The sequence below is a fragment of the Mercenaria mercenaria genome, chromosome 1 (genome assembly GCF_021730395.1).
Source record: "Mercenaria mercenaria strain notata chromosome 1, MADL_Memer_1, whole genome shotgun sequence".
NCBI classification, from domain to species: Eukaryota; Metazoa; Mollusca; class Bivalvia; order Venerida; family Veneridae; genus Mercenaria; species Mercenaria mercenaria.
In genome coordinates this window covers 102,829,236-102,901,324 of record NC_069361.1, presented here as the reverse complement: position 1 = coordinate 102,901,324, position 72,089 = coordinate 102,829,236, and the positions used below count along the sequence as shown (strand labels likewise).

Genomic DNA, 72,089 nt, shown 5'->3' with positions numbered 1-72,089 from the left:
AAATGTATTTACTAAAGCATGAGGATGTGTGTGTGCTTCGTCTGTACTGTTTTGACGTTTGCCAGGTGGCTTGTATCTAAACTCACACAGGTCCATGAGGTCATCGCTCTTTATTCAAGCACAATATCTAAACGTGGGCGATATTAAGAGATATTGATGATAAAACACGAACAATCGTTTGACGGCACAAATACACACTATTAGTACGTGTTAGCATGTCTTCAAATCGTTTTACCGTGCTATTGTCTCTTCTACCTATGCAAAGAGTAGTTTAATCATATGTTATTGCTATTTTGGAATGCATATATTGCAATAACATTGTGTATAAACCGATTATACAGTGTATGCATATTTCGTAACACTTAAGTAAAATCTGACATCTTTCTCGCTTCAGCAAAAAATATCTCAGCAATTTCTGGAGTATATATATCATCACACACAAACTTGTATTCATTCGTCAAAGGTATTTGTATATTGCGTAATGCTTCAGTTAAGATATTCCAGGTAGAACTGTCTTTACAGCAAAATTCCATTTTAATATTCAAAACAGTTAACAAGAATTAGCTTAAAAAACAATTATTGCACAAAGGTAAAACACGTACATAATTCTAGTATGTCTTGGAAAGTGGCAACCATCTTATGGCTTAGGATCACGTATCCCAAAGGTCAAGGACACTGCAGTTAGATATTGTCGTGGTGTTGGGCATGCATCATCTATATTCTGAATACCCTATTTTCACTAAACTGCACATGTGAACTGGTTTTGGTAAAGGGACAGACATTTTTCGGTTAATAGTTAAATACCTCAAAGACCATGAGCACTGAGGTCTCATATTGTATGTTAGTTAAAGTTTTATGGCACGTTTTTATTTTCAGTTTATATTGTATCTTTTTAACTCGTGGCCCTGCAACCATTTTTCGTGATGATCTTGTTTTGATGAAAAGTAAGACGGCTTTTAGGAAAGGAGTTCAAAAGGTCAATGTCACTTTGGATAACTTCTTTACTCCGTTGAAGGTCATTCTGCCCTTTATCACTTTGTTAACGTAACATATACAACCCGAAAGTAACACAAACGTTTATTTTTGAGGACATTTTCTATAATTCTTTTCTAAGTACAGATTTTTTTAAAAATTATTCAGTATGTACATTTTTTTTGTTATGGACAGGATAAGGCCATGACCAATTTAAATTTAGTACTGGAATATGAAAACTAAAAATGAAGCAAACGATGAAGAAATGTCATAATAAATTGGTTTAATTTTCTTAAAATTTCACCTAAATACTTAGAATATTACATAATCGACACCAATAATTAAAATTCATAAATTCATTATAAATTTCAAAATTTACAAAAAAAAAAAAATGTTTTCTTTAATTTCTATTTTTGAGGAAATTTCTCGCATATGCTTAAAATGTTATTCTATATTGTTTATTAGCATCCCTACTTACCTCTTCTACCCCTACTCTCATTACAACTTCTTTTCCGCTCCGATTGCTTTAAAAATCCGCCATTTATGCTTCCTCTAATAATTTGTATTTGAACTATTTGCTGTTTATTAGTATAACCCCCACCCTTTGGAACTTTTTCGGCCTTTTTAACATTTTCTTACTTGTGGTACTTCAAATTGTTGTTGTTTCCACATACATCAATTCCCATATACACCCTTCTGCATTAGGTCTGAAAGTATTTCCCTATTTACACTTTCTAATGTTATTATACTTCGGTTCCAGTCCCAACGTAGTTTAGTGTAGTAACATTAGATGCTGTTGACGTTGGTCAAAATGACTTGGTCTATCAAAGAAGTGTGATATTTCAGTAGGAAAAGATGTGATAAAAAGAATATTACGTTTGTGTCGTTTCACATTGCCTTTATTTAACCCCTTGAATAAAAATAATATGAAATACTCGGCACAGCCTCGCATTTTATTCAGCTCGTTTAATCAAATTCAATATATAATATCGTCTATTTATTACTTAAAGTATATCTATTTTTCAAAAATAAGAATTAACTACTGGTTAAAGCCATCTAGGAAAGGTATTAGCTAATATCAAAATGAAAAAAAAATGGCTATTTATATGATTTACTATCACTGTGCCAATTCTTCAGTATCGTGTAAGACAACCGTCTCCTGAATTTGTTAAATGGTGTGTAAATCTTGAACTAGTCTCCGTGTTATTCCTGACATTATTTTCATTTATTCGCTACTTTATTTGCTTTCTTAGTGTTCGTGTGGAGAACAGGGAAATGCCGTAACAGATCGTTGTCATTAATGCATTTCACCAGCTCAAGATTAATCCAATGCGATGATAAGAAATGTCTGATGCTTTTAAAGAGGTCTTATGCAGTGATTTAACGTCTTAAGAGAAAAGTAAAAAGAAAATTAAATGTTACAGTCTATAACCTTAAAATGTAAATGCAAATTCCTTGTTGGCACACAATTACATCTATGGAACATTTGCACTGTAAAGAAAACAATCTCTGCACTTATCAAATATTAAATGTAGTTTTGAAATATTTAGAAAATTTGCAGGAGAATTTTCAGAAATGGTTTGAAATGTATTTCAATGATATCATTTCCCCAGGTGACTTAAACTGCATGTAAGTCACTGGAAATTTCTTAAGATTACTTAAAATACATTTAAGTTTTGAGTATTACACATACATTTAGGAGTTTCAAAAGTATTGAAAATTGAGGTGTAAATAATAACTTTTCACAAACAAAAATGTTTAAGTATGAGGATGAAAATAATAGTATCCTCTTCTGATCATTTGTTTTGTTTTTGTTGACATTTTTGTGAGGTTTTCAAATTGGTTTAAGTCGTAAATTCAATTGAATTATATAATGGCATACTTTGATTCATAGAAATTTTGATGCAACATTAACAATATTATATATTTCTGAAAGTATGATAAAAGAAAAAAAATCTTCCTGAACACCATTACTGCACAGAGGATTGGTGTTTTTATTTCAGGGAAAGATCGAAATATATTCGCCGAGTGAACACCAGATGCAACATTTCCACGAGTGTCGCAGCCATGAGCGAAAATGAAAAATATGGTGACTTCCGTTTAATCTTAAATATTATAATTTCAACATCTAAGAAAGAGGAAGATAAATGCGAGTCTTATTTGACAACAGTAAAAAACTCAGTTTTTCACTTTGACCCAAATGAATAAAAAAAACAGGTAAGAAAACCTCATTTTTGTCAAGTATTAATTTTATATTTTACAATGAAACGCGGCAGGTCTATAAAAATGATCTGTAATAAGATTTATTTAATTTTCCCACATTAGCATATTTTATATTGACCTTTTGTCATTTAGTAAACATCTCTTTAAACAATGATCCCATTGCTTAGTCTGTAAATGCTAAATAGCTCGGAATTCCGAAACTAATTTTCTTTTCATATTTGACACATTCACCCATTTATTCGCTATTCAGTATTCTTTCTTGACATTTCCAAAGAGAAATTAGAGAAGATGTAACCGACCCAACATGATTTCAAGCAGATTAAGCGGTGTTTTAGTGCATAAATTAAATGGATAAACGACACTTGAAAATGTATAACATAAGCCATTTCCCCCATTGGAAATAATCTTTCAGCTAAATGGGCTATCCATAGCTGCATAGTACATCTTTCATATAATATTACGTCCATGCCGAAGTGTACTCTTTTATAGTGTTATGAGGAGTCATAATCGTAATTAGTATATTTATTTTTATATGAATATGTGATATTATTTCATTTTATTTTATAATGTACTATGTCCCAGAAGAATAAATAATAAAATAAAATAAGCATGCGGATGCAATTCTGATATGATCGCATATTTACACGTGTTTCACATAAGTTCTGTATAGAAAAAAAAAACAGAAGATATTTCTAAATACCGTAAAATCGATTTATTTTTATTTTCAGAAATACATTGTTTGCAAATGGACGAAAAATTGCAAAATTTATATAGTTACGAAAAAAGACACTATATAGTAATATCGAATATCAATTTAAAACATTCAGTACCATTTCTAACACATCTATAAAACGCATTTGGTAAATTGTTGTGACAATTTCAAATGAACAAACACCTTAGACTAAAATATATAAGAAAATAGATTCATGTCAGATATCTATTGTAAGCGATTTTTTTGCTACCCAAGTGAGCGGTTTGAATTGCTATTTCTAGGGAGAACTCCGACTACCGAGAATAAATGTAATATGTACCTACAGAAATTTCCGACAAGTTCTCCATCTATAATCTTAAATTAGGGAACAAACGACTGATATAGATTTAAAAAAAGGTAAATCTTGAAAATGACATTTTACTATGAAACAGTACTCGGATAAGTTATTCAAACGATGCAGTTTTTATTGCGTACCATCTGATCTAGGCTTTCGTCAGAATACACTTATATGCGAAGAATAATGGCGTGATTCTTCCTTCCTAACTAGAGTTCTTACTTACCGATTCTCTCATTAGTTTAAGTTAGATATAATCAAAATATCGGGACAGCTTAAATCCTTCACTTCGGACGTAATCTTGCTAAACTAAGACAGAAGAAGACAGTGTTCTCTGTGTTCACTTCCGGATGTTATTTTTACTACAAAACATATTGATTCAAATAGCCCCTAGTAAGCTTTTCAGCCGACTTACTCAGCACCTTTAACAGATTTTTTTGTAATTTTAGCTCTTGTGTCCGTCTTTCAATTATGCAGTTAACTATAGAACCAATGCAGCATGCGTACTTTAATGTTTCTGGTAAAAATACAGTCAATCATGATAATTGTAATCTTTATTTCGACTAAAACTTTTCGGATCTGACATAACTTTTTAAGAATTACTTACAGATTTTATTTACAATTTACATAAAATGACACAGCCCTCGGTTCAGTAAAAATAATGGCGAAGAACAGATTTAACTACTTTTAATTTAAATAATTTGTGTCCTTCTTTTCTTTGATAAATGTGTTGAACAAAGCTTGACTACCAGATTGCTTGATGCAGAAATATTTTTTATTTAAGGAATGTATTCTGAATTTGATAATTTTAAAACATGCATTTTACAAGAGTCATAGCTTAATTTACGTTTAAGTATGCACAAAGCCAAGATAACACAAGTCTTTAGCCGAAGTGTTATTATATTTTGTTTCTTTTACAGGTACAATGTACTGCACTAAAATGAATATACATAGCCTGTTTTAATTTTAGCTATTTGTTGCCTTTTTTCTTGGTTCTTCCGTGTATATATATCTACTCAATATGTTTGCAAGTTGCCAGAACATGTTAACACGATATGTCTGAATCAAATAACAGATTAAAATCCATGTGAAATGTCTATTATAATTAACCTTTTTGTTCATGGTGCGTAGACATCATAATAAAGATAATTTGTTTTGATGCCTTGTTATCAATGTATTTTAGGAGATTCGTATGTTTTAGAAGAAATTTACATAATGCTCCGGGGTTTACAAAGATCATCGACAGGTAACTACGCAAACATTGAACATTTCCTAATATCCAGGTGTGTGTGTGGGGGGGTGTGTGGGGGGGGGGGGGGGCGGAATTTTTAAAAGACTTAATAAACACGTGAAGGAACACTATAAACTGTAAACTAAACTAAAATGAAACAAAAATAAAATATTCTGCACTAAAGATTGAAAGATCATTCCTTTATGCAGCAAGGGACATATGAGAAATATGCCTTTATAATTGAAAGACACATTTTTCTGTTCACATTAGTAAAAGCTGTGAGAGTTACTCAATCTCTCACACTCATTTTCTTATGGATGGGTTTCATCATATTTGTCCAGAAGATCAGTCAGTTTATGTTCTATCAGTCCAATTTTCACAGCAAGTTTTCTACATTTGTACCTCACTTCTTCTTGTATAAGATGGAACGACATGGCAAGTAATGCCATGCCAAATAGAAGATATAGCGCGCCAAATACACGTTTCATGTCGTCATCCAACCGACCCATTCCAGGGACAAAATCGCCGAAGCCGATCGTTGTTAGTGTAATGAAACAGAAATAAAACGCTACCATGAAATTCCAAGTTTCTTCCCATGAGGCAAATATCAATGCACCAAGCATGATGTATCCAGTGACTAACAAAAGACAAACTGAAATTGGAACAAGGTCACGTGTTTCTTTAAGCTTTGCCTTGAGAAGTCTTTCATCTTCTTCAAAGTCTGTAAGCGACAGCGAACTTGTTGTAGTAGAACCAACATGATCATCGATGTCCACTGATTTGCTTCGTTTTATTCTGTGATGCTCCATGTCCTCAATGGTAACTTCAGCGATCTCGTCTTCCGGTATAACAGTTAGGTCATTACTAAGAGGATGGTGTGCATGTAATGCACCGTACTGGTGGTGTGAGGAGAGCGAATATGTCCTGTCTCGAGTGGTGCCACCTGAGTCTTTAAGTATACTCTCAGAATGACGTCTACTTAGCTTGCGGTGAAATTCAGAGTCACTTGTATTTGAAACTCCTGTGTTCTTCTTTGGAAATGGATCAGAGGCAGTGAATTGACCAGCTTGCTTGTCAGTTTCCTTAATTACATGATCTTCTTCTTCAGTCACGTTCACCTCGGTATGACTATGGTGCAGAATTGACGACATATGTGACTGCTGTTTTCTGGCCCATTCTCGCAGATGTTTTGTCTTTCCTTGTAATCTTTTGACAAACCTCTTCTTAATTCGCCGTCGTTTTAGCTTGATGTACTGGTAGGTCATGTTTATGCAAGCGTGGCGGTATATTAGCCGGAAACACCCTGCCAAGAGGTTGCCAAGGTTGTGTAAGCACAGCATGGTCAAAGGAATACCGCCTATCCCATACACTATCGTCAACAAACGTCCGCCTTTTGTTTTAGGGGTAATATTTCCATAACCTGTAGAAATAGAAGTGATTATCAATTAAATAAAAGATAAATTCATTAAAATAAATTGTTTTATTAACAGAAAAAATGCAAAGTTATTAACTTATTTTATCACATGTTTGACGTCGCGGGAGTGTAATAAAGCCATTACATAAAAATGATAATACACTATAGTGTAATAAGTTTGACGTCAACGTCGTTTACAATATAGGAGACGTCAGTCACATTGACTTGTTTCTTCAGTTAAAGAAAGTAGAATGTTTTGATGTTTCGACAGGAAAGGCTAACTTGTGATAAAAAAAAAATAAAACTCGTTGAATAAAATTGATAAAATCTCGGCAGAGCCTCGCATTTTATTATTTTATTCAACTCGTTTAATAAAGTCAATGTGAAAAGACACTCGTGTAATATCCTCTATAAAAATATATTAAAACAGAATGCACTTATAGCAAAACTTTGTCGCTATCAATATGTTTGTCCTATCCAGTATCATATTAATACTTTCATTGTGAAAAAAGTCTTAACTTCAGTTTTCTAATTAACCCTTACCCTGCTAAATTTCTACAATGAACTTGTCCGTCTTTGGACAGTACCATTAACTGTTAAAAGGGGTGCTTACCAAAAAGATACTGACTGAATGGCGAACAGTTCAGGCACGGATGTGCAGGCTGATCTTGGTCTGCACTGGCCGCAAAGGCAAAAACAATTGCCGCCAGCAGGCTAAGGGTTAAATACCTAAGTGCAAACCAGTACATAGTGATCATTAAGTCAGATTTTTTTCCACAGTGCATTTGAGGCATCGTATTGATAATTATGCCAGCTAGATAGCGGTTTTCCCACAAAGTTAGTCGTTTTGCAATCAGAAAGACAGTTGAATACCTAGAAAGCATGAATAGCGTTTTATTTTGAAATATGATGCCTTCAAGCGTTCATTTATTGACATACTTTATCCCATATGATTTCAAATAGACAGATCTATCAGCTCTCAAAGAGTTGCATGTTAGTGCTTAGGATATAGCGAAACATGGTTTTCTTGGCAATTTTGTTTGAAGTGGAAAAAAAACAGCATACACGTACAAGTATAAGTGACATTTTTAAATCGTGATATATAATTCCTTTGCATCTTAATTCCAAACAGTAATTTTATTCAAGGACAAAAGCACTGTCTGTGATACATTATTTCTTAAGTAAATAGACAATACTGAAGTGCAATAATGTGTTAGTTTTACAATGACTGTGTGTTGCTGTTTTCATCAATACATGCAATTCCTTTCATATTTTTGCAGAAACAAACATTTTTGTCAAAATTTAATGTATCAGTTCATATAAGTCTTACTAGTATTCATTTTCATTCCACCGATTGAGTAGAATTCGAAAAATATATAATGCATGGTATTAACGATAAGAAATCCGTTTTTGTATTTTACCAAAAATGAACGTTTTTTCATTTCGAGTATTTTGCAAGCGTTTTGACTAAAAACTAATTCATCAGTAGTCTGCACCCCAACCTCGTTCATACATTATTATTTAACGTCATGTACGAGACTGGACGTCAAATTGAAAATAAAAATAATTCCTCGAAATTGAGTAGACTGTTCAATAAATTGTCTGTGTTTTTTTTATATAAAAGCAATAAAACTAATGATTTCACTTCAATAAGCATCAGAATGTCTGGTTATTTATCATATCATACGAGTTCTTCAACGCTCAAGAGTGGCATTTTAACTTATATAAATGACATATTACTATTTATAAGGACTGTTATTCGCGATTTTTTTACACTTGAGTCTTAGCAAATTTTGGTTAAATTTGGTAGAAGTTTCACATTTCACCTAAAAAAAAACGGTTATTTTGGCAAGCTCTTCATAATGCATGTGTATCATTATTTCAATAAGAACACTGACACTTGGGGGTCAGGACCCACACATACTACCGGCTACTACTGCTTACTGTCAGTCAACATTTTTAGTATCAGGCCTTTGAGATAGCGCATGCCAACCCGTCTAATTCTGCTAACAAGATCTGACGTTACCCTTGACCTCTAAGTATGAATCTTTGTCATAGTGTCATGGATTTACGGGCGACACTCCGGTTTATTTAGTTTGTTTGTTTGTGTTTTGGGTTTAACGCCATTTTTCAACAGTATTTCAGTTATGTAACAGCGGGCAGTTAACCTAACCAGTGTTCCTGAGTTCTGTACCAGTACAAACCCGTCTCCGCAAGTAACTACCCACTTGAATCAAAGGTGGAGGACGAGTGATATCAGACACAGTGTCTTTTATCAAATCGTCTCTAAGAACATATGCCCCGCCCGGACATCGAACTCAGTACCTCGCGATGCGTAGATCTGCGCTCTCCCTATTGAGCTAAGCGGACGGGCTTCCGGTTTATTTAGGTATATATTCTGCCAAACATAAGACCTGACAAAGTTTTTTTCCGTACAAAGTCGGACGGGCGGACGCCCGCATGCACATACGCCAAAAAAGTCATTTTGGCAAGCATGCTCGACGAAAACGTTAAAAATACTTTATATAAACATTTTCGCTGTGTTTTAGCTTATTGAAAACTCAGATAAAGATTTGCATATTTTCTCATAAAGTGAGATTAAAGAACAAAGTTTTACCAATAGTTGAAATAACTGTGACAGAGTACAGTAGTGACTCTGCGAAGGACCATTGAAATTCATCCCCTTCGAACCGCCCATCCCAATCTCTATCTTCAGTGAGAACATAGATCTCATCTTGGTATTCTTTCAACAAGCCATTAATACGATCATTCACAGCTTTCTGGTCCAACATTCTTTGAATATCGGAATCGTCAAATAATTCAGCAATTTTTTTAACATAAGCATCTTTCGCATTTACGGCATCCTGTCTAATAAGTTTCTCTTCCGGTAATTCAACTGCTTTAAACAAAATTCCGCCAAGGATTGCGTATCCAACCACTAGACAAGTTAATCCTACGTGAGAAAACAGGAAGGCGATAAACCTCCTCAAACATTTGATAAACACCCGAAGACATGACTGGCACCTTGTCTCAGAGTCACTTTCAATGTCCTCGTTTCTTTCACTAAGATCTACGTCTGTCATGATTTATTTGGATTTATCCAACTAACCATTTCATTCTTAAACAATATGTTTGCATTAAACTCCGTTTTCAAACAGTTTATTTCCGTAAAATGATCCCGCTTGTATTGAGTTTATTTCATCTTAAAAACGATTTAATTTTGCTGAAAAATACAGCTATTTATTTCATTCTGAAACCTTTAATTACTGTAGAATTTAGACGTAATTTATTTTTCTTAGATTACATTATTTTCTGCCATCCTGAAACAATTTGTTTTAGTTCTTGCATCTTGGGTACGATTATTAGCTTTTCATTTTGAGCCATCTGTTGTGGAGAAGGTAAAAGTTAGCTAATTATCTGAGAATTATCACTGATTATAAATCAAATATAACAAGTTTATCAATAATGCATTTAGATATATCCGCTGGAACATGTGATAACCTGCTGCTTCCTTGCTGCTTCCTGCATTGTTTATTTTCTTAGACTTAACCAAACGTCTTTATTGTTTGTCAGAACCTTTACAGTAACTTCCTTGAAAATTTTTTAAAAAAAAATTTAAAAAAATACAAGCATCAACGGAATTAAAACCGCATGATCGACGTTGATAATTTCATGATACGTCTATTTTAAATGACAACGAATATGTCGGGGGTGAATGGGAAAGAAGCCTGACTGCTTGTTTATTGATATATACTTGCACTTCTTTCGCATCATGTAATGTCAAACAAAAATTGTAAGATCTGCGCTTTTAATTTCATCATGTGGCACTTGTATTTCTTGTAATTTGTGTTCAAATATTTCCTGTAACTCTGTTACAGCGAACGTTTGTCAAAGAAAAATCTAGATACGTCCTTACACAGAAAACATATGGCCCGCTAACCAGACATTTCCAATATAACAGACGCTCTGTTAAGTTTTTTAATTACTTCTTGGAGTGCTTACAAAGTCTTGTTAAAATTTTCAAACCAATGTGATTATATAGTTCATACATCATCTGCGCTGGTATACTGGTATAGTACCTAAATACTGACTTAATTAAAATTGTCTGCAGGACAATAAAAGAATTACCCTATTTTTTTCAGAACATTGATTTGAGTTTTTGGGTTTTCCCTTCAAAAAGCGAAACGCGAAGCAATATTATTCTAACGAAATTTTAGATTAAATAAAATCTGTAGAATGCAACCAAACAAAATAATAACAGACTCGGTTTGATTCAGTCTGTTCATGAAAGGTAGTGGACAGTGCAACACCCCTCACGCTTCCTATAACCGGCTTAAGCTGACTTCTATGACATAGATATTGAATGGATTCCATAATCCCAGAAGTATTGACTGCATTGGTTTAACTGGTTTCTTAGATGCATTGGTTTGGCTGTAAGTATCACACATTCTTGTCCGGGTACAATGACTTTGTCTATCTTAGTGAACACGAGTATGTTTCGTCAGCGTGTACAGCACTCCGACAATTGGTCCCTTAATTTTAGTACAAGAAAATAAACTGCAGAAAAACCCTAATATCAAGCTATCCAAACATATTAAAATGCGTATTATTTAAGTAGCGGTATTAAAAGTTTTGACGGCGAACTGAGAAAATCAAAAGCCTGAAGGGCCTGAGAGTCAACTAGTGATTGATGTACTGGTAATATAGTCTAAATGGAAAGGTTATAATTTCAAACAACAGGAAATGAATACAGGATGCACATGAATAAATGGTTTTGTGGGTAAAAAGAGTATGCTTCCATGCAAAATATTTCAAATATATTTTTTCCTCAGATTATGTAGGGTAATAAATCAATGAAATCGATTCAAGTAGTGCATGTACATTGAGGCTTCAATAATATTCATTTTTAAGATTCATACAATTTCCATCAATAGTATCAAAGTTCTAACAAACCCACAGGAATGATCTGATAAGGATCAGATCTAGAAATAAAGTAAACCGAAATGGATCTCATACACATGTAAAAGTTGCAACGTGGTATATTCAATATCCTCTGGACAGAAAGTGCGGTGGACAAGGTGGCAACTATAACAAGCATATTAGCGAAGTAGAAAGAACAAGCATATTCAGTGAATTTATAACCGCTACCAAAGAAGTTGTTTTAGTATATTTTGAAAGATATTTTATTTCAAGATATACATAAGTTAAAAGTTGTGTACAAAAAGACACTGAGGGCTGAATATACATGTATGTGGTGTCCGAAATACTCCTTAGTTTCCCGTTGGCCGATTTTCGCAAAGAGTCACAGGTTTTAATCTTTAAAGATTTGCAATTATTTTGATTGAAATAGCCATCTCCCTGCTTGCTGAAGATGGAACAGACAATATTAAATGTTCAACAAGTTCTACCAGTATCAGGTTGTTTTTAGGCGGGGGTGGTTTTTTTTTTTTTTTTTTTTTTTTTTTTTTTCAACTAAACAGAGATTTCGTAACAATAAATATCAATTAAATGGACATTCAATCGATGCGTAGTAAAACTTTGTTTGATATTATACCAATATACTTCTCTAAAATTGAAGAGTGGTAAAATAATAAATCAGACCTGTTTACCCCTTCAAAACCATGTCAGTAGTCCCTAAGTGATTTATCAGTAGTTTTGACCATCTGTCAGTAGTTACTACGTATAAAGTCGTATTGAGGCCATATGGCAGTGTATAGGAATAAGGTCAGTAATTCGGTCGAAAATGTGCTTCCGTGGTGTAGTCGAAAGAAGTCCATAATAAATAGATCCTAATTTTCCCATTTTTTGCGCAAATTCGTGTAGAACGACTGCTTTAATCACCATTTTTCACTACTAGAATACATTCTGCATGAAATGAGACGGTTTTCATGTTGATACACACCACATGGCAAGTTTTGCAGATCGAAACCGGAAGTAGGTGTTTATTGCGCGGACGAGAGCAAATATGCGCCATTTTTAGGGTAGCAGACCACAGCTGACTGGCATTTCACTAGGAACTACATAACCCCCTATTTTCTTTTCATTTTTTCGTTTATTTGTGATAGAAGTTTCATGAAAAATAGCTAGGTGTAGGAAAAAGTGATGTTCTCTAAAGATACGTAAAGACGACCTGAAGTTGTCGTTTTTTATAAGAAACAAAGAAGGATTTGAATTACTGACCTTTAACCTATACATGTGCCTAAATACTGCTGGCAAGGTTTCCTTTATTTTGGTGAAATATATTGTAAATTTTTTAAGTCCGTACACTACACTTTCAATTATCCATTTTGATCCATGTAGACAGACGGGGCCCAGACTGTGCTGAAAAAAGTTTGAGCTATTTTTACGCGGTCGGTAGCAGGGTGGGTGTGGGGAGGGGTGTTCCTTCCTGCTTTTAATTGCAGTCAGATTTTGAAAGGGGCATGGTGGCCGCTGGTTAAAGGGCACATGTATCAAACTGCATAGTGGCAATATGGGAGGAGGGTGTGGGGGGATACCCCTCTCCTGCAAGAAGGGTTTAGGGTATACCCCCCACCACCCCATCCAAGAAATTTTTTAATTTTGAAAATGTAGACCCTTGATACAGCCTTTGGTGCATTTTCTAACTGAAAATAATATGCTTCAATTTCAAAATATTACCTAGATTCTTATTACAATATCCAAAGTATGAACGATTGTCACTTCATATTTCTACTTTCAGGTCATGCCTCAGGACTGTAGAATAAGCTATAAAAATAATTTTTAGAATCATTTCTGTTAAAATGATATCTATCATGGCTGTAATTTGAATGTTGAAATTTCAGAACACAGCTTCTCGATATTTATCCAAAAATATATCCGGATACGATTACACTTGCCCGCCCGCTGAGCGTTGGTCTACGGATCGAGAGGTCGTGAGTTCGATCCTCAGGCGGGGCTTATGTTCTTCATGACGATTTGTTAACGACATTGTGTCCGAAATCATTAGTCCTCCACCTCTGATTCATGTGGGGAAGTTTGCAGTTACTTGCGGATAACAGGTTTGTACTGGTACAGAATCCAGGAACACTGGTTAGGTTAACTGCCCGCCGTTACATGACTGAAATACTGTTGAAAGACGGCGTTAAACCCAAAACAAACAAACGATTACACTTTTCGAAATACCGCCCAAATCTCCATTTTACAAATTGTGATGATACGTAGACAGTTTAGCAGCATTTGGCAGTATCCGACATTAAAGTTTAGGGTGACATTACCTCTTAAAATCATTTCATGAAAAATGACAGAAGACGATCTCTACTTTCGATTTCAAAAACTACAAGAAAATACTATCTAATGTTTTGCCGATTTGTTTATTTCTAGAAAATTAAAGGAATAAAATCATTTATCGATAATCAGTAGAAATTAAAACAATCCGGTCAGAGCTTCTTCTCCCAATAATTTATCGGCTAACTGTGAAAAACGCAGAATGGGTACCGGTATCGATTTTTTTTTTGCGACCTGAATCGAAGGCAAATTATCCGAACCAGTCAAAATTCTAGAAAGGTTTAGATTTAGAACAAAGTTATATGTAGACATATCCATTTTCGCCTATCGCGATTTTGCATCATTTTGATCTGGCCGATCTTCGTAGTATTTTTGGTAAATTGTAGGACTTCCGTGTTTTCAACGCAAATTCGTAGAAACTACGGACAATCCGTAGATATAAACAGGTCTTTACGTATGTTCGCCAATGACGTCATGATATTGGGAAACACCACCATTTGATCAGTTTTCATCCGCGAGGTCTCGCGGAAGGATTAACGTATTGCACAAATCTTATTCGGGAAATACAAAATTAAACTGTCTTAATTTAATTTCATCGATGTAGTAAACTCTTTGATAAGAGACATTCCAATGCTTTCAGAGTTACCCGACTCAATAAAATACTAGCAGTATGTTCTGACACTGTATTTTGTCTTTCGCTGGATGTTACGCGAGTAAATCTGCGCAATTCATGAAATGCACAGCAACAAATTTATTATTTTCGCAATGATTTTGAAGACGGACAGGGTAACAAAATGGATAAATTTGGCTAATAATTTCAATATGCAGTTTTTATTTGAATTTGTTAAAATAATATTTGCTATTCTGTGATATAAGGGCATAAAATCAGTCACCAAACTAGTATTACTAAATCCTGCAGAATCGTTATTCTTTATTTATTTATTTATTTATTTGGGTTTTACGGCGCACCAACACAGTATAGGTTATATGGCGCCAAACAGGACTACATATTTTGGTTTCACATCTCATTTACATAGAAATAAAAAGAAGAAGAATCGTTATTCATGCTTACGCATAATGAGTTACCGCGGAAGAAAATACGTGGCTTAATTCAAGTATTGCACAAACACACTACATAAATTTGACAGATCACATCGTATATTGGTTATATCAAATGGAATTGACATAACTGAATTTCATCCTATCAATGAACCCTTTGAAATTAGAGACAATCTAATGGAACTACATCAATGCACTGTGTTGTTCGTCCATTTAAGAATGAGAAATCGGGCGACAGCAAGGACTCGTCAAACGTTTAGGCGTTAGCCGACTCAAAAATGACAATAGAGCGAAACTACGGTCACTGCATATTGTATGGAGAAAACGCCCTAGAAGCACAGGGGTTGTAACGTGTTATCAGGTATGTTTCGACTGCAGTAATATATAAACAGACCCAATACATTGTTACGAAACCCCGTGGAATACGGTGGATGCCAGTAAACACATCACTTTACATCAGTATTAAAATGCGATTTAATTCCATTAAAAGGTTGTCAAGCAGGTGTTCCTAACTGCATGTTCGTTTCAGCAGTTACAAAGGTATTCTATTATGTGCTTTGTACAACTATATTCGAGATAAAAAGATTTCTTTAAGTAAACTGTCATATTTAAGAAATTCTTATACCGTGTTCTATAAGCAATAGTTATCTTTTTCATGTATTTATATATATTGAGGCCTGGTGCGCCATGTTACTTGGCAAATACTAAATGCCAAAAAGTTATTTGCCAAAATTATGATTTTCAGAAAATCTACCAATGCATCATTGAATCCTAATTGCCACTTTAACGTCCCTTTATTACGTCATTTAAAAGATAAGAATTTTCTCGAAGCTGGTCAAAGATTTTAATTTGTATTATCATTTGCCCGAAAAAAAAATCTAACCGAGGGGTTTACATCTAGAACGACGTAATCATGCACTTATTTCAACAAATGATTGTCATATGTAAATTAAAACTGCCGTTAGGTCACTGAAAAAAGGTGTACAGGTGGTTTTATATTTTAAAAAAAATGGAGAGTACCAAAAGGTTTTCCGACACATTTTTAATTAATTAATCCGGTAAAGTTTGTAAAAACATAAATAACCAAGATCTTCACTTTTCAATAAATGCTCTCTTTATTATGATGTAGATATTAGCATGGAATGTTTTTTTTAAACCTGTGTATTTTCTACTTAACTTCAACAGCACTTATTTATCATTTTATACCTGCATTATTGAGAAGAAACACAGGTAAGATAATAACTGTTTCGTTTCGTTATCTCTCTGGCGCGGATCCGAACTTCTACATCTGTTCTTAAACTTTTGATGTTCTTTCCTAGAGTCCTGGGTTTTTGTCACGGTTTTCGCGTGAAGCTGACGTCGGCTCAGGCGAATTATACCTAACCAGATTTTTTTCTTGTACGGAATGAATTTCACAGTGAACTTTTGAAAATACTGGGGTGGTGGGGGCGAATAGATTTTTTTCTTTCAAACTAAAACAAACCTATCACGTACAGTATTAGAAAAAAGAATGCCAAATCCTCAATGTAAGGCCTATATGAGATATCATTGTATTCTCAAAGACAAATATATCACCGTGTCCAACGTATACGTCGCATTTACGGCGAGTACGCTACATACATGGTATATTGTACATTCCATTACCGGCATTTCCTGTTGATTTTGTCAACATCTTATATGGTGAGGTAAGAAAAACTACTCATTTTCATCGAAGTTCAACGTGTTCAAAGAAGCGATATATTTAGTACGAGCTGCAGATCATTCAAGCTCCCCATGGTAATGTGATTTTTGTCAGTAATTCTCTAGTTTCAAACATTCGAGTAAACTGACGTGTGAAGTCGGTTTCGAACTCGGACGTTTACTTTCAGGTTCATTTTCTCTCTCTTAAAATCATTCTGTTGATTTTTCATCTGTTTAACGCGAGAATAGTATAACAAGTTACAAATAAAAATATACATCATGGTGTAAATCTATGTTTTGAGAGCTTTATGCCAAAATTAGCGATGTACGCCCCATAAAACGGCGCGACTACAGAAGTACACCACATAAAAAAGGCCGTTATATTTATAGCAACTGATTACGTATGTCTTCACTCGCATCTATTCTTTCATTTTATTTTCACTTTTTAACAATTATAAACGGTTTTGGAATTACATAATGTAATAACAGCAATAGTAATTATTCGAAAGATAAAATAAACATGCTTGTTTTGTATAACCAGTCCGGTATAGAATTGTACGGTGCCCCTAAAGTGACATGTTACACACATTTATTCCAATTAGGTAATGTGAGACTTTTTTTATTTCGTTTAAACGAAATAACTTATTTCGTTTAAACGAAATGATTTCGTTTAAACGAAATGATTTCGTTTAAACGAAATAACTATTTCGTTTAAACGAAATGATTTCGTTTAAACGAAATAACTTATTTCGTTTAAACGAAATAGTTATTTCGTTTAAACGAAATAAAAAAAAAGTCTCACATTACCTAATTGGAAAAAAAGTGTGTAACATGTCACTTTAGGGGCACCGTAGAATTGCCCGTTAAAGTTTTTACTTGGGAATCATGAATATTCCATATATTTTCGTAAATTAATCTTCGGTGTCGGAACCTAAAACGAATTAAAAACTGAAAATGTATTTCACAAGTAACATAATGTCGTATTTTTAGGTAGAGTGCGGACAAAACGAATACTGCTAGTGTGAACATGGCCTGTAACTTCACAACCTGCCCCGCGTCTGGAGTAGGTTGTGACAGTATGCGGGGTACACTGTGCGGGGTACACTCTTACCTTACAGTATGGTATAGCATTATAAAAGTACATGGCATTTAACCTTTTTGTATTTCCGAGTTCATATAGCCCAAAATGCTGAATTTCATAATATATCTTATGTCGATATATCTACATGATAACGAACTGTCAGAACACAAATGTGTAATACGTCAAAAATTACTTATAGCGGTCAAATTCAGTATTTCAAACACAGTTTCGTTGTCCTTTTGTTTACAATACTTGTGCTTTCCAAGAAGAGTATTTGAAAACAATGGCGCGTTTAAAATATTGGCAAATGACGTCTAATCTCTTCAATAAATATTATAAGTCGCGTGTGGCACAACCAACCCGTGGCACATTCAACAGCGTTCTCCCTTACTTATCTGATCAAACTAATAATCATCATTTCTTGTTCATTTCCTGAATGAAAAACACTTGTTTCCAAGATAACCGTAGAAGAAATAGTCGATTTTTCTTTTAAAGTATCTAAGAAGAAAGAAAGACAGATTTCCTGTCGTAAGTGATTCCAGAAAGAAAAAATGAGCCACGCTATGAGAAAACCAACATAGTGGCTTTCAGCATGGAACCAGGCCAGCTTGCATATCCGCGCAGTCTGGTCAGGATCCATACTGTTCGCTTTCAAAGCCTATTGCAACTAGAGAAACCATAAGCGGATAGCATAGATCCTGACCAGAATGCGCGCATGCGCAGGCTGGTCTGGATCCATGCTTGTCGCAAAGCCACTATGTTGGTTTTCTGATGTTGCGGCTCAAATCTACAATTGTAAACAATTACAATTAGTGAAATATGTTACATGCGCGTGAAATAATATAAGAATAAATTCAATACCAATAACATTGCGTAATACTGAATTAAAATAAAATGTCTACAGTAATTAGGAACCCGTCGTATCGAGCGTAGACACCACTACGCCATCGTGTAATGTGTTTTCTACATATGCAAACAGCTATAAAAATTTATTTTATACTTCTTTGACATATGTAACTATTTTCAGGATACAATTCTTTCGTAAGTGAACGTAAACGCCCGAAAATATTGGCGAAGATTAATGAGTGCCAGGTAAATGCTTATGAACAACTGAAAATTATTATACATGATATCTAATTGTGAATGTAGCTCAACAAACACAGTAATTTCATATATTTAGTCAAGTTTATTTGATAACATTCGACATTAAAATTAATATTTTAAAGAGATTATTTGCTAGGAATTTATCATAGTACGCAGTGGTGGAGTTGAGGTATCCTACCCGGAAATTCCTTACAATAATGACAGTAACTGTTGCATTTTAGATAAAGAAAACGGCCTTTTTATGTGGCGTACTTCTGTAGTCGCGCCGTTTTATAGGGCGTACATCGCTAATTTTGGCATAAAGCTCCCTTTAAACATGAATTTACGCAATGATATATATTTAAAATTGTAGCTTGTGATACTATTCTCGCGTTAAACCGATGAAAAGTCAACAGAATGATTTTAAGAGACAGAAAATGAACCTGAAAGTGCACGTCCGAGTTCGAAACCGACTTCACACGTCAGTTTACTCGAATGTTTGAAGAAACTAGAGAATTACTGACAAAAAGCACATTACCATGGGGAGCTTGAATGATCTGCAGCTCGTACTGAATATATCGCTTCTTTGAACACGTTGAACTTTAATGAAAATAAGTAGTTTTTCTTACCTCACTATACGGGATGTTGACAAAATCAACAGGAAATGCCGGTAATGGAGCGTACAATATACCATGTATGTAGCGTACTCGCCGTAAATGCAACGTATACGTTGGACACGGTGTATATATAGAAAAGTATTATAACTGGAAGATGTGCTTTGTATTCAGGTTGTTAAATATATCAATAATTTAGAACGGCGTATGGCACAAGTTAATTTTCATATACATATTACTGTCAAAGTTTGAGAACTAGGGAAGTGTAGAAATGCTGAACAGTTTGCGGACAGTTCCAAGTTCTAATCCGGTCACATATATTTTTGACGCGACCATCTACACCGTTCGGCGTTCACCTCTTAGCGCTGGTCATCGTGTGGTGTACCTTCGATACAGTGTGGCCAAGACATGTTGCTTACACCAGTTGCTTTATGAAACAACTAAACATAAGCTCTGTAGAACATAAAGTTATGGACCGGACAGGAAAAAAGCCCTGTCGACCTTTGACCCTAAATTGTGGATTTCTGAATAAACTAGACCTATCACAGGAGTGACAAATATCCCCACAATACGGTCTTGTCACAGAAGAATGGCAACCATAAGAAAGACATGGCCACAAGAAGGTGCAACTTAAATCGAACTTGGCCTTATTTTATGATGTTACAGGTGTACCAAAACATTTAAATCTGTCAAGAACTGTCACTGGAATGTTTAATGACTCCAATGGTGGATGAATATTGCACAATAGCTCGAGTCCGTGTTAAAAAATATCAAATAATAAGAGAGGTACAGATAAAGTGTATCAAAACACTACAAGAGTATAATTCTAAGCAAAAATGGGCAAAACACTATACAAGTATAATTCTAAGCAAAAAGGGGCATAATTCAGGAAATATTGGTGTAAGAGTTATGCATGTTGTGTCATATGATGTGGGTGATGATGTGGAACAACTACTTCAAGTTTGAAACAAATGCATTTCGTAATTACCGAGATATAGTGAATATGCATCAAAATTAACCTAAAACTAGAGATGCTTTTGAGAAAAGCGCATGTCTCCCACAACTGCCCCTATGAAAAAGGTCTAGTTTCTCTAGATGGTTTAGACGAGTGGATCCAATTATATGGTCTGGACGAGCAGATCCAATCAGTAAATCAAGGGCCATACATCAAAAATGCCTAAGCGGATTTGGTTAGTTACCAAACTTGGCTAAGGTCTTATGGCCAAACACATTTTGTTCAAGTTTGGTGAAGATTGGATGAGAAATGTTCGACTTAGAGAGCGGACAAGAGTAAAATGGCGGATTTTTTGGTAATTCAAGGGCCGCAACTCCAAAATGCCTGGACCGATTTGCCTAGTTATCGAACTTGGCCGAGGTTTCATAGTCAAACACATTTTGTTCAAGTTTGGTGAAGATCGGATGAGAAATGTTCGACTTAAGAGTGCGGACACGAGTAAAAAGGCCAATTTTTGGTAATTCAAGGACCATAACTCCAATACGCCTGGACTGATTTGGCTAGTTATCGAACTTGGGCGAGGTCTTATGGTCAAACACATTTTTTTAGGTTTGGTGAAAATCGGATGAGAAATGTTCAACTTAGAGTGCGGACAAGCTTTGTGACAGACACACACACACACGCAGACTGGAGTAAATCAATGTCTCCCACACCACTGTGTGGTGGGAGACATAATTCCAAGTAAAAAGGGGGCACAATTCATGAAAAATTGGTGTCAGTTAGGCACCTTGGTCACATGATGTGGGTGATAAGGTGGAACATCTATTTTAAGTTTGAATCAAATCCATTTAGTAATAACCGAGATATAGTGAAAATGCATCAAAATTAACCTTAAATTCTATGTAAAAGGGGCATAATTCATGAAAATTGGTGTCAGAGGTATGCACCTTGTGTCACATGATGAGGTGGAACATCTATTTTAAGTTTGAATCAAATCCATTTAGTAATAACTGAGATATAGATTTCGGGACAGGATGTAATGTGACAGGATGCAACAAAACTGACTCCTATATAGCCCCCCTCAAACATGTTTGGTGGGGGTATAATGATAACGAGTTTCAAACAAATGTAAGCCAGGTAAGTTTAATCTTTCACTTTTTATGGCTGCTTTTATGCTGGCTAATGTTTATTGATCAATTCAGACTTGTTCTCCTTAAATCTTCTTGAATAGGTACATCCTCTACACTAAGCTGTCCTTTCTAATCATGCAAGACAGTGATTCTTTTCAAACACAAGTTGTCCCAGAGCTAAGAAAACAACTGCTACCATATTGGAGAAGTAGTAAACAAATTTTTGTTTATTATTTCATTTTATTTTCCACATTATTTCCATTTTATCAATAACATAAACAACAAAAGTGATAATCAGTAATCAGTAGCATATGAACTAGGTCAATGTCTGAAAAAATCAAAATACCAAAAATTACTTTCACCTATCAACCTTCTCTCACAAATATATATAAAGAATGTATTCTTAAGACATATCAAGGCAAGAATTGAACTATCAACAAAAAACTAACCTATGCATTAGATGGTGCTGAAGCTGCCCTAACTACCTATTTATTGTCAAATATAAATTTGTTAATAAGTAATATCCATAATATCCACAACAATTTGTAAAAACAGGAAACTTGCCACATCCTATATTTAAGCATTATTATGAAAACAGGAAAACTTCTGTAACATTTATAATGTAGCACTTTTTAAAAAACTTTCCCCATGATAACTGAACAGTTTAGCACCTTATTTTCTGTAGAAGTCTAAGCAGGACCATCATTCCATCTGTTTTTATATGTACTCTGTACAAATGTACTGATCTGGTACCCATCATTTTGAAATCGAACCCTTCATGATGTACAAAACAACAACCAAATCGCTAAACAATGAGGCGAATATGAACTTTATAAGCACTGTGTTTAGTTCATGAATTGTAATATTGTTGTGCATAACCACTCCAGGTAGCCGGGTAAGAGTATCCAGCTGCAGTCTGAAAACACAGGAAACAAATGAGTTAGAAAATGCATATAATTTACTTTGTTTCATACAGGCTTAATTGTTTCATATGGGTTTAATGCTACAGCAGAACCTGCCTTAAGGTTCATCCATGTCAGCCACTTTCTTGCCTATCTAGTGCGGAAAGACAAGGTTATCTGGGTAGGAGATCACCTTACCGAAACCCAATGGAAAAGACAAGCAACCTGTGCATATACTGACATCATAATTTATGTACTCTAGGCACATAATACAAAGGGCAACTTGACCTTTGAGCTCCATTTGTAGCCTTGACCTTTGACCTACAGACCTGGTTCATGCATTCTTCACATTACCTTATCGCCACCTACATGATATACCCCAAGTTTAATGTTCAATAACTTGAACATTTACTAATTTATGCCCTAGGCACATAAAACAAGAGGCAACTTGACCTTTGAGCTCCATTTGTGACCTTGACTTGATTTGCGCACTCTGCACATTGCCTCACTGCCACCTACGTATGTACCAAGTTTAAAGTCAATATCTTCAATGGTCATTTGGTTATGCTCCAGACACAAAATTTGATGGAAGATGGACAGACTTGCCCGCCATAACATGTCCGTTTTTCCAAAAGGGGCATATAAAAATATCATCTATGCAGTAACATTTTGAACTTGTTGAGGAAGACCATAGATGTTAAATGTAGCTCATTGTGAAAGATAAACTTAAATTAAGATATTAAATATTACCAAAAAATTTGTTCTGATTTCTATTATCTTTAACAGAATCTTTGTAAGCATAGGTAAATTAAAACCATTTAAATGTCAAATGACTGAAAAATGCATAAACACAAAAAGAATTTGTTCTCTCAACCTTGCTGGATATGCATAATGCATCAATATTTAGCTAGATCTTGTAATGTATTGTCTAACTGTGCAAGCAGTTAAGTTATACTGCATGAACAATAATTACCTGATACTGTGACCAGTATGCACTGTAATCAGAAACTGGTTGCTCTGCTGCCCCATTGGTCTTGACTTTCTTCTCAGCTGGCTCTGTGTCACTACAAACAAACAGCCTTGTCATAAAATACCACTACAAATCAGTAACATTCCACTCAAAATTCTTTTGAAATGTATCACTGAGTAGCTTAACTAGTAATATTTGTTTTTACTTTTTATTTCTTTTTGTTTTGGTTTAGAGCCATTTTTCAACAGTATTTTACTTAAAGTAAAGGCGGGCAATTGACCTGAACAGTGTTCCTGGACTTTACATCAGAAATAATTTGTTTTACACACGTCAACCATTCCGTATGAATGAGAGTTCAAGTACAAATGACTTTTCAACATGGTTCACAGAAAACAAATGCCTAACCCAAAGATCAAACTCATGACCTCACGGCCCATAATATCTACACTGTCTCAACAGAGCTAAGGAATACATGAAAGCTATACCTTACTCAATACTCACAAAAGCCACAGAGTTGTAAAATATGATGAAACATAACTCTGGCAGACACAAGAAAGTCATTCTAGCCTATATAATGAAAAGCAAGATGGTTTTAAACTGAAAAGCTTACATGGCTGGATCACTGATTTTTCTTTTCTTCTCTGACTGCATATCTTTAATCAGTTTCTGATGCTCATCATAACATTCTTTTAACCTGCAAATAATAGAAACAGTAGTAGAAATGTTTTAAATCTTGAAAAAAAAAATTATTTAGTTTACCTGGCTTTTTTACATTTAGCATATATAATAATTAGAAGACCTACTTTTCCACTGGGTTTCCACTAATATGCATAACATTTATTTGGTTATTAAACAAGAGCTGTCAGAAGACAACTATGCTCAACTATTCAACAGCCTTGTCAACTAAAGGAATATAAAAGTCAAAAAAAGCGACATAATTTTGAAAAATTGCAAAGTAGAGTTATTGAATCTGTGAAATGTAACTCAGTTTATCACTAAGAATAAGTGTATGAAGTTTCAATCCATTCATTTAAGTGATTACCGAGCTACTAGCTTACATACAAACAATCATATTGGCATGCCAACGTGGACACCAACACATGGGCAAGTCCCAAAAGCTCTAACTATTCTTCGAATAGCCGAGTTTAAAAGAACAGTTGACCTTTATCAAAGAGGCTAACTTTTTTTATTAGAGTGTACTGAAGCGATGTTCTGTGTGAAACTACCATAGATTAAATTTCCCTCAGACCCAGAATATTATTTTTGTTAATTTGATTTTTCCAACGTAACCATGACAAATACCTTTTGCAGATTTCAAGAAAATACAAAACTAGACACAAGTTTCAAATCTCTTACTGTACAATACTAGATCCAAAGTCTTCGAGAAATTCCAGTCGTCTCTGAGACATTTTTATTTTAGTGTGAACTGAAAGCTCTTCATTTTCTAAAGCCTTGGAGAATATATCAAGAGCACTATTGACATCTACTGGATGTTTCTGGTATTCTATATCTAACAACTGGATGTAAAGTTTCTCATTTTTCTGAAAACAAGAAAAACATCGAACTACAACTTGGAATATGGATTTTGTCTTCCTTATCTCTTTCCTGAACATGCAATATAAGATTCATTGTTTCAAGATCACTCAGCTCGGTAAATAGAGCAAAGTGCAGTTGTTACAGTTTTATTATTTCTCTCTCACTTCTTATCTACTTAGGGAATTATAATTATTCAATTACAAATCTGTTTGTTTGCTCGTTTGTTTTGGGTTTAACACTGTTTTTCATCAGTATTTCAGTTATTTAACGGATGGGCAGTTAACCAAACAGTTTTCCAGGATTCTGTACCATTACAAACCGGTTCTCCGCCAGTAACTGCCATCTTCCCCACATGAATCAAGAGGTGGAGGAAGAATGATTTCAGACACAATGTCTTTTATCAAATCGTCATGGAGAACATACGACCCAAGGATCGACCTCACGACCCCGCGATCCATAGATCGGAACTCTCTCAATTGATCTAAGCGGGTGGATTTCACTTACAATCTGAGAACAAGTTAGTAATGGTAGGAAATCTAAGAACTTTGATTAGGTTAACTCACTGCTGTAAGGTCCTGTAAAAACAATTAATTCTTGTGGATTTTGTGGATGCATCATTCCATGTAATTAAATCCAAACAAACAAGCAAAATTCCCTTTCTTTTATGCTGATAAGTGGAAATCCTTGAATTCATATCACAACACGAGCTGTTTTTGGCAAACCACAAAATAATTTCAGAGTATCCAAAAATGCTTGAAATACAAAATTATTTTTTTTAAGTTACAAAAGAAACTGCAGACCTCTAAAAATCAAGTCAACTACGAAACAATTAGTAGCAACTCCTTTTAACAAGACCTTTCAAATGAAACTGTATCAGAACCTTTAAACAAGATGACCATGATGGTCCTGAATCGCTCACCTATCCCCACATGACCCAGTGTTGAACTGAGTATGACGTCGTTATTTCTATTATTTGACATAGTGACCTAGTTTTTGAGCACATGTGACCTAGATATCATCAAGATAAAAAATTCTGACCAATTTTCATGAAGATCCATTTAAAAATATGACCTCTAGAGAGGTCACAAGGTTTTTCTATTATTTGACCTAATGACCTAGTTTTTGAAGGCACGTGACCCACTTTTGAACTTGACCTAGATATCATCAACATGAACATTCTCACCGATTTTCATGAAAGATCTCATGAAAAATATGGCCTCTAGAGAGGTCACAAGGTTTTTCTATTTTTCGACCTACTCACCTAGTTTTTGACCGCACATGACCCAGTTACAAACTTGACCTAGATATCATCAAGCTGAACACTCTCACCAATTTTCATGAAGATCCATTGAGAAATATGGCCTCTAGAGAGGTCACAATGTTTTTCTATTTTTAGATCTACTGACCTAGTTATTGATCGCACGTGACCCAGTTTTCGAACTTGACCTAGATATCATCAAGATGAACATTCTGACTAATTTTCATAAAGATCCCATGAAAAATATGGCCTCTAGAGAGGCCACAAAGTTTTTCTATTTTAAGACCTACTGACCTAGTTTTTGACCGCACGTGACCCAGTTTCAAACTTGACCTAGATATCATCAAGGTGAACATTCTGACCAATTTTCATGAAGATCCATTGAGAAATATGGTCTCTAGAGAGGTCACAATGTTTTTTTATTTTTAGACCTACTGACCTAGTTTTTGACCCCACGTGATCCAGTTTCGAACTTGACCTAGATATCATCAAGATGAACATTCTGACCAACTTTCATAAAGATCCCATGAAAAAGCTCACCTTGTCACTTTGTGACAGGTGAGCTAAAAAGTCAAGTTCATTTATTTGCAATATCATGTACCAGTAATTTCCTTAGAATCTGTTACTTACAGGATCTTTTTCGAGTGCTTCAAAAATTATTTTCTTGGCCCTGACTTCATCTCCTAGTACCTGGGAGTCAAAAAAAGAAGAAAGCACATTTAATGTATGACTTAACAATGGAACAGATGAATATTATACAAATTTGCCCTAAAGGTTTAAATATGATGTGCACATGAATATATCAACAGTTACACTACAGTTAATATTCTGCATTCAGACTTGGTGGCTTGTTTTAACAATTACTTAAGTTCCTATCCTCAGATCTGTGAGCCAAACTACATTAACAGGTGAAGCAAGCTGAAGCTTGCTACTCAAATTAAAATTACTGTGTTTCTGTTGTCACTTTAAACCAAGCCCCCTTGGAATCAGGGAAATTTCTAGAATTGGACATTTCTAATAATAAGGAAAGTGGAAAACATCTTGCACTATTTTCTAAAAATCTTAAATGACTAACGTTCCTCATAGAGAGGAACTCATGTGGGTAACTAATGTTCTTACATAAATTACTGATTTTGTTAATGCTCTAATCCCATTTCTTTCATGCTTGGATTTTATCACTGGATAAAGAACTTTAAAGAAAACCTAGTTAAATCAGTATTAGTATCTTAAAGATATAATGTATTTCAAATCAAGTAGTAGTTACCTTAAAAAGATATCGTGCATATTTGATTACATAAAATGCTCTGACACTAAGATCTGTAGATTTTGTAATATATTCTTGAAAGAGCATCTCAGTTTTATCTCTATCACCAATACGACGTTCCAGACTGATTCGTCTCATAGCAACCATCACCATACCAGGTAAAGTCTCCTCCAGATTTGTCAGAATTCTCCAAGCATCACCATGCTTCCCTGAAAAATGCATCGTATCATCACAGAAAAATGTTATTCATCACAGTAGTTTGTTCGGTCTATTTAAAACATAACATCTTTCAAACGTTACAAAATATGATACAGAATCTGTCATTTTCAGTATTGTACTTCCTATGGCATGCTACTGGATTTCCAACCAGTATTAACAAGTTTTAAGGCATACGTAACATCATCCCAAATTAACATAGGTGGATGACTACAACCTAACGCAATGTCTGGGCTAATCAGATAATAAATTCACTGCTTAAGACAACAATCAAAGCCCATGCAGTGGAAGTAACAAACTGCCTACGGTATTAGCCAGTGAGTGTTATTTCTCATGAGTATTTCAATTAACCGACTATGTTCTACACTAGTTACTGACAACTTCCACACATGAATCAGAGGTGGAGAACAAATGACCTTACACATTTTGTCTTCATTTTTTAATCATAGAGAATGACTACAAACACTTCACTTCACTCTAAGTCCTGTGCTCTACCCAATGTTTGTTTTGAGTTTAGCACTGTTTTTTGATCAGTATTTCAGTTAAATAAAGATAAGCAAATAAACCTAACCTGTGCTCCTAAATTATGTACCATCACTACTGTGTTCTCTACAAGTAACTTCAAACTTTTCCACATGAATCAGAGGTGGAGAATGAATAATATCAGCCACAATGTAATCTGGCAGATCATAACAAAGATTATACCCCTCATCTTGGGAATAATTCATGACCCCATGATCTTTAGATCTGCTCTCCTCAGTTTTATCAAAAGCTAACATATCAGAAACGTATTTTTGCCCATTCAGCCACCCTTCCTCAGAGCAAACTTTGAACTATACCGGTTGGTGAGATAACACCAGCAAGCAAATAAATAGAACTGCTATTTTGTAATTCATTTGTTTAAATATTTTCGTTCAAGATTTACCATAAACATAGAAACTCTACAACTGCTGAAAAATCTTGTTTAAATCAGTAAGTATTGAAGTATTAATAATGACTCTTAGTTCTCACTTAGACTTTTGTTCTCAAAAAATCGCTGTCAATATGTCCAATGGATTCTGCTTCAAGTGCACATGAGCAAGAGCCTGTCTAGTGAGAGGCTCCAAAAGTTTCTAAAATAGATGCAATTAACATAAGTGATACCGATGAAATTTTATTATGGATTTGCTGTTGTTTCTATGTCTACACGGTTGCTAAACCAAAATGTTAGCATGCCATATATGTATGCTTTAAATCTGATATTATCTGTAGATAGCTCTCATCATTACGCAAGTGACATAAAAACAGTCTCTAAAGACCTTACCCTGTCTTTCTTCAAAAGCTGCCCATGCCATGTGTATGTAGGGTTTCTTTGGTAAATGAACATTGCATGCTCTCTTGTAAACATTTCTTACTGCCTCTAACCCACCCTCATCAAGTGGATGGAATTTCTGTTAAAAAAAAAAAAGAAACTAGTCAACATTAAAGATGCCAAAAATATTAACAGAATAACTAGATGTGTGCCCTTAGGACACTGGTGCCCTTCTTCCTTTCACTTTACATGGTTTCATAACACTAGGTAAAATATTGTTTAAGATAACTGCAACATAAACACTTCATGTGTATTTTTAATTAAGTCATGGACCATATCGCTGACTTCAACCTAGCAGATGTAGGGCAGACACCTTTTCCATTCTGCCACTGCTGCTTGATATTGAAAAAATCTTAATACCATGCTTATCAAAGAACTCTATATGTCTATGTACAGAAGAACTTCTTATTTATATAGCATAACTTCGTATATGTATGGAAAACAAGAGGACCATGATGGTCCTGAATCGCTCACCTATCCCACATGAAGTGTTGGGAACTAAGTTGAAGTCGTTATTTCTATTATTTGACATAGTGCCCTAGTTTTTGGGCCACATGTGAACCTATTCATCAGATAAAAAATTTGACAATTTTCATGAAGTCCATTGAAAAATATGACCTCTAGAGAGGTCACAAGGTTTTTCTATTATTTGACCTACGGACAGTTTTAGAAGCACGTGACCACTTTTTAATTGCCTAGATATCTTTAAAGGTTGAACTTCTCACCAATTTTCATGAGATCTCGTAAAAAATATGGCCTCTAGAGAGGTCACAAGGTTTCTATTTTTCGACCCTTACTGACCTAGTTTTTGACGCACATGACCAGTTACGAACTGACCTAGATATCATCAAGCTGAACTTTTCTCACCAACTTTCATGAAGATCCATTGAGAATATGGCCTCTAGAGAGGTCTACAAGGTTTTTTCTATTTTTAGACCTACGGGACCTGTTTTGCCCCCACGTGACCCAGTTTCGAAACTTGCCCTGATATCATCAAGATGAACATTCTGACCAATATTCATGAAGATCTCATGAAAAATATGGCTTCTAGAGAGGTTTCACAAGGTTTTTCTTTTTTTAAGATCTACTGACCTAGTTTTTAACCCACGGACCCAGTTTCGAATGGATCTAGATACATCCAAGGTAAACATTCAGACCAACTTTCATGAGATCCATTGAGAAATATGGCCTCTACAGAGGTCACAAGGTTTTTCTATTTTTAGACCTATTGACTTGTTTTTGACCCCACGTGACCCAGTTTCAAAAATTTGGGCCCTAGATATCATCAAGGTGAACATTTCACCAAAATATTCATGAAGATCTCATGAAAATATGGCCTCTAGAGAGGTCACAAGGTTTTTCTATTTTTAGATCTACTGACCTGGGTTTTTAACCCCCACGTGCCCCAGTTTAAAACCTGACCCTAGATATCATAAAGGTGAACATTTGCCAATTTTCATGAAGATCCATTGAGAATATGGCCTCTAGGAGGTCACAAGGTTTTTCTATTTTTAGACCTACTGACCTAGTTTTTGCCCCCACGTGACCCAGTTTCGAACTTGACCTAGATATCATCAAGGTGAACATTCTGACCAATTTTCATGAAGATCTTGTGAAAAATATGGCCTCTAGAGAGGTCACAAGGTTTTTCTATTTTTAGACCTACTGACCTAGTTTTTGACCCCACGTGACCCAGTTTCGAACTTGACCTAGATATCATCAAGGTGAACATTCTGACCAATTTTCATGAAGATCTCATGAAAAATTATGGCTTAGAGGGTCACAAGGTTTTTCTATTTTTAGATCTACTTGGCCTTGTTTTTGGACCGCGGTGACCCAGTTTCGAACTTAAACCTAGATATATTCAAGATGAACATTCTGACCAACTTCATAAAGATCCTGAAAAAATGTGACCTCTAGAAATGTCACAAGCAAAAGTTTACAGACGCATGGACGACGGACACCGCGCAATCACAAAAGCTCACCTTGTCACTTTGTGACAGGTGAGCTAAAAACATGTAAGAACTTTGCACATGTACAAAAGAACTTGATACATGTACAGAAGAACTTCTTGTAAGCATGGAAGACTTCTGTGTATGTATGGAAGAACTTACAACTGAGCCAGCCTCTGCATCACTACCAGCTTTTTTCAGGTTTGTGAAGTGCTCTTCTAGGTATCTTGCATACTGGCAATATAAAATACAGTTTAATCAAACACTAAATCAACAAGATTAAGAACAATAAATATACTGAATGCTCACATTTTAACCCTTACCATGCTAAATTTTTATAATGAACTTGTCCATCTTTCAATTTGGACTGTACCATTAAATGTTAAAAGGGGAGCATACCAAAAAGATACTGACTGAATTGCGAACAGTGTAGGTCATGATCAGACTCCACGGATGCAGAATCAATTGTGTCAAGCATGATAAGGGTTAACACTTGTAAAACCGAATACCCCTTGCCTGACAATTGATAATGATTTAACCTTTTCCCTTTACATCTTTAAGTGAAAATGATTTTTCAGGTGCCTGAAAATATTCCGCATTAGCCCAGTTACAAGTCTGTATATGTACTTTTCCTAATTCTTTTGGTTGTTCTAGGTTATTCTTTAATTTACTGTATAATAATTTAACTTTGTGCTCAAGAAATTTCATGGATATGAATTCATGGGATTTCAACATTTGAACACAAAATGAAGTGAATTTTACTAATTATTATGGACTAAAATTCACAGATTGTCTCAATCATAAAATCAAGGAAAATTAGTCTCCCATGAATATTAACACTTACCCTGCTAAATTTCTATAATGAAGTCGTCCATCTTCCAGTTTGAACAGTACCATTAACTGTTTAGATGTAACTGTTAAAAGGGGTGCTTACCAAAAAGATACTGACTGAATAGTGAACAGTGCAGGTCATGATCAGACTGCACGGATGTGCAGGCTGATCATGATCTACACTGGCTGCAAAGGCAGAATCAATTGTGTCCAGCATGGTAAGTGCTAACTCTCTTCACCAGGCAGACAATAATTTGTTGGTATTATTTACCTTATAAACTTAATTATCTTGCAGGTTACATCAGAAGGTAGTTAATACAGTCCCATGTACACAAAGAGGTATTCCACTTCTCAAAAGAAATATTTCTCGAGGAACATGCCAATGCAATAAATAAATTTCCAAGACTGAAATCACAAACCTTAAGCCAGAAGTCTTCATACAATGCTGCAGCTATCATACATCTCTCAAACAAGACAACAACCCTCTCATGTGTACCATTCTGAATCTCATAATCTAAATATTCCCTCCAGTTCTTCAATTGAGATCTTTCCAGAGGTTTTACGTGGAAATATGGCCGCTTGATCTGCAAACAAGAGGACCATGATGGTCCTGAATCGCTCACCTCTTCCCACATGACCCAGTTTTGAGTATGACGTCGTTTTTTCTATTATTTGACATAGTGACCTAGTTTTGAGCTCATGTGACCAGTTTTGAACTTGGGCCTAGATATTTTCAAGATAAAAATTATGACCAATTTTCATGAAGATACTTGAAAATATGGTCTCTAGAGAGGTCACAAGGTTTTTTTTATTATTGACCCATTGACCTAGTTTTTTAAGGTACATGAGCTGTTTTGAACTTTTAATAGATATATCAAGGTGAACATTCTCACTATTTTCATGAAGATCTCATGAAAAATATGGCCTCTAGGAGGTTTATAAGGTTTTTTCTATTTTTATACCTACTAGCTAGTTTTTGACCGCACAAGACCCAGTTTCGAAACTGACTGATATCATCAAGATGGAACCGATCAATTTTCATGAAGATCCATGGAAAAATATGGCCTCTAGAGGGTCAAAGATTTTTTAATTTAGACCTACTGAACCCCGTTTTTGACCCCAGTTGACCCAGTTTCAAAACTTGAACCTAGATATCTTTAAGATGAACATTCAGACCAACTTTCATACAGATCCCCTGAAAAAATATGGCCTCTAGAGAGGTCACAGTTTTTTTCATTATTTGACCTACTGACCTACTTTTTTAAGGCACGTGCCAGTTTCAAACCTGACTAGATATCATCAAGAGAAAATTCTGACCAATTTTTATGGAGATCCATTCAAAAGTATGGCCTTAGAGAGGTCACAAGGTTTTTTCTATTATTTGACCTACTGACCTAGTTTTTGGGCACGTGACCACTTTCGAAAATTGACCTAGATATCATCAAGATGAACATTCAGACTAACTTTCCCTACAGATCCATGAAAAATATGGCCTCTAGAGAGGTCACAAGGTTTTCTATTATTTGACCTACTGACCTAGTTTTTGATGGCACTTGACCCATTTCGAACTTGACTAGATTTCATCAAGGCGAAACATTTGACCAATTTTCTGAAGATCTCATGAATATATGGCCTCTAGAGAGGTCACAAGGTTTTTCTATTTTAGACCTACTGACCTAGTTTTGAACGCACGTGACCCGTTTCGAACTTGACCTAGATATCATCAAGATGAACATTCAGACCAACTTTTATACAGATCCATGAAAAATATGGCCTTTTGAGAGGTCACAAAGGTTTTTCTATTATTTGACCTACTGACCTAGTTTTTGACGGCACGTGACCCACTTTCGAACTTGACCTAGATATCATCAAGGTGAACGTTCTGACCAATTTTCATTGAAGATCTTATGAAATATATGGCCTCTAGAGAGGTCACAAGGTTTTTTTATTTTTAGACCTACTGACCTAGTTTTTTTACTACATGTGACCAGTTTCGACTTGCCTAGATATCATTTAAGATGAACATTTTTGACAATTTTCATTGAAGATCTTTTGAAATATATGGCCTCTAGAGAGGTCACAAAGGGTTTTTTTATTTTTAGACCTACTGGGCCTAGTTTTTGATGGCACGTGACCCAGTTTCGAAAATTGACTAGTTTTCATCAAAGATGAACATTTGACCAACTTTCATAAAGATCCCCCAAAAATGTGACCTCTAGAGTGGGGCACAAGCAAAAGTTTACGGACGGAGGGGCGGCGGACGCACGGACGACGGACGCTGCGTGAATCACAAAAGTCACCTTGTCACTATGTGACAGGTGAGCTAAAAAATTGAGAAAATGTCAAAATCCCCTGCCTGCAATTAACATTGAGCTCTGATGAGGATGTACATGAAATCTAGATGAAATACAGAAATCAAGCTACATGTAACCATACTCAAAACCATGAATAGAAATGAAATCAAAATCAAAATTTGACACATGTGAAATCAATTATCATTTTAGGCAAATTACTGGCTGTAACATACAAGCTTTCACCCTGACAATACTCTGGTTCATTTTTAAACAGAAGCATTAAGCAAAATCCTATAAACTGTACTTCTTTGTAAGAAAATGTCTGCTCCGTAAACAATATTCATTCTTACCCCTTCTTCGTATGCCCATCTTTTGCTTACTTCCTCTTCATTCTGTTTAAATGCAACTTCCCGCAAGTTTAGAATCTTCTCTCGTACCTTCATAGCCTCTTCAGCATCGCCCTATAAATCATACAGTTTATTATAGACATTTAAATAAATAGCAACTTGGGTATCCAGTTTTATTCTGCCTTCCCAATGAATATTTAAACATCAGACATCCCCTTATTAATGACAGTAGTTAAAAGCTAGTTTTTATTTCCAAATGCATGAAATTCACTTGCTTTTAACTTGAAACAGGAAATACATGTTGTTTAATTACTGACACACAGATTCTAATACTGTTTAACATATTTAAGAAATGGCAAATGTCTGCAATCTATCTTTGTTCTGATCACATCAAGAAGGTACTAGGAAGCGAGTTAAATCGCATTTTCATGTAGCAGTGAATATTTCCGAGTGCTGGAGAACATAAGAAAGGTATCTTCTTTCAAAATAAATTGTTCGACTTGTTATCCAATGACAAACTCTGACACAACTTATCACACTTGTACTCCTTTTTAAAAAACATTCAGGAAGATGGTTAATTTTTTATTTCAATCCTGCAATAACCAAAAATGGCAATAATCTCCCTAGATTGTACAAAAGCACTTACTAGGAAATACAGTTTTATTCCTTACCTTGTCTGTACTGGGCTCCATTCCTGGAGGGGGTTCATCACCAGGCGGAGGGGCATCATCTCCCTCAGGAATTAACGGGCCATCTGTTTCCTTAACAACCTCTGTCCGTAATTTAAAGAACTCATCAAGGCTAAGAATTTCTCGCGGATGATGGTTTAATACATGCTTTTTGAAACTGAAAAATGTGAAAAAATACAATTTACATGAAAAGCAAGAAACAAGTATGCCCACGGGCAGAATGTCGAGCATGCCAGCTGTCTGTGACCTTGACCTTAGACAGGTCTAGGGACCTGGTTCTTGTGCATGACTCTCCGTCTCATAATGGTGAACATTCATGCCAAGTTACATCAAAATCCCACCATGCATGAAGAAGAAATGCTCCAGACAAACTTCAATTTGACCTTTGACCTCCAACTGTGACCTTAACCTTTGAGATAGGAACATGGGGTTTGCGCATGACACTCCTTCTTATTGAGGTAAACATTCATGCCTAATATAAACAAGATTGGTCTATGCATGTCAAAGTTATGGTCCAGACAAAACCAGACGGACGGACACACACACGTATGCACATACAATGACCTGCCAAAAGTGACGACTAAGTCAAGCTCACCGCAAGCAGGTTCGACAAAAATGACAGAAACAATGTGCTATCAAATTTGCCTACCAAGTTTGAGGGTTGTAGATCAAGCCATCCTCAAAAATTTTATGGAAATCTTCTGTACTAACATTCATTGTGACTATAACCCACTGACCTCAAAATCAACATTGCTCAACAAAGTTCTAGCCCAGATATAATTTTATACTGAAACACATTATGCACACAAGAATGCATGAATGCACACAGACATGCCTAACAGTATATGTCCCTCCCATTTCAAATCAAGTGCACCAAGCCATATTTTAGACAGATTTATTGCCTTATATAAAATCGCAGTGTAAGTATTTGTGCAGCAAACTGGAAGGCCCTTCTATTACCAAACATAAGTGAAAATTCAACATCAGCAGCAAATCAAGCATTTTCACTGCAGGGGCGGCAAAATCCGATTTTGACTTACTTGTCCATTTTTGTCATTTGCTATTTTTTACTTGTCCGTATGACAGTTATATAGTAAATTCTGGTCAAATTTCACTTGTCCGTACAAGCTTTGGGACAACCTGGGCAATATGGACAATTGAATTTGCCACCCCTGACTTCTTATATAGCTGAACTCTACAAGTCTATTTTCTTACTTATCAAAGTGATGACTGTATAACTGTGTCGGTATCCTGAACAGTCGATCATATAGGGTGGTTACTCTTCTCAGATCTCGTTCCTTTTCCCAATTTATATAATTGTCCCATAGCTTGTCCGAGCGGAAGTCAGTTCCTGCTGCTGTTATGGCCCTTTCATATAGCCTGCAAAAATAACAGACACCATTAGTTATTCTATTTATCTAACAATAGTCTACTGATACTGTGGTTCAAAGTTACACCATCATCCGAATCATCTTGCAACTTTGCTGGTTTGAATAGCGGAGAAAGAGCACAGGTGCCCCTACTAAGATTACTTCAGCGCTGCACAGGTACCAATCAACATATTCAAGTGCACTGTAAATAAAATAAAGAAGAATATTATTAAGAAACCAGACACACGTGGTTTAAAATAATTGTTTTTTTATATCAGATGAAAACTTCTATTTATTGTTTGACTCCTTCCATTAATCACTGGTTCAGAGTCCATAACGCTGGGGAGGGGATGGAGCTTAAAATCCGAATAAAACCACAGGTGCATAACTTCACATGCTGAACCTGTAAAATTTCTTTTTTTTAGGTCACATAATTTTCAAGAAAAATGCAGCACAAACTTCTATGCCTTAATGCATATTTTTGACTAAGTGAAAGGCCATAACTCCAGTCTTGCAGGGTGAAATCTCAAACAAAACTTCATGTGCTGAATAACATTCCTACCAGTATATGGTTTCGTAACTCATATACCTCTCAAGATAATATGCAACACAAACTTTTAGGCCCTTTATGTAGTCCAAGGCCATAACTCTGTTTTGGTGGTGTGAAATCCTAACTTAACCCCAAGTGCACAACTACACATGCTGCATAACAATCCTCTAATGGTTCATGATTCTAGGTCTAACACTTTCTGAGATACTGCATTACAATATTTTGGCCCTTAATGCATATTTTTGATGAAGTCAAGGGCCATAACCATCAACTGGATGAGTAAAATCTCCCCAAAAACACAAAATGCATAACTTCATATGCTAACTGAGATGCTTTTGAGAAAAGCGCATGTCTCCCACAACTGCCTAATCATCTAAATAGTAAGTCAGTCTTTATATACTGTTTACTTAATCAACATGTGCATGCGCTTTCTGGACACCAAAAGGATGCCTATACTACTAGTAGTAGTATAGGAGCCAGTTTAGGGGTAAAACTGCGCAAGAAATCTGAGTGTTTTTGGTAAATCAAAAGCCATAATTCCGAAGAGCCTAGGCCGATTTGGCTAGTTATCAAACTTGGCCGAGCACTTATTGGCAGACACATTTTGTTGAAGTTTGGTGAAGATCGGATGAGAAATGTTCAATTTAGAATGCGGACAAGCTTTGTGACAGACAGACACACAGACTGGAGTAAATCAATATGTCTCCCACACCACTGTGTGGCGGGAGACATAAATAGCAATCAAAAGAAGTTGCATGACCCTGGGTCAAATACTTCTTGAGATATGTACATCACAAACTTGGACAGATGGAACAGAGACGTACTTATGTGCCCTCCCCAAAATTTGGGAGGCAAAAAACTATGAAAATTTGTTTCTGATGTTGTGCAATAAAATATTTTTGAATGGCTTGTTGGTCATTAAGTGTATAATATAGCATTCTGCTTCTAGTTTTTTATAATTTTATAATCGAAGCATCTGGTGAAGGAAAACAAAGCAAGTTGCTTTTAGCAATAAAAAACAAGAACAGTGTCCTAAAGAATTTAAAAGTACTCACTTTCTAGTTTCATCCTCATTTATAAACTCTTTGATGTAAAAATTTATATAATGGAGCCACAACTCGGAACTTAATGGTACAGCCTTTGCTCCTTTCTCAAAAATCTGTAAAACATAAAAAGACAAACCAGCATTAGGTATTATCCAAAGAACATACGATTATTAAATTCACAAAGAGGATGACGGCGATACATCGTAAAATGCACACATTTCAGTGTTTGACAATAAATCGTCACAAAATGTTTCAACACGCGATTTTACCAATACTGCAGTGACCTTATATCTACCCACTGTAATGTTTTTGTTGAAATTATTTCCAGCTGGATAGGAGGCCTCTAGTATCTATGTCCAAACCAGTCTAGGTGTGGACAATATAAAAACCACCCAGAATGCACGCCAAATCATGAAATGATTTGATGTGAAGCCATTTATCTCTGCAATAAAAAACAGTAAAATGCAACTTTTTTGTTTACTTCTGCTCTTGAAATATCATGTACAGTAGCATTTACATGTTACATGTATCTCGCAGCTACTACAAAACTGAGCACTCTTCTTGTACACTTGGCACACATGTTCCAAGAAGTATCAATATATTTGCTATTTTTCATTGTTCACAACCCACAGATACATGTATACTTATTTACAGGATTATCAACCATTTTCTGAAACTTTAGGATGAAATAATAGAATCTGTCTTAACTATTAGTATTGGAAAAGTTTGAAACGATAGAAAAGATGAAAACCATGCTGATTTCGAAACAGTTATTTATTTTGAAACTAATGTTGAATACAAGTGATTTAAAAATCTTAATGTATATGGCCAAGCCAGTGATTCCCTGGAAGAAACTTTGATAGGAATTGCTCTTTCGTTGTGTAAATAACTTTTATTATATTGAAATATATTTATTCAAAATGTAGAAAGTCAGACTTCCAGGAAAAATAAGAAGTCTCTCAATCTTAAGTATAGGAAAATAATTCATACAAACACAAGAATGGCTGCTTAGCAGTCTTTAAAGTTTAAACAAGAAAACAAAATATCCAATCCAAAACCAAAACTTTGATATTTTTATGTAGATAAACAATGTAATTATGGTGTTTTATTATACTTTGGGACAAACAATGTATAATGGACTTTTACCTTTCAAGTACTTATAATGCTAAAAAACACTTTTTATAAGCCAATATATCAATCGACTCATCATCATTTATAAAATTCTAAGATACAAATTATTACCCTGTGCAATAAAACAAGTTCTTAATCAGAACACATTTATATGAACACTTTTTAAAAAGCACCAGGAGCTTAGCTATTCCTCTGACCCACACAAGTGGTAGCAGAGATGGATTTATGTGGACTTCTGATGGACTGCCTGACAAATATTTCATGTTTTTTAAAATGTACCTTAATGTAAATGTTGATATTGTATGAAAAATTGTAGTAATGGTGAAGACTACACATTAATTTTTTGGTGAGTCAAGTAGGTAACACTCGCCATACATGAACTAGGGAAATAGTAAAACAAGACAGCCACGAAGGTCCTGTATCACTCACCTGACCTAGTTCTTACTCCATCTAACCTACTATCAAATCTGACCTAAATTTCATCAATACATAAACATTCTGACCCTGCTTTATTTCAATCAGATAGAACATTAACCATGCATATCAATTATTTGGCTTAGTGACCTATTTGTTATTGTAGCTGACCTAGGTTTGAACTTCACCTAGATTTAATAGACATATGACATAATTTCACCTGGCATAAAATGCAGTCTCTAGTATGTAAACAAGAATTTTCATAGCATTTGACTTAGTGACCTAGTTTTGATCTCAGCTGACCCAGTTTTGAACTTAACCAAGATTTCATTAAGACAGGGTAAAAATGAACTTTTTACTAAATAAATGCATCAACAGGGTTTTGTTAACTAAATATCAACTTACCTCAACAGATTTTTTCAGATCCCCTTGCCGTTTCTCTAAATCTGCATACTTCTTCCAGTAACCATAGCAATATGGATAACGAGCCAAGAATGCATCATAAGCCTGCCGAGCAGACTCAATATCATTCTGAAATACCATCAAAATATTATAAATGGTAAGGAGTGGAATAAAAAAAAAACTATCATCAAACTAAGAACCCACAACACTAATAAATATGGACATTCTTCTTTAAGGTCTTGGGTACAAAAGACATTTACAGTTTAGTTCAATTTAACAAACAGAATTATGATTTTAAACATTTTAAACATAAAGTTCCATTCCATATTAATTAGTTTTATAATTTTAATCACTTCTTAAACTTAAAGTAAGTCTGATCCAAATTGCTTTACATTATAAAGAATAAATACCTCCTGTTCAACAAATTGTAGAAGGTAGGTCCAGCCTGTGAAATCTCCTGGATTCTCTTTCACGGGTTTCCAATATTTTTCTAATTCTGTCTCTTTTTCTTTTTTCACCTGTGGTTTAGTTTCTGCGGTATCAGGCTGTTTGGCTTGTGAAGCCTCACTTTCAGCTGCATCCCCTTGTCCTGTAAGATTCAAACCAGAAACTGTTAAAACATAAGGTAGTCAAGAGCAACTGTAGGTGCATGATGTTAAAACTCATTATTATAATTAGCATACTTCATTTTCACACTAACTGCACAAATGACTGCGCTATCCGAGAATTTAATTCAGGCCAAACTTTGTTATCTCATTTCTATTGGATGGCTTCTCAATCTCTGAGAAACTAGAAGTGAAAGAACCAGTGCTCGGTGTAATTTCTGGCTGAATGATTCTCAAAAAAAAAAACTACATGTACACAGAATACTTTTTTTTTAAATTTACAACCAAAAATTTCCATAAAACAATTACTGAAAATAACAAGAGATCACAGAGTGATCTTGGCGCCCACCAATGTGCCATTTTTGTGTGTTCCAAATTTCAAGACTTATTGACAGCTCAAGGTCAAATTTCATTTCCGTACACAACACTGTGCAGTGGTCTAAATTTGAAAGCTGTAGCTTGAGAAATGTGAAATTAGGTCACTAGATCAATTTCAAGGACAAAGTTCTTTGTACACAAAACTATGCATGTGCATCAAGTTTGAAGACTGTAGTTTGAGAAATTTGAAAGTAGGTCACTAGGTCAATCTTAAGGTCAAAGTTTATTTCGGTACACAAAAATAAGCAAGAGGTCCAAATTTGAAGGCTGTAGCTTGAGAAATGTGAAAGTAGGACACTAGGTCAAAATCAAGGTCAGATTTCACTTCAGAACACAAATCTATGCATGTGGTCCAAATTTGAAGCCTGTACCTTCAAAAATGTGAAAGTAGGTCACTAGGTCAATGTCAAGGTCAAAGTTTGTTTCGGTACACAATCCTATTCATATGGTCTAAATTGGAAGCCTGTAGCTACAGAAATGTGAAAGTAGGTCACTAGGTCAATCTTAAGGTCAAATTTCATTTCAGTACATAAAACTATGCAAGTGGTCCAAATTTGAAGGCTGTAGCTTGAAAAATGTGAAAGTAGGTCACTAGGTCAAAATCAAGGTCAAATTTTATTTCGAAATAAAAACTATGCATGTGGTCCAAATTTGAAGGCTGTAGCTTGAGAAGTGTGAAAGTAGGTCACTGGGTCAAAATCAAGGTCAAATTTCATTTCAGAACACGAAATTATGCATGTGGTCCAAATTTGAAGCCTGTACCTTCAAAAATGTGAAAGTAGGTCACTAGGTCAATGTCAAGGTCAAAGTTTATTTCAGTGCACTAAACTATGCATGTGGTCCAAATTTGAAGGTTGTAGCTACAGAAATGTGAAAGTAGGTCACTAGGTCAAAATCAAGGTCAACTCATATCAAGGTTCATCTTGCCACTCAAAACCATACATGTGGTCCAAATTTGAATGTTGTAGGTTATTGACAAGAGGTTTTTAAAAGCTTTTCCCTATGTAAGTCTATATGAACCATGTGACCCCCAGGGCGGGGCCATATCTGACCCTAGGGGGATAATTTTAACAAACTTGGTAGAGAACCACTAGACGATGCTACATTACAAATATCAAAGCCCTAGGCTTTGTGGTTTGGACAAGAAGATTTTCAAAGTTTTTCCCTATATAAGTCTATGTTAACCATGTGACCCCCGGGGCGGGGCCATATTTGACCCTAGGGGGATAATTTGAACAACCTTAGTAGAAGACCACTAGATGATGTCACATACAAAATATCAAAGCCCTAGGCCCTGTGGTTTTGGAAAAGAGGTTTTTCAAAGTTTTTCCCTATATAAGTCTATATAAACCATGTGACCCCCGGGGCGGGGCCATATTAGACCCCAGGGAAATAATTTGAATCATCTTGGTAGAGGACCACTAGATGATGCTTCATACCAAATATCAAAGCCCTAGGCTCTGTGGTTTTGGGCAAGAAGATTTTCAAAGTTTTTCCCTATATAAATCTATGTAAATTATAGAAATAAACAAAGGGCCATAACTTACTAAAAAATTGCTGAACAAGTCTGATTTCAGGGGGACACAACTACAGTACCAATACATCATTCTGACAAAGTTTGGTCAAAATCCCCCTGGTAGTTTCTGAGGAGATGCTATAACGAGAAATTGTTACAGAAAGGACGGACGGACGGACGGAAGGACGACGGACCACGGACGCAGAGTGATTTGAATAGCCCACCATCTGATGATGGTGGGCTAACAAGAAAACTGCTGGTGAGCATGGTGAGTGCAAAAACTCTCAAGGCAGTATGCAAGAAAAGTTACGGTTCTTGGCTTTTTTATGCACCTTCTGATGATATTTAAAGAAATGCATAGTTTCAAAACTAATCTATCTATAGCTGTTAAAAGAAATACATGTAATAATAAACAGAATCACACTTTTCACACAACAGCTGTTGTAATGTGTTTTAATAAGTAATATATCAAATAAAATTATGAATTTCAGACGTATTTTTGCGTGTGAGAATTGAAGTGATGTCATTATTTCAACTCTTTCATTAAATTAGCCAAAAACACCTATGTAAGTGTGACATCACATTCAGCACTTTAATATGAAAAGAAAATTGCAAGATCTATATTTACATATTAACTAAAGCTTTACGTCATATTGTTACCTTATATTGTTTAAAGGCAGTGCTACAGCTTAGTTACAATTCAAAAAGCAGACGGGAGTAAACCCAATAGAGGGCACAATTTTGCATGCTGAAGATACCTTCTAGTGTCTTTTTATGCAATGCTTAACAAGAGCTTCGGAGGACAGCAACACCCTACTAGTCAACAGCCTTGTCAATTAAATAAATGTAAAAGTTGAAAAAGGGGCATAACTTTGTAAAACTGCAAAGTAGAGTTTTGGAATATGTGTTCTGCATGTCAGATCATCACAGCGAACATAATAGGTTTTCTGAATCTAGAGACATGTATGCAATATACATGTGACAATTTTTCACAATGGAAAACATCCCATAATGATAAACTATCAACTTTGGTCTTTTGCTAGATAGGGCACAAAATGTGCACCTCTGCAAACTGTTTTTGCATATGCAATCTTGTGTGGGCTTAATCTCCCGAACCCTTGCACCCAGTTAATGAAACTTCACACTTGTAAGTGATCAGTACCAACCCTAGTTGTGCATGGTGCATGTTACGTTCTTTAATTTTTTATCTAACATTTAAGATAAATATTCTGCAGAGTTTTTGTTACTATGCTATATACATAGACATGATAAAGTCTGCATAATTATGCAATCTTGTGCACGCCTAATCTCCTGAACCATTGCACTCAATTTAATGAAAATATATAAATATTGCATCCTCGTAGCTGACAAAAGTAAAAAGTTAATAGGCGATGAAAATCCTCGAGACGGTAATGTCCGTATATAGTTATTCGTCTTTGTTGTCTGCATATACCGAGGCTATTTTTTCGATGTCTTCCAGTTCCATTTTATGTACAGTCCGCAGACTGGTTGTCTGTATGAGTAACGGAATACCCCAAATCAGTCACAAAAATATATTTCTTTTATTTCTTCTTTCGATTTGAAAATGAATATGCAAGTGTAAATATTTTTTAAAACAGTAAGGAAGTGTCAAGGCTGTCAAGTTTCTGCACGAAGTGCAAGTAAAAAAAAAAGAGAAATGAAAAGAGAACGCGGCGAATGACGTCACCGTAACACCGGCTTCCCGTATACTTTCCAAAGTATGATATTCGCTATAACAGGTATGATGACACTAAATGTAAACTTCCTGTTTCAAGCAAGTGAATAGGTTGTAGCAAATTTTCACATTATTCTGAGTAGTAATTAGTTTCTTTGTGACAGGATATATTAACAATAAATCCCCATTCTTGGCAGTGCCTTAATTCACATTAAAACAGCGTTATATATGTTTACTTCCGGGATACACAAATCCAATTTTCTTTTATAATCACAACAAAATGAGAAGATGACACAGCGTTATAATTCTTTTAATGTATTTTTCAGTAGCATTTAAGGTAAATAAATGTCTTGTTTATACGATTCTTATTTCTTATTAACATAAAACAGCATCCAAAATACGTTACCGTAGGGTGGGATATTGCGTATACCGCTGATACGATCAACCCCCGTTATAAATTTAACCCCGCTAGATCCGCGGGTCTCGAACCTTGGACCCCGACGACAGCGTTATAACGGGGTCCCAGTGTAGATCTATATCTAACAAGAGCTGTCTCCATAGGATGACACATGCCCCCGATGGCACTTTGAATGAATAGTTATGGCCGATGTTAGAGTTTAGGACCTTTGACCTACGGAGCTGGGTCTTGCGTGCGACACGTCGTCTTACTGTGCCACACATTCATGCCAAGTTATTTTAAAATCCATGCATGAAAGACAAAGATATGTACCGGACACGCCCATCAATGCACTTTCATGAAAGATGACCTTTAACCTCTAAGTGTGACCTTGACCTTTGAGCTATGGACCTGGGTCTTGCGCGCGACACGTCGTCTTACTGTGGTACACATTCATGCCAAGTTATTTGAAAATATATCCATCGATGACAAAGATATGGACCGGACATGCCCATCAATGCACTATCCTTTGACGTCTAAGTGTGACCTTGACCTTTGAGCTACAGACCTGGATCTTGCATACGACACGTCGTCTTACTGTGGTACACATTCATGCCAAGTTATTTGAAAATCCATCTATGGATGACAAAGATATGGACCGGACACGCCCATCAATGCACTATCCTTTAACGTCTAAGTGTGACCTTGACCTTTGAGCTACGGACCTGGGTCTTGCACGCGACACGTCGTCTTACTGTGGTTCACATTCATGCCAAGTTATTTGAAAATATATCTATCGATGACAAAGATATGGACCGGACACGCCCATCAATGCACTATCCTTTAACGTCTAAGTGTGACCTTGACCTTTGAGCTACGGACCTGGGTCTTGCGTGCGACACGTCGTCTTACTGTGGTACACATTCATGCCAAGTTATTTGAAAATATATCCATCGATGACAAAGATATGGACCGGACATGCCCATCAATGCACTATCCTTTAACATCTAAGTGTGACCTTGACCTTTGAGCTACGGACCTGGGTCTTGCGCGCGACACGTCGTCTTACTGTGGTACACATTCATGCCAAGTTATTTGAAAACCCATCCATCGATGACAAAGATATGGACCGGACACGAACATTGCGGACAGACCGACAGACTGACGGACTGACAGACGGTTCAAAAACTATATGCCTCCCTTCGGGGGCATAATAAAAAATAAAGTAAAAAAAAATAAAAAGTAAAAAGCTAATAAAACCTGCTTCTGACTGGTTACCAAAGGTTACCCAGTGGTGGCCAGAGGTTACCAAAAACCAAGAGGAAGTTACATATGGACTTCTCTGCACATCGGTGCATATTTTGGGCTATATTATGCCCATATATATTTTGGCAGTGGCTAGAGAACCGGAATCGGTTCCCTAGCCAAAGTACCGTGCATAGGCTAGGGAACCGTAATTTTATTTCTTTGCATAAAGCTGCCGGAATTCACTTTGTTTCTTTTGGTAAGTATCATGCATGTGATTATCTTAATTAATTTTACCATATCAGCAAGTTATGCTCTCGCATTTGTCTACGAATAAGTTCGCTGTCTAGGGAACCGATTCCAGTGCTCTAGCCACTGCCATATATATTTTTGCAGCTGAAATGTATCGTCCTTGCTTTTATAAACTGCATTCCCATAGCACAAACTAAATGCAACTGAAAATAAGATATATACAAAGTAAAATTACATGCATATCCATACATGCCACAATTTTTCAGAACGTTTCCGGGATTCTGAGTTAAAATTTCCGGGATTTTTACCTTTTGTCCGGGACATACACCGTGACATTGTTATTTGTCTGTTTCATGCAAAAATATCAAACTATTACGTGTAGTTTCCAGAGATAATACAATGTTCACTCGCTTGTATTTATTTGCTGCAAATGCCGTCTAGCTTTCTAAGGGAGGTAAATACATGAACAGGTAATACACATCTATAGTTCGGCATGTGAATTTATTGCGTTCCCGAGATGAACTACTATATACGTAGATTATAAGAATCAACCAGGTCATCGTGATTTAGATTCTAGCTAATTTGGTATTATTCTAAAGCTTAAACATTTATCTATTTATCTAATAATTAAATTGAATCCTTAAAGGAATAAATTTAATTTTATAGATAAAAATCCACAATATAAAATATATGGAGTCGGGTCAATTTTCATCAGTCGGTCGGCAAAGGCATTCAACATTTTAATTTAGAATATGTGTGGCAATCGATCTAGATCTTAAATGATTACAACCTTTTAAAATAATTATCATTTAATTGACCGTTTTCAATAATCTCTTCCATAAAGGCTACATGTAGCTTTACCGCCAACGTGCTAAAAACAATAGGGCTGTCATCGATAGAAACGATATCGATGTATCAACGATTTTTTTTTGTCGATCGATTATCGATTCCCATTTTCAAAAATCGATATTTTACAGGGAGAAAAAACTACACAAATAAACACTCAGACCCTAAAAAAACAACTTAAGTTCACAAAGTTGTAAATTTGGATGAATGCAAAAAAGGAGTGACGGCAAAATAAAAATAAAAGATGTTAGGCCAACATTTTTTTATTTTCTGGTTTACGGGAGATTTTTAAAAAAAATTGGGTCGGGGGGGGACAAATAAAAATAAAAATAAAAGTCCCAATTTTGAGCAGTCGACCAAATAAATAAAAATAAAATGTCCAAAAGGATACATTTTTTTATTTTTTGTAAACCACAAAAAACAAAAGCTTGCAAGCTTCAATTGCACACTAACAAATGAACTATTCTGAACTGGTTTATATCTCATCATCTCAGTATACTGTTGCTTTTTTATGTGCAGCTTGTATGAATAATGCCATTTTCAAAGTCACCAAGGATATGCAATATTTGTGTTTTTGTATGTATCTATTTTGTAGTAAAATTAGGCAACTTGTGGAAACATTTCTCATAATAAAATATGCATATACCAAGTTGACATTGTCATATCATAAGAACACTGCATAACGTTTATTGTACCAACATGAATAAAAACTGCTATTAAAATGGGGATCCGATATGCAATGACTACTTTATATTACATGTAGCTAACTGGATATGCAGTCTCAAAAGACAGGCATTATCATACTAGAAATGAACAAGAGCTCGTCGAACACGAAATGCCCCCCTTGATGCATTTAGTAATTGCACAAGGAACAGAAATTATATGCACACTGTAAATAAGTATATGTAAACCACGTGACCCACAGGGCGGAGCCATATTTGACCCTTGGGGAATAATTTGAACAATCTTAGTAGAGGATCACTAGATGATGTCATATACAAAATATCAAAGCCCTAGGCCCTGTGGTTTTGGACAAGAGGTTTTTCAAAGTTTTTTCCTATATAAGGCTATATAAACCATGTGACCCTAGGGGTGGGGCCATATTTGACCCCAGGGAAATAATCTGAACAATCTTGGTAGAGGACCACTAGATTTTGCTACATACCAAATATCAAAGCCCTAGGCTTTATGGTTTTGGACAAGAAGATCAGAAACCATTTAACTGTTCCTGGCCAATGTGACCTTGACCTTTGACCTAATGACCTCAAAATCAATAGGGGTCACCTGCTGGTCATGACCAACCTCCCTATCAACTTTCGTGATCCTAGGCCTAAGCGTTCTTGAGTTATCATCCGGAAACTGTTTTACTGTTCAGGGTCACTGTGACCTTGACCTTTAACATACTGACCTCAAAATCAATAGGGGTCATCTGCTGGTCATGGCCAACCTAACTATCAATTTTCCCGATACTAGGCCCAAGCGTTCTCGAGTTATTGCTTGGAAACCATTTTACTGTTCCTGGTCACTGTTACCTTGACCTTTGACATACTGACCTCAAAATCAATAGGGGTCACCTGCTGGTCATGACCAACCTCCCTATCAACTTTCGTGACCCTAGGCCTAAGCGTTCTTGAGTTATCATCCGGAAACTGTTTTACTGTTCAGGGTCACTGTGACCTTGACCTTTAACATACTGACCTCAAAATCAATAGGGGTCATCTGCTGGTCATGACCAACCTCCCTATCAACTTTCATGATCCTAGGCCCAAGTGTTCTTGAGTTATCATCCGGAAACCGTTTTACTATTCAGGGTCACTGTGACCTTGACCTTTGACATACAGACCTCAAAATCAATAGGGGTCATCTACTGTTGATGACCAATCTCCCTATCAACTTTCATGATCCTAGGCCCAAGCGTTCTTGAGTTATCATCCGGAAACCGTTTTACTATTCAGGGTCACTGTGACCTTGACCTTTGACATACAGACCTCAAAATCAATAGGGGTCATCTACTGGTGATGACCAACCTCCCTATCAACTTTCATGATCCTAGGCCCAAGCGTTCTTGAGTAATCATCCGGAAACAGATAGGTCTACATTCCGACCGACCGACCGACAGACCGACCGACCGACATCTGCAAAACAATATACCCCTCCTTTTTCAAAGGGGGGCATAAAAATTACAAACTGATAAATATTTATAAATGCACACTGGCTTTAAAATTAAATTGCTTTGGTTAAGTTTCAGTGGCTTGAATATTGTTTTATATTTTGCCGACTGTCAGTGCCACCTTATAATTTGTATGACAAGCCAAAGCAATCTGAATTTTGGTTCAGCTAAAATATGTACAAAACTAGAAAATGCTTTTGTAAAAAAGCGCATGTCTCCCCCAATGCAAAGTCCTATAGGCAAGAAGTCAATAGGGGTCAGGAGCGAAAGTCAAAGAGACACTGGTTGGCTGCAATAGGGATCATCTACTTGGCATTAGTGATGAAATGATGATCGAGTTAAATCGAATAATCGTCGCCGGCAGCCGCAGGTCGCCGACTATCGATGTTGGAGTTCTGAAATCGATGTCGCTAGCGCTTTTCGCGCAATTGATCCCTTTCCGTTCATTCCATATATCCGTAATTTTCATACATTTCGTTAATTAAACCGCAAGGGACGTCACTCTCACACGTAAAATGGCAGAAAAAAGTGTCCATGAAAACTTCGGTCGACTGTGTGGGCTTATTTTGGCTTCGAAAAAACAAAACAAGGACCACCTATTAAAGAAAACCTCAACATGCAATCTGTTATTTGCAAACTCTGCCGAAAATCATATGTGAACAAAGGTATGTTTTCGTACCCAAACTATTCGAACTCTTCGTAATTCGTATGGACTTTGTGAATTATTTAACAATGATCCCGATGTACCTCTCTGTGTCTGTCAATTTGTCAACCTTATTTTGAAATAGTCTTGAACTGTCTTGTTTTATATTTATCTTATCAAGCCAACGAGATTGAGATTAAATTAATCAATTTTATACTTATAGAAATTTATAGTTAAAAGTAAAAATGCATTCCCTAAATACATTAAATGTATTCACCATGATCACTTGACACTTGTTATTGGTTTAATTTACTTATCAAGAAAAGTATTTACGAGTACAATTTTAATAAACATCCCTAGTCCCAAGTAATGATAAAAGCATAGTATATTTTTGTTTTATGAAATTATCTGAAATGTATTGCCTAAGTGGAATCTATAATAAGAGTATAATTATAAGTAAGTCTGAATGCTTTTACTTTCGATTATATAATCGATTGTGAATCGAAATAGCTGTTCAGATTCGATTCGATTATCGATTTTGTTTTGAAACCGATTTTACAACACTACTTGGCATGTCCAATCATCCCTCTAAATTTCAACACTCTTGGCCTAGTGGTTCTCAAGTCACTGTTCAGGCTTCTGTGACCTTGGCCTTTGATCAAGTGACCTCAAAATAAATAGGGGTCATCTACTCTGCATGTCCAATCATCCTATTAAGTTTCAACATTGTAGGTCAAGTGGTTCTCAAGTTATTTCCAAAAAATGATTTTACATGAACAGGCCACTGTGACCTTGACCTTTAATAGACTGACCCCAAAATCAATAGGGGTCATCTACTCTGCATGTTCAATCATCCTATGAAGTTTCAACACCCTGGGTCAAGTGGTTCTCAAGTTATTGATCGGAACTGGTTATCAATGGTCAGGCCCCTGTGACCTTGACCTTTAATGGAGTGACCCCAAAAACAATAGGGGTCATTTACTCAGCATGAACAATCATCCTATGAAGTTTCAACATTCTGGGTTGAGAGGTTCTCAAGTTATTTACTTGAAATGGTTTTCCATGTTCAGGCCCCTGTGGTCTTGACCTTTAACAGAGTGACCCTAAAATCATTAGGGGTCATCTAGTCTGCATGACCAATCATCCTATGAAGTTTCATCATTCTGGGTCAAATGGTTCTCAAGTTACTGACCGGAAATGGTTTTCAATGTTCAGGACCCTGTGACCTTGACCTTTCACAGAGTGACTCCAAAATCGTTAGGGGTGATCTACTTTGCATGTACAATCATCCTATGAAGTTTCAACATTCTGAGTCAAGTGGTTCTCTATTGTTCGGAAATGGTTTTCCATGTTCAGGCCCCTGTGACCTTGACCTTTGACGGAGTGACCCCAAAATCAATAGGGGTCATCTACTCTTTATGTCCAATCATCCTATGAAGTTTCAACATTCTGGGTCAAGTAGTTCGCTAGTTATTGATCAGAAATGGTTTTCAATGTTCAGGCCCCTGTGACCTTGACCTTTGACGGAGTGACCCCAAAATCAATAGGTGTCATATACTCTTCATAATCAATCATCCTATGAAGTTTCAACATTCTGGGTCAAGTGGTTCTCTAGTTATTGACCGGAAATGGTTTTCAATGTTCAGGCCCCTGTGACCTTGACCTTTGACAGAGTGACCCCAAAATCAATAGGGGTCATCTACTCTTCATGGCCAATCATCCTATGAAGTTTCAACTTTCTGGGTCAAGTGGTTCTCAAGTTACTGACCGGAAATGGTTTTCAATGTTCGGGCCCCTGTGACCTTGACCTTTAATGGAGTGACCCCAAAATCGATAGGGGTCATCTGCTTTGTATGTACAATCATCCTATGAAGTTTCAACATTCTGGGTCAAGTGGTTCTCTAGTTAATGATCGGAAATGGTTTTCCATGTTCAGGCCCCTGTGACCTTGACCTTTGATGGAGTGACCCCAAAATCGATAGGGGTCATCTACTTTGTACGTACAATCATCCTATGAAGTTTCAACATTCTGGGTCAAGTGGTTCTCTAGTTATTGATCGGAAATGGTTTTCCATGTTCAGGCCCCTGTGACCTTGACCTTTGATGGAGTGACCCCAAAATCAATAGGGGTCATCTACTCTTTATTATCAATCATCCTATGAAGTTTCAACTTTCTGGGTCAAGTGGTTCTCTAGTTATTGATCGGAAATGGTTTCCAATGTTCGGGCCCCTGTGACCTTGACCTTTGACGGAGTGACCCCAAAAACAATAGGGGTCGTCTACTCCAGCAGCCCTACAACCCTATGAAGTTTGAAGGTTCTAGGTCAAATGGTTCTCCAGTTATTGCTCGGAAATGAAGTGTGCCGTACGGACGGACGGACGGACAGACGGACGGACGGACAGGGCAAAAACAATATGTCTCCTGGGGGAGACATAATAACAACCTTATAGGTTGATGTTCAAACAACATTATCGGAGATTTATAAGATTCTTCACTGAGATGGGACTTGGAATTAGTAAGTTATGAGTCTGAAAAAAAACAAACATTTATTACTGGATATGTCACTATGTGTTCCTCAGTGTCAAAGGCACATGTGGTGTGTAGTGTTTGAGCATACTTTCAAAGGGTCCTCTTACACATTTTATTGGTATACTTTTAAAAATGAACATGAGAATATTGCTGGGAGTTTCATGTTTGATAATTATCTTTTGAGTTACAGTACCTGGATAGTCAACCTAATTTGACTGGATCCTAGGAAATATTGAGAAAATCTTTTCATATGGCCAATATCTCCACTCGGATTAGATTGCCCATCACAAATAATAAACAACCATTAATCTGTCAAGTAATTTTGACCAGTTTGAATCTTTTATCACATTTATCATTGTCAAGCTTTTGCAGGCACATGTGTCATTTTACATTGAAATTGCACTTTCTTTAAACAGAACTGAAAATTGCGGTATTAGTGATTTTTTTCTTCTCTTACCCTCAAGACTTCAAAGTAAAAAAATGTGTTTAGCAAGTTGATACTCACTTTTGCTCTTCCATTTGCCATTTCTTTGGTTTCTTTCCTTTTTTATCAATTGAAGTATTTTTCTGACAGTCCCACATGAATTTGATCGTTGTCCAATTATAATATACAGACAACAAATCTCGTATATGTGATACGCCAGATAATTTTTCTACATCTGGACAGCGTTGATCAGTTGATAGTGAAGGCCATTTGTCGTAGGTGATTACTCCTAATGTTGAGCTTTAGGTGCTGTTATTTCTACTCAGATCCAATTTGTTTACAATACTTGTTATCTCTGCCAGCTTATTCCAAAGTTTATTGTCTGTTAACTTGTACATTTTTCCTATTTAATTTCACACAATTTACACTCATGCAGGCAGCCATTTTTCATGCGTCTACTGATCTAGATTAAAAACCTCTACCATACAGTTAAACTTTTATTTTTGGCAGCAGCAATAATGGACGGTCGGCGGGTAAAATGAAAATAAAAGACCTGAAAATGACTTTTATTTTTATTTTGTTTTATCAAAAATTAGGGTCGGCGCTCCCGTAAACCAGAAAATTAAAAAATGCTGGCCTTATTAATTTTTATGTATTTCTTTTATTTCATAAATACAAATACAACACAATCAAACAGAAATATGGAAAGTAGGTAATAAAACTTAAAATAGCATTTACAGGAAGGTATATAGTATTATATGAACATATAGGTCATTAATCTAACTTAATAATCAATATATCGATGTATCGCTGATATTTTCCCATTTTAACTGTAGCATACTGTCTTTTTTAGCTTTTATTCTTTTAACATTGTAACATATCAGTTCTTTAACAACTGTTTCTCTGACAGCGCCGCCCAGTGATAGTCGGAAATCGACGGTTGGGTGAAAGATGTAGATGTAGATGTTTGCCTTAGAGAACTGATATATCGGTATCGTCGATACGCCTAAGACCCAATCAATGACAGCCCTAAAAAACAAAGAGATTTACGACTTTTCTTCCTAATTTAAGTATCATAAAACAGTTATTGATTGCATAATCCTGTCAGTTCTTAATCAGGGTCATCATAATAGCTGACTGTAACTTAATCAGTGTCATCAAAAGATCGTCGCGTGATCAAAGCGAGCTTAATCAACACGTGTCCCGCTCGAGGGCATGGAACTGATTAGGAATAAACAATGTGACACCGCGGACTGTTTATTGTGTAAAACTGAACAATTTATAGACAAAAAACAAGTTTTTTTGGATTATTTTTATTTGTTCCTATATTTCTATTTTTTCCGGGACTTTTCAACCCTGTCCGGGACACCGGGACGAGTATGTAATTTATCCTGTCACTTGCGGTATTTTCGACCCGATATCAGGGTGTCGTATATCTTTCTTGATATACCGTCAGTTGATCATGTGACCAGTGATATACGGTCAGTTGATCATGTGACCTTATGATCGATATTGTTGTCATAAGAAATTTTGCAACGAAACCATCATCATTGTGTTGGAATTGTCCAAACTAAGAGAATGAGCGGTCAAATAATGAGTTTTTATTCAAAAACGAAGAATTTATTGCGATTTTGCCGGTAATCACGTCATTATATAAGTGACGTCATTACGAATATGACGTCATTAAAGCGGTTGTCGCACACTTATTTTTGTAAAATAATTTGCCAAATATCGGAAAATGAAGTAATGACAAGATAAATAGAATAATAGGTTAGCGCCTAAGATGGAGAAAGTTTATCTGGCTCGGCTACGGACGTTATCAGGTTCGCCTTCGGCTCACCCGATAACCTCCTCCACCACGCCAGATAAACTTTCTCATCTACAGCACTAACCTATTGACTCGTTTTACCTATGCTCGACCAGATTTACATTTATGTTTCTCGAAACAAATTAAAAACTGACAAAGTTGTGGAAAACGTTTAGTTTCTGAATTGACCTACTTTTATTGGTTAATTTCCACTCAAGTGTTTGGCTGACATTGATCAGGATAAAATATAGCGCGGTTCAAACTATAGGGTGTAAAACACTAAATTTTAAAGTGACATTTTCCTATGCTCGACCAGACCGATTTCTTTTTTCAGAGGTAATCATAAAATTAAACAAACAAATATTTCTATAGTCAAAACTTCATATTTTCTAGTTTTGTTTTCAGATTTGAAAACTAATAAGTTTCAGACTTTCAAACAAGAGATAGAAACACCTACCTGAAAAGCGGGCAAAAGGAACATTGGTAAATGGTGTGTCTGCAGTATCCATCAAGTAATTTAACAAGAAATCGAACTGTTTTAAATCAAACAAACCTAAAAACTTCAATAAGTCAAATGTCCATAATCATGTTATCGAACTTGTCTTATTGCGCGGTGAATCTCTTTATTTCAAGTGTCTACATGACGCAACAAATGAATGCGCCATTTTTGCTTTCACCTCTCGAGAGGTGGGCGTGTTTGTTTACATCTTAAAGTTTACTTTCAAGTCGATAGTTTACAGATATAAGCTTATGTCAAATTATCAATAAAGGTTAGAAGACTATAAAATACGTTGTTCCAGTACTTAACTTAGGGAAAGACGCATCATTTTCTAGAGGAGATTCACGGTAAGTATTTTGACAGATGCAAAGCAGCTGTCGTCTGTAAACAAACAAGCCCCTTAAAGATCCAGATCAAATGTGTATGATGTCATACTAGGATGCTGGGAAGGAAATAAATGAACAACAATCGTGAGTTCCAAGGTTTTTTTCAATAAACATGTACATTTATAAATAGTGGTCGAGCACTTGGCTGGTCGAGCATTAGCTAAAAATATTCAGCTCAGAGATGTTTATATGCTGTTATGGATCTCTGCGCTAAAACGAATGCCTCTACGAAAGCTAACTAGAATTGTGCCAAGATTCTGCCACGCTGTATTTTTTTATATGCAAAAGCAATGAACTCACCTTTTATTTTAAAATGTTTCTTATGAATTTTTCTTTTGATTTGGTATAAAATAATCCATGCAACATAATTTGAACACAAGTTATACACACAAGTTTCAAATTGGTACCCCTGTCTGCAATATTGTGTCAGCCATTGCAGTTGCCACCTGATCAGGGTACTCTTCATTTGAAAACCAATATTCGGTATAGAATCAGGGTTTTCCCGGACGCAGGTTTTCTGCGTCCCTGACGCGCTTTGACTGCTTTGGACTCGCATTTTGTAGTGCCTCTGCGTCCACTGGACCCGCAAAATCGGTCACGAAACTCCTTTGCACTGAAGCTTCCTTTGCGCAGATACCCATGTAAAATGCGCAGTTTTTTACCACCGGGACCATCCCCGAATCGTGGGTGCTCATTATACACAGGTATAGACGATTTTCCAACTTCAAAACAAGTTTTGTTACCGATGTTCGCCATTTTGGTAAAGGGAAACTACTCTCCGCGCTAACTGACACCGCTAAAATCTAAGATTGCCGTTACGTTCCGTAAAAGATCGAATGGTTTATTTTTCTATTAAACAAAATTAATTTCATATAAATTTAAAGTATTTTGATGAAAAAATATTAATAAATCACAAAAATTATGATGCTAATTAAGGATCGAGTATTATCTTTAACTAAGATCAAACTGTGAACAACATAATTGACACGAGTTGACACTTAATTGCCGGTAATTACTGGCTATTTGATCAGAACAAAAAGACTGTCACACCTTTTGTTATCAGTCTGGATTGAGAAGCTCATGCCATTTTGAAAGATACCATTCCGAAATACTGAATCAGCTGCTATCTAAATTAAAAAGATACAAGTTCATTCGGTTTTAGGATAAATTTTTTTTTAGTAATAATGTCCATTTTCAAGATCAATAATTTGTGGACCCCCAAAAATTATTAGGGACCCTTAAATTAGCAGCCATGGGAGTCCATGGACTCCCAAATAAAAAACCTGAGGGAAAACCCTGTAGAATTGTTATTTATTGACCTTTTCTGAGAACTTAAACTTTCTAGAATATGTTTTTTATAAATTTTTATTGAAATTGATTATGATTAAAATAAATGCATTTAAAAGTGAAATTTTGATCTTGATTTTCAAAAATAACCACGTGCTTTGAACAGTTGCATGACGTCATCCGTTTCTCACGAGAGAAGTGTGCGAGATGTTGCGGTTTGAAACTGGTTAGTTAACCAAATGGGGTTTTGCCATAACTTAATGGATGCGACCATCAGAAAATAAAAATAGCGTCAGTTAAGTTATGGTAGCCAGAACTAGTCGAGCATAGGTAAAATGACTCTGATTCTCTATCTGTATCTGTATGTATCTGTATGTTTTACAGTGTAGGGCCTGTTACAGCTTCGCACACTGGAGGGAGGCGGTTAATCGTGAAGGAGGGCAGACTTGAAGCCCTCTGTTGTCTCTGCGCGGACCACCTTATCATCCAGGTGGTTCCATTCAATTATGGTTTTCACAAAAAAAGAGTTTTTCAACTGCTCAGATTTACAATGCTTAACACTAAACCCTCTGGTATTGTTAATTACTTGGTTTTCAACAATGTTTGACACATGGAAGTCACTATATGATTTTGCTCTGATTTGTCTTTTACGAGTTACAGTTTGTAGGTAATCCGAAGGGTGTATAGCTGGCACCAGACCCCCGGCCACTTTGTAGAGAAATACAAGTCGACTGGTTCTTCTACGATCCTGGAGTGGAGTTAGTTTGAGAGATTCCAACATGTTTGTGACCGATCCTTTTTCTCTAGACCTGTAGTCGCCGGTAATAAATCTCGCTGCCTGACGCTGGATACGTTCTAACTTATTAATATCGCCTTCTAAGTAGGGGTCCCAAACGATAGCACTATATTCGAGAGTTGATCGTATTAAAGCTAAGTAGGCACTTTTTCTGCATTCTGATGGACAGTGGCGAATGTTTCTACGGAGTAGAGCTAAGGTCGAATTTGCCTTTTTTTGTAATTTTATTAATGTGTTTAGTCCATGTAAGGTCTTCAGATAGTGTTAGACCCAGATATGGGTTCTCAGTTACTTGCTTAAGTATATGACCACACAAAGAATAGAAGTGAGGATTTTTACATTTTACACTCATGACATAACATTTTTTTGCATTAAACTTCATGCCCCAATTATCCGCCCAGAGTTCAAGGTTTTTTTAATCACTTTGGAGTAAGTCATAATCTTTTTGGTTTTGGATCTTCCTATATAACAAACAATCATCTGCGAACAGACGTACTTGAGACGATACTGATAGAGGTAAATCATTAATGTGGCACAGAAATAGGAGGGGCCCCAGGACTGTCCCCTGGGGTACCCCTGAGTCTACCGTTGCTCTCTCCGATGTTTCCCCATCAACTACAACTTGCATGAATCTTTTTGTTAGGAAGGTGCGTAGCCATGTATGTAGCGGTCCGTGTATGCCGTAACTAGTAAGTTTAAGTAAAAGTTCTTCATGTGGCACTGTATCGAAAGCTTTCGAAAAATCTAAGATAATAATATCTGTTATAATAATATTCTCTATTTCCGGGACAATCCCGCACAATCCGGGACGTATCACATGTATGTGCATATCACAAAGCCCCTACTGCTTTGCTAACGAAAAGCAAAATTATCAAGTTTGGCAGCTGTCCGAATTCATTTGCACGAGCATTTGTATTTTGCCGCATTAATTTCAAAACCGTTCAACCATGCAAACAAAAATTTAATTTGCTATTCATTTAAGCATACAAAGTCACAAGTTTGTTTGGTCTTACCACCGTTTCCTTCGGATTTAATATCCATTTTTTCTTCTGTTTGATTTTCTGCCATTTTGCCGGAAGTTTTTGCCGGAAGTACATATGGCAGACTAGTTTACACGCATTAAGTTTAAGTAGAACAGGCAAGCGAGTAAGTCTTTAATATGCGAACAAGTCTATATTTACACCCCACTCAATGAAGCATAACAAAAAATATACTTTTAAGTTCTCTAACTAAAACAAAACTACTGTGCACAGTTATGGGAGTTGGCAATATGTTACTGTTGTCGCAACTGACAGCATTTCTCTTATCGTTTATACTGTCGTTCTTCATTTTTATTCCAATGTCTGTCAACCAGAAGGAATTTTCTGGGCACTGTCTCTTGCATGCAACAGGGAAATGGGACAATTCCTCCCAGCTGGAGTCAGTTGAATGGGGTCCATCAAGTGCCTGCAATTTCAGCATATTTATGGGCATCATTATCATGATGTCAACCCTGTTTTATGTGATTTTGTATTTCCTTTACCTGGCTCGGGAGACAGATAGGTAAAAAAAATCTACTGTTATAAATTTGCTGAACATAATCAGCATGAAGGTTTAGCTTCAGTGAAAGAAAGAGTGGAGCACATGCACTTTAGCAGTCCCTATAATAATAGTAGTTTAAAAATTAAAAAGGAATTAAAAGTAATGATGGGTAGCTTTATTTAGATAAATATGTTTGTGGGCTTCTGCCCGCACACCCCCACTTTGCCCAACACCTCAACTTGCTGCGCATTGTAAATTTCCGGGTAGCTCTAAAGTGCATTCTTCCCGAAAGAGTTGTTTTCTGTATGAAATAAAACATGTTCATCTTGCTACTTTAGTTATTTTATACTTAAAAATACGGAAAAGGAGACCAGGAAGAGGGTTATACATTTCAGGGTAGTTGGAAGGCTTTATTATGATGCTCTTAATGTCTCAGAAATGGAAACTAATTTTATGTATTTCTGACAATGCATTAATGTCTGAGCCCTAAAATTAAATTTTTCTTTAAATAAATGAATTTTTTCTGTGAGTCCACCATACACAATTATTGAAGATTGGCATACAGGGTTTTTTTACCAGGAGAGGAATAGGGCCCATGCCTGTGATTTGGGGAAAAAATTGCACGGTATTTGGGCAAAGGGGAATAAAAAACCTGAGTAAAGTCAATTTTAGGGGAAAACTGCATGAATTAAAAGAAATGTTCTGAGGGAAAGGGGCCTGTTAATGACCCTTATAATAGAAGAAATAAAACCTTGCCATAAAAAACTGTTTTTCCCTACTGATATGGAATGAGTCATTTAATTTTATAAAGGATTGTTATTCAGCATGTGAAGTTGTGTTACCTGGGGTTTTGTTTCGTATTACATTCATTCAGACCAGAGTTATGGCCCTTGACTTGGTCAAAAATACACTTAAAGGGTCTAAAAGTTTGTGTGCATGTATCTCAAAAATTATTTGACCTATAACCATGAAGCATAAGAGAATTATGTAGCATTTGACCAGAGTTATGGTCCTTGATTAAGTGAAAAATATGTATATTTGTCTTAAAAGTCTCAAAAAAGTGCTTGACCTGGAGTCACAAAAATATTGGAATGTTGTTCAGCATGTGAATTTGTTCACCCCTTGCCTGAAAAAAAAAGAACTTTATTTTTTAAATTTCTTTCACTCATAATCATAATCCCAACCCAAGACAATATAATGAAGACACTGATCTGAAATTTCATTTATGTCAACAGATTTATTTGGCAGATCCTTCTTTTGTTAACTTACAATAATTTTCTTTTGAATTACTTCCCTTTTACGTTACTATAAATAGCCTATTTTTAGTAACTTTTTTATTATTGTCCGTAGGGAAAAACCGAGACCACTTTTCTGTGGTACAACATCGATGGTACCTCCAATTTTTAGGTGTATTTTGACATATCTGTACCTTGTAAGAATTTTCTTTTTCTTTTTGGTTAAATTTCTTTCCTTTGTTGTTCCTGTCCTTTGGACTTAGATATTTTTTCTGAGGACCTTCTTGTCCTCAAGTGCAATGATAACAGGTGAGCCATATAGGGCCATTATGGCCCTCTTGTTTGAGTTTTCACGTGGAAAATGTCCCAATACTACATTTGTTTTCAATATTTCTGGAACCTGTTAATGCATTTGAATGAAACTTCACACAAATCTTTAAACGCTTAATGTTAGGAACATGTTAAGTTCCATAATTTTAGCTTTTATTTTGACAAAATTATTCCCCTGTTTTACTTAGAAAATGTGGCAGAATTTTTGTTCATTTTGGCATCTCTGATATGTATTTCTATGCTGTGATCTTAATTAAATGTCATATAGTAACACTCACTAAATTTGGTTAACTCACTAGGCATGACATTTCCTTATAGTGCAGCGCTGACTTAATCATTTTTTAACCTATTAAACTACACAGTAAGTGTACTATTTATAAAAGCAAGCATGCTGATTTTGATGACACTCACCAGGGTAGTACTGGTACTGGGCATGAAATAATATTATTGCATGAAATATCTTTAATAAATAGAAGATATCAAATTAATGAGTCTAGTTTTAGTACTGAATTTATTGAACAAAGATAAAATATTATGCAAGCCGGAGTAGTATTATGTTGAAGACCCAGGAGGCACCTTCAGTGATAGTTTTAGTTAATATTACTCGGCATCAGTGACCTGTAAACAGATTTCTAGCGGTATATTATTTTGAATTTTTTTCAATATAATTATTACATTGATATATAACATGAGGAATCTGGTGTCAAATGTCAATGATTTCTCTCAAACTTTCAAAGATTAAAGACAAGGATGTAGGCTATTTAGACTGCATTGCAGTTCTTATTGCATTTTACTTTCAATTAAATTTAATACTTTGTTGAGGGATGTTCCAGTCTTTTATTAGCCCACCATCATCAGATGGTGGGCTATTCAAATCACTCTGCGTCCGTGGTCCGTCGTCCTTCCGTCCGTCCGTCCGTCAGTCCGTCCGTCCTTCCGTCCGTTAACAATTTCTCGTTATCGCATCTCCTCAGAAACTACCAGGGGGATTTTGACCAAACTTTGTCAGAATGATGTATTGGTACCCTAGTTGTGTCCCCCTGAAAATCAGACTGGTTCAACAATTTTTTAGTAAGTTATGGCCCTTTGTTTATTTCTATAATTTACATAGATTTATATAGGGAAAAACTTTGAAAATCTTCTTGTCCAAAACCACAGAGCCTAGGGCTTTGATATTTGGTATGAAGCATCATCTAGTGGTCCTCTACCAAGATGATTCAAAATATTTCCTTGGGGTGTAATATGGCCCCGCCCCGGGGGTCACATGGTTTATATAGACTTATATAGGGAAAAACTTTGAAAAACCTCTTGTTCAAAACCACAGGGCCTAGGGCTTTGATATTTTGTATATGACATCATCTAGTGGTCTTCTACTAAGATTGTTCAAATTATCCCCCTAGGGTCAAATATGGCTCCGCCCCGGGGGTCACATGGTTTACATAGACTTACATAGGGAAAAACGTTGAAAATCTTCTTGTCCAAACCACAAAGCCTAGGGCTTTGGCATTTGTAATGTAGCATCATCTAGTGGTTCTCTACCAAGTTTGTTCAAATTATCCCCCTAGGGTCAAATATGGCCCCGCCCCGGGGGGTCACATGGTTCATATAGACTTATACAGGGAAAAGATTTTAAAATCTTCTTGTCAATAACCTACAACATTCAAATTTGGACCACATGTATGGTTTTGAGTGGCAAGATGAACCTTGACATGAGTTGACCTTGATTTTGACCTAGTGACCTACTTTCACATTTCTGTAGCTACAGCCTTCAAATTTGGACCACTTACATAGTTTTGTGCACTGAAAAAAACTTTGACCTTGACTTTTACCTAGTGACCTACTTTCACATTTTTGAAGGTACAGGCTTCAAATTTGGACCACATGCATAGTTTTGTGTTCTGAATTGGAATTTGACCTTGATTTTGACTTACTGACCTACTTTCACATTTCTCAAGCTACAGCCTTCAAATTTGGACCACATGCATAGTTTTGTGTACCGAAACAAACTTTGACCTTTACATTGACCTAGTGACCTACTTTCACATTTTGAAGGTACAGGCTTCAAATTTGGAACACATGGATAGTTCTGTGTTCCGAAATAAAATTTGACCTTGATTTTGACCTACTTCCACATTTTTGAAGGTACAGGCTTTAAATTTGGACCACATGCATAAATTTGTGTTCTGAAGTGTAATTTGACCTTGATTTTGACCTAGTGACCTACGTTCACATTTCGTCCTTGAAATTGATCTAGTGACCTACTTTCACATTTCTCAAGCTACAGCTTTTGAATTTGGACCACATACAAAGTGTTGTGTACGGAAATGAAATTTGACCTTGAGCTAGTCAGTAAGTCTTGAAATTTGGAACACTCAAAAATGGCACATTGGTGGGCGCCAAGATCACTCTGTGATCTCTTGTATATAATTGAAATAGTATCTTTGCTTTTTTTCCAGCTCCTGGTTAGAGACATTTATAACAACTATTGTCAGTATTGTTGTTACGCTGTTGTTGTTTGGCTCGTCGTTGTCAGTTTCTGTTGGTATGAAGACTTGGTGCGAATTCCTTACCAGCCCTGCTTCACAGATTTCGTCGTAAGTTTTAGTTTATTACTTTAGATTATCTTACTCGCCCGCTTAGCTCAGTAGGTAGAGTGCAGATCCAAGGATCCCGGGGTCGCGAGTTCAATCCTTGGGTGTGCCATATATTCTCTGTGACAATTTGATAGAAGACATTGTGTCTGAAATCATTTCGTCCTCCACCTCTGATTCATCTGAGGAAGATGGCAGTTATTTGCGGAGAACAGGTTTGTACTGGTACAGAATCCAGGAACACTGGTTAGGATAACTGCCTGCCATTACATAACTGAAGTACTGTTGAAAAATGGTGTTAAACCCGAAACAGTCAAACAAACAAACAAACAAAAATTTATTAGATTATCTTGGCATTTTCATAGCTTACAATGAATTTATGTTAAGTCATGAAAAATATTTGTAGCTGCTTAATATTCACATTTTTGTTTGGTTTGGCATGTTTTATATTTTTTAGCAGTATTTTGTGCTGTCAGATTTCCTCAGTATGACTCTTTTCTTTGCCAGTTATTGTCAACTTCAACACATGGGGATGATTTTCCTCAAATGATTGTCTTGAGTCCATCAACATGGAGGACATACACTTCATCAAGGATTCATGCCTACAGCCTACTTATATGAAGACCTTATTCTGTAACTCTGTCTCCCACTTAAGAGGCCAGTACTAGTTTTCCCCAGGAAAGACGGCTTCGCGTGTATCGGCCTTTGTCTCACTCTGTCCCTCTGGTCTGATCGCTCTGTGTCTGTACATGTAGAGTGGCTGCCTTTGCGCTATGTAAAGTGCCTTTGAACATCATGTTTATCATGAAAAGGGCGCTATATTAATATTAATCTGGTATAATATAATATATTATAACACTCAACTTCAAATGGTTAACCAACTTACAGAGAACAAGTTACTGTTGTTAAATGGTAAGAAAACAGAGAATGGAAATACTGTTTCAAGGTTTTGAAAAATAATCCTTTAAAAAAAACAAACAGGTTTAAAAGCTGCATACATTAAAAATACTACTTATTTATAAACATACTCTGGGATAGGAATACAGTTTGATTTAACTTATTTTTCAGGTGTGACCTGGCAGATTTTATTCCATTTAGTAAGGAACTTGCTGATATAGATTCCAGTAACTTCTACACTGAAATCAAAATTACAGAGGTAATAAAATTATATAGCTCTGTATAAAATGTTTTCTTTTTTGGTTTTTATTGATTAATTATTGATATAATTGTTCATGTTACTGTATATGTATGTTAGAGAAATTTAAGTACATGTATATGATTTAATTCATTGGAGTACATGTACTTGTTATCTGTCACAGTTGGAAAATGGACTATTTTCAGTATTTCCATTCAAGTTAAGGCTACATTAAATGAATTATGCACAGCATTTTGGTTTTTGAGAGAGAAAACTTGGGGAAAATCGTAACAGCTGCCATTTTCTGCAAATAGTACAAAAAAGTTTTAATTTGGTGGGTACATCCCAAAACTAGTGTCTCCTTCCCATTCATCATTGAAAGATAGAAAAGGTTTAAACTTCAAATAGAAATACCCATGATTTGTACATATCTAGAAAACTATTTTATACTGCAAAATCATGTTTCATGGGTACAAAATTTTGTGTTTTGGGCCAAAAAGTCTATTTTGTGGGGAAATCAATGCTTGCAATTCATCTTTTGAATTTAAAATGAGTGAGAATTTTATTTGTTTATTAAGATTTAATTCCTTTTTATATGCCTGTCTGAAAGACGAGACAACTTTTATGGGAACACCCCTGGTGGGCGGGCGGGAGGGCTTTGGCCAGAGCATATCTTCTTCATGCATGGAGGGATTTTTGTTGTAACTTGGCACAAATGTTCACCACCATGAGATGGAGTGTATGCGCAAGAACCAGGTCCCTAGTTTTAGAACTACTTCCCTTTGTTGTTACTATAAAATAGCTTATATTGTAACTTTTTATTACTGGCTGTCGGGGAAAACTTTAAACTTTTTAAACTGGTTGTTAGACTTGGATAATGTCATTGTTTGGGCTTACTGTCTACCAAACTTCCATACCTCATGTTTTTATTTCGATGTAAATAAGATGTGAAATCAAAATTTGTAGTCCTGTTTGGCGCCATATAACCTATACTGTGTTGGTGCGCGGTAAAACCCAAGTCAGATCAATCAAAACCAAACTTATACGGAATATGTTTTACTATAACATTTACATGACGAGCGTACATTGTGACATTCTGGTTATTTATATATCAGGATCAACCCTCAGTATAGACTAGGAAAGGATATTTTTATGTTGCATGAATTTCAGGATTTTGAGTGAGCCCCTTTGTCCATTTCTTGTTCTGTTCTATACTTTTGTCATTTTGCAGTTTGGGAGTTGGACAAGCTTGATTTGTTGGCTATTTCTGGCAGTGACTTCAGTGGTCAAGATCATAAAATTCCAGCAACATGAGACATTCATGTCTAGTATGAATAGAGAAAGGCAAAGACTCCTTCAGAAAGTCGGACACAGATCAGACTATACAGTCTGAAAGAAAACACATAGCTTTGATATTATTTTTGATATAAGAGGGGAATGGATCTTACACTACTTTTTACACTTTGTAAGATTGTTGGTTAATGACCTGGTCTCATATTTAAATGAAAATTAACATTAACTTACTAAGTTACACCTATGTTTAAATAATACATAATTTTTAAAGGCACAGGCCTCCAGATCGTTGGACAACAGAAAAATAAAAAAATAGGTATCGGAAAATTAATGCTGTATTTCCTAAGAAAGTTTTGAAATTTAATTTGTGACAGACAATATATTATAGAAACAGTAGAATTAGTTGTTTTTACTAATTTTTTATACTGAAAATTGAAAAGCATTTGGAACGCTTTACTAGAAGTAAACTGCCTTAACTATAGATATCTTTATTTAACATATTTAACTCGTAGTCCTCTGTGGCAGTATTGGTAAAGACAGCAAAAAAAGTGTTTATTGCCGCAGTGGCCTGAGTTAGATTCGTCTTTTTATTTTCTTGATTTGACATTTTATGTTATGATGCTGGTGTCCTTCCGTCTGTCCGTTAGCAATTTCTTGTCCGCTCTGTAACTCTTTAACCCCTTGAAGGATTTCAAGGAAACTTGACACAAATGTTCACCACACCGAGACGACGTGCAGAGCGCATGTTTTGGATGTCTCGCTTCAAGGTCAAGGTCACACGTACGAGTCAAAGGATAAATCAGTTTGTTTCATGTCCGCTCTGTAACTCTTGAACCCCTTAAAGGATTTCAAAGAAACTTGACATAAATCTTCACCACACCAAGATGGCGTGCACAGCTCATGTTCCGGATGACTCGCTTCAAGGTCAAGGTCACACTTAGGGGTCAAAAGTCATATCAGTTTGTTTCGTGTCCAGTCTGTAACTCTTGAACTGCTGGAAGGATTTTAAAGAAACTTGGCAGAAATGTTCACCTCACTGAGACGACATGCAGAGCGCATGTTCAGGATGACTCACTTCAAGGTCAGGGTCACACTTAAGGGTCAAAAGTCATATATGACTGCTTTGTGTATATTGCTCTGCATTACAGTGCTCTTGTTTTTATTTGGCAGATCTCTTTTTTGTTCACTTACAATAATTTTTTTTTTGAATTACTTCCCTTTTATGTTACTTATTTTGAAACTTTTTTATTATTGGCCATAGGGAAAAACTGAGACCACCTTTCTGTGATAAGGATTTTTTTTGTGGACTTTGAATATATTTTTTGTGAACTTAGCTTTGTTTTTTGAAGTTTTCCTTTTGTTGTTCCAGTCCTTTGGGCTACAACAGTCAAGTTCTTTAAATTTTGCTCCCATCCAATGATGTAACCCTTCGGGTGTATATTGTCCCGCTTGGCAGAGCTCTTGTTAAGATGGTTAAGAAACAAAATCTCATATTCTAATGTTCATAATATGACTAAACTTCAATTATGAAGAAAGATAATTTTTAGCCAAAATCTGGAGGTCAGTGCTTTTAACAATAATATGATTAATATCTAATGTAAGCTCTACTTGAAGGTTTCAATTCTCTTGTCAGCAAATTCAGATGAGCAAGTATTGGACATCATGGTCCTTGTTGTTGTATAAATTTATACTGGGAAGACATTCCAAAGACAGGCCTTGCATCAGGGGCCTTTGGAACACATTCAAAATGTATTTTTACAATAGTTGAGATTATACTTCTTTGTGTATATTGCTTTTCGCAACTAGTATTTAGCATTTAAAATAATTTCTAGCATAATTCTCACCTCCTGTTATAAAGGATATTTTACCCACATGTGTCATATATGATTTTTTGAAAGTTTGACAATCTCAAGATTGAACAGTTTTAGATTGCTGATATAACAAAAATTTTATTCTTGCTAACGACCTTAGTTATAAAAAATCTAATCTGCAAGTCCAGTAATATCTGACATACTGCCTGTATTAAATAGAATCTCTGACCTATATTTATTTATTTAATAGAATCTCGTCACTTCTGTATTTGTGTACTTGTAATTTGTTTTTATCACTGTATTATAGTACTGTAACAGTTATGTTTAAAGATTGTAAGATGCTGACATATTTCATGCTTTTGGTTTTAATTTATTTTATCATAATTTATACGAACTGCTATTTACAATGTTATATTTTTCTATCATATATTGTACTGTATGTAAAAATTTGAATATTTCTCAGTGAGATAAACAAAGAATCCTTTGATAAACAACAATTGACGTGCAGACCTTCGAAAGAGCATTTTGACATCACATAATTATGTCAAATGACCTCATGACACCAAATTCATTACTACACAGATAAATGAAGTTCAGTACTTCTCATCTTTTATGAGCATGTTAAAATGAAAATAAACAAGGTCTTGTTGTGTTTTATTGTCTGATTTACCACTGGTCGTCATTCAGATGCTTGGATATTTAACATTGAGTTTGGTTTATGCCCGTGTGGTTCAATTCTTGTACATCTGAACTTTGACCTGTGGTAAATCAGACAATTAACAATGCAAAGGCTATTAAAAAGAGAATATTAAGTTAACTGTCTTATAAATTCAAATTTATTATGCAGGTCGAAGAAAAGATAAAAGTCGACACTACAACAGAGACTTATATTTTTTTGAAAAAACTAATAAATTCAGATTTATGAAGACAGTGACAGAATGTTCTGTTTATCTTAATAATACATGTTGTAGTTTAAAAATTGATACGCTGCTAATGTATATTAGTCAATACACCTCCTTACAAATTACATGTAATTGGTCATTTGAATTGAAATAGCTCTTAAAAATACTTAACATTATCAAGTAAAAGAAGGAAAAATAAGACTTACCTTCTGTTTTGTACTGCTATATATACTTTTAAACATTATAAAATGCTGCTAAGTGAGGTTTTATCCAAAGTTAAGTTGCCAGTTGGATACCTATACTCACTAAACAAACGTGGCCTGGGTTAAATTTATTTTGCATGAAGGTAGGATAAAATTATTTAATTAGGTGCTAATTGTCATGTGCCATATATACAGTTGAACTTTTTCACTCGAACTCAGATAATTCAAACACCAAGCTTCACTCGAATTCATCACCAGGTCCCTGCAAAATCTCTATGTAATGCATATTGTTTGATGGCTCGAACAACTGGTAGCTTGAATAAAGTTTGCCATCCCGTCGAGTTCCAGTCAACAAAGTTCGACTGTAGTAGAAATTGTGCAATCAAACTATTTGTATTGTTACCATGTTCTTGACGCTTTATATTTTGCTTAACATTAAATGATAATAATTATTGTATGTGGAAATTATATCATTAGTGTTATGTTTTGTTAATACATTTGTTATATTGTTAAAAATATGAAAAAGCCATTTACAGACATTAGAACTTATCTAATTCACATTTATTTTTAGCTCATCTGATTTTTTGAAGAAAAGAAAAAGATGAGTTATTGTCATCACTTGATCGGCATCAGCGTTGGCGTTGCCTGGTTAAGTTTTATGTTTAGGTCAGTTTTCTCCTAAACTGTCAAAGCTATTGCTTTGAAACTTGGAACACTTGTTTACTATCAATAGTTGACTCTGTACAGCAAGAAAGGTAACTCCATCCTGCTTTTTGCAAGAATTATGGCCCCTTTTGGACTTAGAAAATATCAGATTTCTTGCTTAAGTTTTATGTTTAGGTCAACTTTTCTCCTAAACTATTAAAGCTATCGCTTTGAAACTTGCAACACATGTTTACCATCAAAAGCTGACACTGTACAGCAAGAAACCTAACTCTAACCTCATTTTTGCAAGATTTATGGCCCCTTTTGGACTTAGAAAATCAGATTTCTTGATTAAGTTCTGTGTTTAGATCAGCTGTTCTCCTAAACTATCAAAGCTATTGCTTTAAAACTTGCAACACTTGTTCACCATTAAAAGCTGACTCTGTACAGCAAGAAACATAACTCCATCCTGCTTTTTGCAAGAATTATGGCCCCTTTTGGGCTTAGAAAATATCAGATTTTTGGTTAAGTTTGCGGTCAGGTAAACTTTTCTCCTTAACGGTCAAAGCTAAAACTTGAGGCAGTTATTTTTCATTCAAAGCTGACTCTGTACAGTAAGTACCATAACTCTACATTGCTTTTTTGCAAGAATTAAAGCCCCTTTTGGACTTAGAAAATCATGGGTATGACAATTATATTTCTATTATACAGCGACAAAAAAATCAGATGAGCATCTGCACCTGCAAGGCGGTTAATTTATATCCAAGTTAAACATTTGATTCAGGTTTTAACATTACATATACCAGTAGTATCTCTTTTCAGTTACAAGATGTACTTGTTGTATTTATAAATTCATTTTAGCAACATAATAATACATGGCAGGGAAGTGTTATTTGTTTATGGACTTTGCAGTCGTAACAAAAAGTAGTTTCCATAGAATGTTATCAAAACTTAGATGAACTGTCAAGTCTGTATACTGCATAGAATCAGTTTGCATAGAAGCACTTGCAATATTATGTGTTGTAATATATTTTTTTGGTGTTATTTCTATGAAAAAAAAGTGCTTTTATAACCACTGTGTCATGAGAAATCTGAGAGTGTCAGTCATTATCCAGGCAGTATACCAAATATGCTAGTATGAAATAAATAACATCACATTAAGTAAATGTGGAAATATACAGATGGGGTGTAAAAAGAACAACATTGAACTTCAGGATTGGTTCGATTATTGTTGTTGCTATTTGTAAATTTGAAATTTAAAGTGTACACTTACAGTTGTATTAGTGTTTAGTAGATGCATCTTCAAGATTATGTTTCTGAAATACTCAAGCTGAAATAATACGTTACTAACGGGTTCAGTAGTTATATGGGTTTTTCTTTTTTTTTTTTTTAAGAAATTATGTTCAGCTATGTTTTTATTAAAGTATACATTTGCTGTGAGAATTATTTACAATTTTTGTTCCTCTGCAAGTAAGTATAGTCCCATTTTTTGATAATCTCGCTGTCAAATTATCAGATATGATTTTCCATTAAATATCAGTTAGCGACTGAAAATGACCATGAATTATACAGAGTTTAGGTTGTATCTGAGGGAGTGTGAAATACTGTCATTGTGGTACTAGTATATGAAAGCATATTTTTGTTATTACGCAATTATAAGTTTATTTTAGATACTTATTGTGTTCAGCTATGTATAGATTGTTAGAATGGTTTTTATATTTTCAAGATAAGGTTGAAACTTGTTGTATTGTTAATTTTTAAGTTAAAGTTTTGTCAGTTGTTGAAAAATTTGTCTATAAATTATATGTGAGCTATCATATGTAAGACAGTAGTAACCAGAAGCATTTGGATGTTTCTGTTGAATCAATTTTATTTTTCGCAGTTTGAAACAGTTAAATTTCATGTCTAAGAAATTATGTTTCTTGCGTAAATTTTGGCCTTCATTTGAGTTCAGACACTTTATTGAAGCAGTAAGTGAAATTCATTTTGTTTCTAGTCATTATGGTTCATCTATGAAATACAAAATGAAAAAAAAAAATCTCTGTGATTAAAAATATCTGTTTGTATTTAAGGCTTCCTTAAATTAAGGGGGAGATTTCTGCTCATTGTAATGATGTATATTTTCTGTATACTATTCTTTTTGCCATTCAGTTTCCTGCTGAGTTGAATGATTGAAAGGGATGCACCCCCCTGTCTACCTCTTTGCAAATCAATGTTAACTATGATAAAGAAACTTATTTTTGTATCTTATATATACCAGAACTGGCAAAAGAATATGTTTTATTTGTTTGAATGAGATTAGTTATATATGCAATGCCAAGCCTTCTGCTAAATAATATATGTTATCCTTTTAAATAAAGATTATCTGCTATTTTTGTCAGTCTTTAAAAATTTTCCCCAGACTTAAAGCAGTAGACTTTTTATCTGCATTTCCTCGAGTTGCTAGCACTAGTATGTTATTGTAAGAATCTTTCAGTGTTTGCGGGTAAAGATGGGAATATCTGGCACGAGGGTAACTGTTTAGGCGGTAACGAGGCTCCTGCCAGTGATTGATTCTTTTTCTTGCATGCCTTATTCTTCAATTTGTAGAAGATACAAAGAAAAACGAAGGTTTTTCTTTAAGGCGCTATTTTGTTATAGTAGCTTATGAATTAACGCATTCATTCATAAAATATAGCAAGCGAGTCATC

The 72,089-nt window shown here is 35.5% G+C and overlaps 3 protein-coding genes across 3 annotated transcripts; 1 reads left to right on the top strand and 2 right to left on the bottom strand.

The window, feature by feature from the left end:
* Window positions 1–2,565: 2,565 nt before the first annotated feature.
* LOC123545344 (uncharacterized) lies at window positions 2,566–10,339 on the bottom strand. The gene is made up of 2 exons (XM_045331671.2): window positions 9,504–10,339; window positions 2,566–6,892 (listed from the first exon to the last, which is right to left on the bottom strand). Exons 1-2 carry the CDS (start codon window positions 9,967–9,969, stop codon window positions 5,784–5,786), a joined length of 1,575 nt encoding a protein of 524 aa, XP_045187606.2. The 5' UTR covers window positions 9,970–10,339; the 3' UTR covers window positions 2,566–5,783.
* An 11,614-nt stretch (window positions 10,340–21,953) lies between these two features.
* On the bottom strand, window positions 21,954–58,844 carry LOC123528414 (pre-mRNA-processing factor 39-like). Its single transcript, XM_045308116.2, has 16 exons — window positions 58,747–58,844; window positions 40,667–40,845; window positions 40,260–40,385; window positions 38,319–38,422; window positions 36,559–36,723; window positions 35,326–35,500; window positions 34,658–34,768; window positions 32,433–32,597; window positions 31,345–31,416; window positions 29,183–29,309; window positions 27,664–27,872; window positions 27,030–27,089; window positions 24,962–25,146; window positions 24,216–24,299; window positions 23,609–23,699; window positions 21,954–22,649 (listed from the first exon to the last, which is right to left on the bottom strand). Exons 1-16 carry the CDS (start codon window positions 58,799–58,801, stop codon window positions 22,584–22,586), a joined length of 1,974 nt encoding a protein of 657 aa, XP_045164051.2. The 5' UTR covers window positions 58,802–58,844; the 3' UTR covers window positions 21,954–22,583.
* A 55-nt stretch (window positions 58,845–58,899) lies between these two features.
* On the top strand, window positions 58,900–71,770 carry LOC123528424 (transmembrane protein 179-like). The gene is made up of 4 exons (XM_045308127.2): window positions 58,900–59,275; window positions 63,276–63,413; window positions 64,479–64,566; window positions 65,777–71,770. The coding sequence occupies exons 1-4, from the start codon at window positions 58,989–58,991 to the stop codon at window positions 65,936–65,938; spliced, it is 675 nt and encodes a 224-aa protein (XP_045164062.1). The 5' UTR covers window positions 58,900–58,988; the 3' UTR covers window positions 65,939–71,770.
* The last annotated feature ends 319 nt before the right edge of the window (window positions 71,771–72,089 follow it).

What these genes read in the sequence shown, in the direction of transcription:
- LOC123545344 (XM_045331671.2), bottom strand. Translation starts at nt 9,969, where the DNA reads ATGACAGACGTAGATCTTAGTGAAAGAAACGAGGACATTGAAAGTGAC. An exon ending in CACAGTTATTTCAACTATTG is followed by an intron (nt 6,893 to 9,503) that starts GTAAAACTTTGT and finishes CTATTTCTACAG; the next exon opens with GTTATGGAAATATTACCCCT.
- LOC123528414 (XM_045308116.2), bottom strand. Translation starts at nt 58,801, where the DNA reads ATGGCAGAAAATCAAACAGAAGAAAAAATGGATATTAAATCCGAAGGA. An exon ending in TAAATCCGAAGGAAACGGTG is followed by an intron (nt 40,846 to 58,746) that starts GTAAGACCAAAC and finishes TGAATCTTACAG; the next exon opens with GACAAGGGGATGCAGCTGAA. An exon ending in TACAATTTGTTGAACAGGAG is followed by an intron (nt 40,386 to 40,666) that starts GTATTTATTCTT and finishes ATGGTATTTCAG; the next exon opens with AATGATATTGAGTCTGCTCG.
- LOC123528424 (XM_045308127.2), top strand. Translation starts at nt 58,989, where the DNA reads ATGGGAGTTGGCAATATGTTACTGTTGTCGCAACTGACAGCATTTCTC. An exon ending in CCTGCTTCACAGATTTCGTC is followed by an intron (nt 63,414 to 64,478) that starts GTAAGTTTTAGT and finishes CTTATTTTTCAG; the next exon opens with GTGTGACCTGGCAGATTTTA. An exon ending in CTGAAATCAAAATTACAGAG is followed by an intron (nt 64,567 to 65,776) that starts GTAATAAAATTA and finishes GTCATTTTGCAG; the next exon opens with TTTGGGAGTTGGACAAGCTT.